The sequence below is a fragment of the Vulpes lagopus genome, chromosome 12 (assembly GCF_018345385.1).
Source record: "Vulpes lagopus strain Blue_001 chromosome 12, ASM1834538v1, whole genome shotgun sequence".
In the NCBI taxonomy this organism is placed as follows: domain Eukaryota; kingdom Metazoa; phylum Chordata; class Mammalia; order Carnivora; family Canidae; genus Vulpes; species Vulpes lagopus.
The window spans coordinates 10278873-10349070 of NC_054835.1; the positions used below are offsets into that span (position 1 = coordinate 10278873).

The 70198-nt window shown below is 56.1% G+C and overlaps 1 protein-coding gene across 2 annotated transcripts; it reads right to left on the bottom strand.

Annotated features, from left to right (window-relative positions):
- Positions 1 to 9499: 9499 nt before the first annotated feature.
- On the bottom strand, positions 9500 to 46960 carry OLFM1 (olfactomedin 1). Of its 2 annotated transcripts, none has more exons than XM_041726872.1 (6): positions 46609 to 46960; positions 31396 to 31545; positions 26331 to 26486; positions 24186 to 24405; positions 16713 to 16819; positions 9500 to 11238 (listed from the first exon to the last, which is right to left on the bottom strand). In XM_041726872.1, the coding sequence occupies exons 1-6, from the start codon at positions 46702 to 46704 to the stop codon at positions 10564 to 10566; spliced, it is 1404 nt and encodes a 467-aa protein (XP_041582806.1). In that variant the 5' UTR covers positions 46705 to 46960; the 3' UTR covers positions 9500 to 10563. The 2 variants fall into 2 exon arrangements, with proteins under 2 accessions (XP_041582806.1, XP_041582805.1); XM_041726871.1 differs by lacking the exon at positions 46609 to 46960 and adding an exon at positions 33424 to 33702.
- Between the last annotated feature and the right edge of the window lie 23238 nt (positions 46961 to 70198).

The window sequence follows — 70198 nt, forward strand, 5'->3', positions numbered from 1 at the left end:
CCTCACGGCTGTTGACTGGCTTGGCACCCAAGTGGTTAACCCAACAATCTGTTGCTCTGTTTGCTGTGGCTGCCTGGAAACAACAGAGCATCAGCAGAGCATCCCTGGGAGGAAGCAGGGGTGTGAGGCTTTGACTTCCTGGCCTCTGTGCTCAGCAGGCATCCAGTGCTCACCCCCATGATCCTCCCTCGCTCCCAAGTCCCCACATCCTCATCCCCCACATGTCCCCAATACTGACCTGCACTCCCTGCCCTGAGAACATAGGGACCAAGAGAAAGGAGCTCCCGTCCCCCTGGGACCCCACCTCTCGTCTGTCGGCCAAAGTTCTGCATTCCCAGGAGTGAGGTGCCTGGATCCCCAGATCCACCCAGGCTCATGTCTCCTTGAGTCACTCCTCCTCCAACACTCTGGGGATTGTTCTCCTGCAACTGCTAGCTCCCTGACAGCCCCCCAATATGCTCCGGCGTCCCCCCTAAGCAGACCTGCCCTTGGCCTGTGCCTCTGCCCAGCTGCCCCTCCTTTCCCAGCAGAGCTTCTCAGAGAGGCAAAGTGCCAGGCACCAGTGGTGCTTCTTCATCCTACCTTCTCCAATGACCTCCCGAGTGCACATCTGTCCTTCCCTCCCTCCCTCTGGGCTCCAGCCATACCAGCTAGTAAGGTCTTATACACACACACACAGACACAGACACACACACCAGGCTTGCATCCATCCCAGGGACTTGGATCCCGCTGGGTAGTGCCTCCTGGGAGAAGCACGTTCTCTCCTACCCCTCACCACTTCTGCTGTCACTGCCTGACAGACCCTGGTTTCTGGCTGCCCTCCCCCAACCTTGGAGGCCTGCAGAGGAAAGACTTCACTGCCACCTTCACCACAGCATTCCCAGCTTCCCAGACAGCACCTGGCACGTAGTAGATGCCCTGGAGACACTGGGTGGGTAATTAGGTGAAGGGCTGTTTGGTTAATCAGGAGCAGATACTTATGTCCCAGACCAAGCAAAGCATCAAAGCAGCTCCAGGGGAACTGGGCCCTTTGGCCATTTACAGGCTGAACTGCCCCATTTCTGTGCAGACGCCAGGGTTTATGGGGTCTCTCTGCTCCCCAAGGCAGCAGGTGCCCACGAGTGGAACCCCGGAACATCAGGAGAGAGGAGCCTTAGATCTTTGAGCTTCGAGCTCTGGTAGCTCAGAAGGGGAGGTGAGTGTGAGAGCCATAGATTTGTCCAGGCTCAGCAAACCCCGCAGATGAGCCTGACCTGCAGCTCCAGGTCCGGGGGCATGCCCGCCTCTCCCTGCTCACGCTTGTGTGTCCACCAGGAGTCCTGGACAGATGCTCACAGGCAACCTTGACGAGTAATGTCATTGCAAGGTTGCAGCCCCAGTGCCCTGTTACCTTGTCCTCCCATCAGGGAAACATCTAGACCAGACTGAGGAGACCCTCCACCATGTCCTAATATCAGAGAAACTTCTAGACCAGACCAAGGAGACCCACCACCATGTCCTGCCATCAGAGAAACTTCTAGACCAGACTGAGGAGCCTCACCACAATGTCTTACCATCGGGGAAATTTCTAGAATCCTGAAGCTTTTGCCTGGTTTGTTTGTTACTGATGGCCCAAATATCCACACAACAGCTCTGCTCCCACTTTTCCCACAGGAATGGCCCACCTCGGGGCAAACAAGCCTTCACGGCTAAGCTGAAATGAACAGTGTGACCTGAGCCTGCCCCAGACCCAGAGCCAGCAGAACTCTGTTTGGGATAGTTCCACCATAAAGGAAATCACATATTTCCAAGCAGGTGTCTGTCCTCCTGGCTTGAGCAATTGCCTTCAGGCACAGTGGTGACATCTGTGGAGGTGGAGGTCACAGGTCAGGGACACAGTCTGGAGCCAGGGTGGGGATGGGCAGGAGGGGCTCACGAGGCGAGAACTAGAAATAGAAGAATCCACCTCATGGCAAGGTACTGCAGACCTGAGCTGCGTGCGGGTGCAGGTGTGTGGCCTGGGGGCCCCGCGGCGAGTGCATCCAAGGACCCGTGGCCTCCAGGAGCCCATGTGACAGAGCGGCGGCCGCCAGCAAACATCACTGAGAAGACCGAGGAGCCGCGCGGGGTAAGCCTGCTTGGAGAAACACAATTTATGGGTATTGTTCTCCAAACAACTGGTTGCATCTAATCAAATAATGTTTCTGTAACTCACCGCTAATTTGTTTTCACGATCAACCTTATGAATTCGTTGGCGTAGGATCTATTTTCTGACTCCCTGTATCTGTACACGTTCTCTCAATTCTTCCTTTCATTCCGGCTGCTCTGAATAATTCACACACACCAAATTGCTTCTAGCGCCTTCCTCCTAGATGTGGGAGCCAGAGGCTGTGTTGCCAGGCAGGCTGGGGGCGGGGACAGAGGGAGCCCTGGCCTTCTCCGGCCTCCTCCAGCCTCCTCCGGCCTCTGCTGGTGCGGGGCCTAGGGCGAAGGCACAGAGGGTGTGGGGCAGACCTCTGCTCCCCCAGAGGGACTTGCGATCCTGAGACCTTCTTGATCGTCCCGTGTCACCTCCTGGCTCTTGGTTTTGAGCAGCAGAGAGGCAAAGTGCAGGCTCCACCCCGAGGCCAGAGCTGGACCAGGTCCTGCTGCCCCATGGGATGGCAAGCCCAAGGGGAGGGGACAACTTCCTGGTTCCCAGAGCTAGCACGTGGCGGGCACCCCCAAGGAGGTCTAGAGAGGTTTGCTCCAGTGGAATGGAGCATCGATGGTGGCCAGAGTTTGGTTTGCATTTCAAAGGCTCACGCCCAGCTTCAGCCAGGCTTCCTAGGCAGTGGAAGGTGCCCAGGCACCTGCCTAGGCAGGACTAGGTGCCCATAGTCATTCATTTACTGTGCAAACATTTACTGAGCACCCATCGTGTGTAGGCATGGAGCTGGGCCCCAGGGATGCACGGAGAGTCACCAACAGATTGAGGGACATGCTCCTGCAAGCTTGAGCTGATCTGCAGGTGGAGAAGTTGGCCCCTGTGAACACCTGGGAGGCAAACACACCAGGTAGAAGGAGCAGTCCACCCCAGGGTCCTGCCACGTGACGTCAGAGATGGCACCAGCAGATCCAACCTCTGCTGTGTTACTCTGGCTATCATTCTTTTATTTATTTATTTATTTATTTATTTATTTATTTATTTATTTATTTATTTATTTTATCATTCTGTGGCCACTGGGGCCGCTCCTTGAGTGCAGCAAGGTGAGGGGCACTGCCAACCTTTCTCCGAGTTTGGCTGATGGCTCCGACCTGAGCGATGGGATGGCCACGGAGATGAAGGCGTCCTGAACTCAGGGTGCTCACCTGGAGCCCAGCACACTGTGCTCAGGGGTCAGGAGCACCGAGGAGTAGAAAGCCAGGCCAGCGCCCCCGTCTCACCCCAGCATCCCCATCCCGAGGCCCTGGGCCCGTGTGTTGTGAGGGTGGGCTCGGGTGTCTGTCATGGTGGTCCCACCCAAATCCCTTTGTATGGCTTTGGAAGCTACATCCCTCCAGGGTCAGTGGAAGGGCCAGTGCCGGGGTGGGGATCTGAGCAGGTAACCCTGGCCTCCAGCATTTACCAGCTCCTCCTGGGTGTGCGGTGTGTCTGCGTCCCCTTGGCTTCTTTGTGAATATGCCCTGAATGCCATACTGGGGAGGCAGGGAACCGGAATGGGGTAGTTCTTATCAGAAAGATCACCTTTCAGATGACATTGAGCCTGTCCTTATGGAATTATTAATGGTTCGAAGAGGCTGCCTATGTCTTTCTGTTATTTTATGGTCTTTTTATGGGCAAAATGAGCTGCTGCTTTCGTTAATGGAGAGGCGGAGGCTGGTGAACACCTTCTGTAACTGTCTCGTCTTCTCGGCTGGGGCGTCCCATGTAGGCCCTCAGTACAGAGCTGGGACCCCATGCGGTGACCCAGGCGGCACGACCCTGCCCCCCCTGCCTCAGTCATTTCTGAGGCCTCATGGTGCGTGGGCTGGGCCAGGAGCCGTAGAGCTGCAGGAAACCTTAATTGAATGTCTCCTTTCTGGGCCCTTCCCAAGTGAGCGTCCGCTCCTCCCATGACCCCGTGCAGCCATGGTTTTTCTTCTTTATTATGGCCTGCCACAGCCAATTTAACGGGGACAACGGGCGGCGGCCTAAGCCAGACAGGCAGCCAGGAGCTGATAGCAGAGCCTGTCCCCTGATGAAAGAAAGGCGGTGGTGGTGGGGCTGGGCGGGGAGCGCTGCAGGGGACATGGCCACCTCCATCTCCGTGCCTCGGGATGGCCGCTGAGGGCTGAGTGGCTGGCCAGCAAGGTCCTTGCAGCAGAAGCTGCTGGAGGGAGGGAGGGGAAAGAGGGGATGTCCCCTAGGGATGGTACCAAATTCGATAAGCAAAAATGAAACAATGAAGAGCAAGCAGGCACAACATCACTCTCTACGACCTGATTTTTGGGCCCGTAGCAGGAAGGAGAAGATCAATAAGGAAATTACTGTTTTTTCACGGAGTCAGCTCCTGGAGCCTCCTATGCGGCCATAGCCTTCCCTGCCAGGCCTGGGTCCAGAAGGAAGAAAAACGTGGCCCAGGGTCAGGGAACTGCCAGCCCCAGAAACTCTGGCCGGTTAGGGGACCAATTTCTCCATGCACAGCTCTGTGTTCGTCAGATGCCCACCTTGGGTTGGCCACTGATGAACTGTGCTAATAGGTTCAGGCATTAACCAGTCTCCCCGGGCCTGTCTCTACGTACTAAGTGAGGACAGCTATGCCTTTATGGTGGTGCAAGGGCTGCAGGATCACCTGCCAGGGTGCAGGCTTTGCCCAGCAGGAGTGGGATGTTGGGAAGGACCCAAGGGCTCCCAGCCTGGAGGTCACATGGAGCCTAACTGCAGAGCGTCCTCCCCAGAAAGCGGGTGAACCAACCCTGAAGTCTCTGACGCCTAGTGCTCCTGCCAGCGGGGAAGGGGTGCCACAGAGCTGTGGCTGCCTCTTGAGCATGGGGACCGTCTGCCAGCATCAGAGGGGACACTGCTCTGTACCCCTCCCACGAGGCTGGTGTCAGCCGAGGAAGCTGAGACCCCTCCTCCACACCCAGTGGGGATGCATGTGGTGGAGTCAGGGTGGAGCCCTTCCCTGGCTGCAGTGGTACAGGGTGCCTGTGGGCTGCGAGGCTCGGAGGACCAGGCGGGTGGGATGAAGTCTTTTGGGCAGAAGCCTCCCGGTGAAGTGGGCAGGACTAACTCCCACTGTGCCATGAGGACTAGTCCTGGGAAGGGCAGTGAAGTGAGCTTGCTAACCTGCTCTGTGACAAGTTTGTCTTTGTGTGTGTGCTCACATGTGCATATGTGTGCACACCTGTGTTGTTGCATTGTGCACATGAGTACGCATGTGCACCTGAGGGGCAGCAGGGTGATGGGCACAGGGAGGAAAGTCCTGCTCTCCCATCTGCCAGCCTCCCCGCACAAGAGTGGAGCAGTGACGGACACCAGCCTCCCCTCCCTCTGCCGCCCTGCTCCGTGTCCAGCAGCAGTGACTCACCAGCACCCGGGGCTGGAGGACCAGCCAGATCCTCGTCAGGCACACCGTTCTGGCACCTTCCACTGCCTACTGTGTGATGAATAAGCTTCGAGTGACTCAACAGCCGGAAGACACGCTGTGTGTGCCTGTGGACATGCCGAGGGCCCAGTGGCCCCTGGGTTCAGGGCCAGCCTGCCACATGACAGTGGGTTCTGGTGGCTGTGTCCTTTCCCTGGGTTGGCTTCTGCAAAATGGAAGTAATGCAGCACCATGCAGGATGAGGGGTTTTCTCAAAGATCCCTCAGAAGATGGGATCTCACCTTGCTCTTCGAGTCCTGGCAAAATCTCTGGATTCAGGTCCCCTGCTTAGAACAGCAAATAATTGCTTCAGAGACATATCACCCTGAAGCCACTGTAATCCTTGCAGATCCACAGAAACTGGGGGATGCAGAAATTCCACTCTGATTAAGGAATTGCCCCCGGTGACTTCACTGTCACCGCACACAAGTCTCTAGAAGGCCACAGAGCATGCATCTATGTCCAAGAAATCACGAACATTCACTTACAGGGAAACCCCACCCAAGCCATGGAGGCAAAAACCCTTGGGCCTTCACGTAGGATTTCCAGTGACAGCATCCAACGAGGCTCAGTAAGAGAAAAATCCAGAAATAGACCCAAGCGCATGAGACACTCAGCATAGGATTCAATGGGGGAAGATGGGGCCATTTATCTTTTTCTGAAACTGTGTGGATCACTCCAGAAATCCCAAAGCACCGAGGGTCTCAGTATTAGAGGGGAGACCACACATGTCCCCAAGGAACATGAGTGTGTACCCTATAACTGTCCTGTGACTCAAAAGCCAAAAGCATTTAGAAGAAATAATTAATTGATAATTTTGACTACCAGAAAAAATCCTACCACAACCCAAATTGAGACAGAGGATACTTGCCACCTACAGAATCACAGGCACAGTGTAACCCCTGGCCCATGAACAGAGGTCCTCACCTTGAGGAGCGCCCACGACCCAGTAGGAAGGCCAAGCAGGAACCGAGAGGTCACCGGTGGATACTGCCAATGACCTTGAGACATCGGGGAAAGGTGCTTCCCGACTCGTAACAGGGGAAATAACAATTCAAGCGCAGGCTGGTGTCCAGGCACAAAGGACCGGACACAACCCCTAGCACTGCCTTGGGGACACGGTTCCATGCGCTGTGCTACATCTGCACGAGGGGAGCCATGCAGCCGTGCAAAGAAGTGAGGCATAGTTCGTGCCCCAATGTTGCCTTCGGAGGAGGTGCTATGTGAGGACAGCAAGAGGCAGGGGCATGTACAAGTAGGGTGCGGCCACCCGTCGATGCCTCTCCTTGCTGTTGGCTTCAAAGGAGTCCATGTGTTGCCTGTGAAAATAATGCCTAACGATGGACTCAGGAAAGCAAAACCTTGCTACAGGAAACCCTGTAGGACACAATCTACTCAGAAAAGTGAACAAGATTGTTCGGTGGAGATGGTGTCCTCAGTACCGCAGGTCTGGGCCACCAAGGAAGGGACACCTTAACTGATGGCAAGCGGGTGTGCCCTGACCGCTTCACAATGAGAAGGCTCTGCTGTGCGGGGGTCGGTGAGCTCAGCATCAGATGGACCGTCCGGCTCCTGGGTTCCTCGGGCTCCCGGGCAGCCACCCTCCAGCGCACCCGGGGAATCCTGCCACAGCCACGTCCTCCTGGTCATGCTTCTTCAGTGGAAGGTGCCACATCTCTCTGGGCCACACCAACCAGGCGGCTGGGCAAGGAGCCAACCTGAATCCTCCCTCTCCAGCCTCTGGCAGTTGCCTCTGGGGGGCTCATTCCCCCACGAGCACTGAGGACCCACTCACTGTCCTCGGCTCAGCCCTACCCAAGCGTTCACTCACCGCCTCCAGTGACCTGTGAGGGTCCAGAAGGCATGGATGCCTCTCAATGTCTTGTGGACATGGACGCTGTTTCACAGGTTGGAATCTCAGCCGCCCCAAGAGATGACTGGGTGCCCTAGAGCCCGAGTTCCCCGGTCTGGGGACAGGGGGTGGCACCTCTTCTACAGGTGGCGGGAAGTCAGAGGGGTGCATTAGGGCAAGACGCATGCCCAGTTGGCACCTCACATGGTCTGTGCTCAAGCGACTGCTTGCGACCTTTAAATGGAATTCAGTTGATCGTTCCAATAGAGCAGCAATCTCCTGCCTGTCTTGTGTGCTCAGCGACCTGTAGTCACCACGGCCCCTCATTTTTGGCCCTGCTCAGGGGTGTGGCCTGGTGTCTACAGGGGACCCTGAGCTTCCCAAGGACCCAAGGTGACCGCTGCACCCATGGCAGCCTCCAGCTGGCCTGTGAGGGCGTGGGCAGGGAGAAGGGCTCCTCTCAGGGCCTCGTGTGGGTTCTGCATGGGCACCAGGGGCCTAGGGGAGCCACAGTGGGTTCCATGGGCACATGTACACATGGGATCATCAGTCTCAGACTTCCTCCAGGAGTGGACTTTAGGAAATGGGGAAAACCCCAGGCCTAGTCTCACTCAGAGCTAAGTGTCTCATGCTCTGACCTCTAAATCCCTCCAAAGAACCATGGGTTTGATGCCAAGCCAGACTTTCATTTAAAAAAGAATTAAATTTATTTATTCATGAGAGACACAGAGAGAGAGGCAGAGACACAGGCAGAGGGAGAAGCAGGCTCCCTGCTGGGAACCTGATGCAGGACTTGATCCCTGGACCCGGGATCATGCGCTGAGCCGAAAGCAGATGATCAACCACTGCGCCACCCAGGCGTCCCCCTCAAGCCAGACTTTTAATAATGAAAATTCATCCACAGATACTCTGTCATCAGCCAATATATTCAGTTATTGGAACCCGGGAGATTTAGTGGCTGGCCGCTTGTTTTATTTGCTCTCCAGATGGAACCATTTCTCTTGTGTATTTAATATCCTGGAGGAGTATTTTCCCTAACAAATATTCCGTCCGAGACAGTAAATCCATTCCGGACCTTTCGGGTCATTATTTTGTTTGGGAACTCAGCATAGATTTCTTCTATCTCACATATGCTTTTCCCACCGTCATTAGGAGAAAGTGTGAAGAAGTCAGCCCACAGTGGCCACTGCGATTACAGGGCAGCCCTGCCCGACGTGCATGGCCAGGTTGCCCCAGCACAGCAGGAAGGGCCAGTGGCCCCGTGGACTGGACTGTGCCTTCACTGAACCTCAGGGCTTTTATACAAACAACGAGCAGGGAGGAGTTTGGATGGCTCACTCCAAGTACAGTTGTGAAGACATAAAAGTATGAACCTGTCTCTCCCTCCTTATAAGCTTTACCTGCAAGCTTGTCCTGCGGTGGCGTGGGAGTCGTCTTGCTCACGGCGCCGTCCAGCTGACGAGGTTCTGATCCAGGCCCAAGCCTCCCCCTACCTGCCCTTTTCTCCTGATGTCACGGCTCGGGGAGTCCCTGAGTACCCTGGCGGAAGGACACCGAGGCATCAGCAGCAACAAGAAAACAGGGAAGGATCTGGTGGGGAGTGGGGGGTGAGGCAAGACCCACCTCCTCATCCATAGGCACGGCCTGCAAGTTGGCCTGGGCCCCTTGGACGAGCAAGGTCCTCTGTGTCCTAGGTCCCAGAGAAGGCCGGCCACTGACCTCTTGGACCAACCACAGCCCCACCGAGCCAGCCGGCCAGGGAGGGCCTGCTTTACCTCTGCTGACGTTTTCTGCAGGTGGCTGTCCCAGACCTCATCCAGAGGTGCCCTGGGGGAGACCCCATGGCGGTGTGAGGTGGGGTCCCGGGGGTGTGGCCTCGGGTTTGATCCACCCCAGGGATGCAGAGCCCCAGGCTGGTCCTCTGGCCTCCGGGAGATGTGGGTCAGAGACCCAGTGGAGAACGTGTCCCAAACGTGGCCTCTCAGGAGACGCCCACCCGGACCCGGGCTCCGGAGGGCTCTGTCATCTTTAAAACCTCAGAAACAACCAGCAAAGCGAAGACATCTCCTAATATCTTTATTGTTCCTTAGATAACGGGACGGTACAAAGTTCCCCTCTTTTTCACTGAGGATTGTACTTTCCGCGCGCTGTTGCCTCGGGCTCGTTCCTCTTTCAGTGGAAACTCGGTTTCCCTAGATAAGCCCTTCCTATCCGCAGTTACATTATTTAGATAATTTAACAAGAAGAGAGTAATTCCTTTATTATCCACATGAACTTGATAACCTCATTCTAAGGGTGAACACTGAAAAAAAAAATGTTTTTTTTTTTTTTGTCTTTTTGGAAACAAAAACCATCCACGTATTAACCCCAAACTACGGCACGGCATTTACGACATTCATTGCAAAAACTGAACACACAGAGCTACCACCTCAAGGAAACGACAGACAGACGTGGCACAGTATATCTACGGGGGACGCGAGCTCAAACAGGTGGGTGCTGCCGCCGTGCACGCCACGTCCAGCAGGCGCCAGACACGGGTCCATGGGGACGCGGAGCCTCAGTGCAGCTCGGCTAAGACACAACACGCGGTCGAGAGACAGCAGCTGTGATGAGATGAGTCCCACTAGCCTATGGTGGCCCCTGCGGACGCCGAGCGCGGCCGGCCCGCGGGCCCTCGATGACACACAGCAGGCACGTCCACCAGAGCTGAGCGCGATCTAGGGGAATGTCCATGCGACCTAACAGTGGTTGTTCTCGGGCGAGAACGGGCCAACAGTCGTTGCCTTACTTTTGTAGGTTATTTGACCAGAATGGGGGCTGGGCGGGAGCGGCTGGGGGCAGAGGGTAGGGGGACCAGGGATCTCTGGACTGCAGTTCCAGCTGCAAAGACGGGGCAGGGCGGGGGTGTGTGTGTGGGGGGTCTCTTCCCAAGTGTGTCGCCCTCTCACTCGAACCGGAGGTGCACGGACATAACGCCACCACCACACGGTGCCGGAGCCCACGCTGCTGCTGCTTTTTCCAAAATTAGTATGATTAGTATCGTTAGGTTATCTCGGCAGCCGTTCCACAGGAATGTCCGTGTGAGTGAGGACCCAGACCCTCGGCCTCCCGGGCGGGAGACGGCTACAACTCGTCAGACCGGATGACGTGGAAGAGGGTGACGTTGTACAGGATCTGGTGGCCGTTGTTCCAAGCATACAGGGCGCGGTCCTTGGGGTTGTAGTCCAACATGGAGATGTGGGAGTACTTGTTCTGGAAGGGGATGTCGATGTACTCGTAGGTCGAGGCGTTGGTCTGGTAGGCGTAGTGGACCTTGGTGCCTCCTGAGTAGCCGTTGGTGACATAGAGCGTCCCGCAGATGATGAAGGCCTCACCGGCACTGCGCTTGGGGTAGCTTGTGTTCCAGGTCTGCAGCACCTGCAGGGACACGGGGTCCAGCTTGCTGATGACGATGTTGCCGGCATTCTGGTTGGTGGCATAGACGGCCCACAGCCCGTTCTCGTCCACCATGAGGTCGATGTCCGAGTGACCGCCCCAGGCGTAGTGGTACATGTTGTTGTAGCCGGCATAGTCCAGGCTGCGCGTCTTGAGGATCGTCTCCGTCTTCAGGTCAAACCTGATGACGATGTGACTCTGGAACTTATTGAAGTAGATGGAGCCGTTGTACACCACCTGTCCCGTGCCAGACCAGGGGTGCGGGAGGCGGTGGGATGTGAAATTGTCCGTGGTCATGAAGTCGGTCATGGACTTGTACTCGCGGACAAAGCGGTTGTTGTGGTAGCCGTCCATGTACCAAACCTGTGGAGAGAGCACACCCATTAGCGGCTCTGGGGGGAAGGCAGGGGGACATGTGCGGGGCTTCTCCCCCCAGCCTCCCCTCTTCAGACTCCGTTTCATTAGCTCGGCAGCGGCCTGACCCTATGAGAAGAAGAAAGAACCAGGAGAGGATAACGAAGACAGGCAACGTCATGTCATGTCCTTCCCCTGAACCCGCAGGGCACTTGTCCAAGGGGATAGGACCGGCTCCCCTGCCTAGAACGGAGGGCCCAGTTTAGGGAAAGGATGAGAAGCACACTCTGTGAAGGGGGTCCAAGCCCTTGAGTCCACAGTTCAGGGAAGTGGGTGGCGAGAGAATCACCCCTGGGCCCCCTCTGCCTGTGCGGTGCCCAGGCAATGGGTTCCCTGCGCTCTCCCTGGCCAAGGACACAGCAGGTGCTCACACTTATTTGGGGAAGGAAGGAACGCCATCAGTGTATGAACCCCAGAGCCAGCAAGACAGCGGTGCTGGAAGAGGAGAACACTCGCAGCCCCAGGCGGCTCCTGTGATGTGGGGACCCATCGCCAAGGGCGCCAGGACAGGGCCTCTCATCCCACCAGGCTGTCACTGAGGCCCAGACTGGGTCGCCCGCGTCTGCGGGGCAGAAAGGCATTAACATGGCATGTGGGGCTCAGCACCTGGCATCACTATCACATTCAACCCCGGGGGCCTCCACTCTAAGAGAAATGAGGGTTTTGTGCATGGCCCAGAGTGTCACAAGTCACCAAGATAACAAACCCAGAGGTGGCCCACGTTTGGGGTTACAGAGGAAGAGATTTCCGATTATTGCTTAAATGCCAGTTGACTTGAAAACTGTCTAGACTTTGTACAAAACGCTTTAGTCATTTTCAACCAATATGGGAGCAAATTAGAAAGCAATGCAGTTACTCAGAGGAAAATCTGCCGGGCTAACGCCATCCCCAGTGCATCTGTCTGGCAATAAGACAGCTGCTTTATCCATCAAGGCTCTGCTGGCTGCGGGAGAGATTACGGATGCTGGGCTTTCAGACACAGCATTAGACATGCGTTAAAAATTTAAAAAAAAAAAAATCCTAACCTTGTTCCTGAGGCATCCATTTGGATGCTGAGAGGCAGATGCGCTTTTTGTTTTTAATGAGATTAAAAAAAAAAAAAAAACAAAACGAAAAAAAACTAGGTCTCTTTTGAGGCTTTTATTACCCTTAGCCCCCACAGACCAGCCCACGGTAATGCGGGTCTCGGATTAGAATGGGCGAGCACAGTGCTGCGGGGGGGCTCTGGAGGCCCTGATCACACCCTCCTGTCTCTCCACTTGGCTTTCTCCTGAGACAGGGAGCTCACTGCTTCCTCCAAGACGGGGTTCCAACATTGCCCCCTCTAGCCCTCCCCTGACCCATGCCCGCAGCGACTGGCTCTCTCCCGCTCAGCACAGAGAGCACTCCTGAATGTGTGCAAACACCTCCTCCCCCACGAGTAGGCCTGAGACACAGGGGACCCCCAGGGTCTGGTGCCTCCCTCCCGGGGTGGGGGAGATGGGTGAAATGGGCACCGAATTGCTCAGGATTTGTAAACTGTCTCTTTTTCCCTGGAAATTAGCAAATTGGACGTAGGGCACAAGGCTTCTGGAAAATGCAATTTAGGCTGGGAGGGGAAATCAGTACAAGGCCCTGAGTGTTTAACAACCACAGCTGTTGGCCTGTGGCTGTAAGACACAAAAGAAGGCAGACCATCGCAGCCCTGAGGGACCCTGAGATAAGGGATCCCCTCCTTCCCAGTAGGCACCCCCTCTGGGTTCACTCCGATCTCTGGATTGGAATGCCTCATTCTCCCCTCTCGTCCAAGTCCCAAGTTCACACAGAATCCCATCACCCCCAGGAGGCCTCACCCAACTCCCCGGCCTCGTCCAGAACCCCCATATCTAAACTCCTAGAGCTGGAACCTGGTGGCCCTCTGAGCCCCTGGGCACGCTCACTTCCCAGGACGATCGGATCGGACTCTAGAGATGGGGGCAGGTATGCGTGTTGGTTAAAACTTCCTGGAGATGCCAATGTGCAGGCAAGGCTGGACCCTCTGGCTTGGTGCCTGAGCGGTCTTGTTATTGACCTGGGCCCCACTGCCCTGGTGATGCTGTCACGTCCTGACTGTTCCCCAGGCCTGGTGCTGCCTGATTGAACCTTCTAGAACTTTACTCCAGACCATCACTCCTCTATGAACCTGACCCCTCAGCTCCAGGCTCCTCCGTGCAGCATCTGGCTGCCTCTGCACCTGCCAGGCCAAGTCCCTGGCTCGGACACCCCCAGTCTGGTGCCTCCCACCTCCACTGATCAAGCTCACTCCTTGGAGGGCATTTCCTAGACTCCCCTGCACCCCCAGGCAGGAAGGTCTCAATTTTGTAGTGGATGACTGGTCACCCCCAGAAGATATGTCCACATTCAGGAACCTGTAAATATGACCATTATTTAGAAAAGAGAGCTTTGCAGATGTCATGAAGGATCCCAGGATAGATGAGGGTGGGCCCTAAATCCAATGAGTGGTGTCTTAAGAGAAGCGACATAGGCACAGAGGGCCTGGCCTCTCTGGCAGCTGGCCTGGGACATCTACGGTGAAGCCAGCCAACGGGAGGGAAGGTGGCGTGGACTCCAGAAGGGTGGTCCACAGGCAGAGTCAGGGGAGGGGGTCTTCGGGGGGGGGGCACAGGCTGGCATCAGTGCCATCAGAAGCAGGTGGACCAGTTACCACTGAGAGAAGGCAGCTTCTGGACATGGTAGAGGGACACTAAAGTCCAGCATAGAGCCAGGCACACAGCTAGTGCTTAATAAAGGACTCGAGGAAGGAAGGGTGCAAAGGGAGCCTGAGCTAACCTAGTTGTGGCAGTTCAGTGAAAAGGCATCGGGAAGGTGTGGGGATGCAGCGGCCGTACCCACTCCTCGCGGCCTCCGAGGCGGGCACCCACCAGGAACCCTCTGCGTGGCGCTCCCTGCCCCCCACCCCCTGCCCTGCACCCCCTGCCTCTGACCACGCCCCTGAGGCAGCATGCCCCGAAGCTGACGTGGATTCTTGTTTCCCTTTGGAGCAAGTTACTGGTTTCCTAGGTGTGGAGGGAGAATAAAAAAGATCAAAACAAAACAGCTCTCTTCCAGATCAATGGCGGGGTCGGGGGACGTGTCCCTCGCGGGCTGGGAGCGGGATGTGGCTGTGCTGAGCACACGGCTCAGAATGGCCCAGGCCACAGGGCTGCAGGGCAGAGCTGCCAAAGGCCCCCGAAGCTCAGTGTCCCCACCAGTGAGCTCCTCCCTTTCCCTTGCAGGCAGCTCCCATGACAGCCTCCTCCCGCTGCCCCTTCTCCAAAGGCTCCATCCATCACCAGGGCCTCCTTTTCTGGAGGGTGATGGAGTCATCAAGCAGAGAACAGGTGTCTAATTATCAAGAGCATCCACCACCCCTCAACAGCTTTGTGAGCCGACATCCTCCCTGTCTGGGGCAGGCAAATAGCCTGCCTTCCAGGAGCCCCGATACTTGGGATCTGAAAAGAGATCTGAGCAGTGCTCTTTCTGGCAGCGGGGCCAGAGGCTTGCGTGTGATGTTGGATGTGGACACAAGCGCCTGGGCCCGGGTATGTGGGGCATGCGTGGTGGGCAGGCAGCCTGCAGGTGGTAGGGGGGCAGGGGGCAGTCTGGGGGTGCCTAGCCTGGAGCCTGGCGCCTGCTGTAGATACTTGTTAATGAAACCACTGACCAGCCTTTCCCAGGACCGTGGGCATGATACTGGACTGGGGTTTTCTCATCAAACAGCAGAGGTAAGGGTGACTGACCTCCACACCGGCAGGTGACCGGAGGGTCACTGGAGGCCCAACCTGGACAGGCAGGCAGAGGGCTCCGCTGAGGGCCAGGCACGTGCATTGGGGCACTACCACCAGCCTCTCTCATGTTAACTATCAATGCGCACACAGAAAGGCTTAGTTGTGCCAGCACAGAGCCCTGCTGTCTCACCGTCACCAAACCCGGAACAGAGCCGGGGTTCCCCGGGAGGGTGTGGACTGGAAGACCAACCGGGATAACAGCCCATTAGACGGTCACAGAACTAGCAAGCATCAGCTAACTGTCCCCACTTAGAACATAAAACAGAAACCACCCTATGAGAAAGGAGAGAACATGAATGGAAAAAGAGAGTGTGACAAAACTCTGGGAATCGAACAAGGGGAAGTAGAAGGGGAGGTGGGGGAGATGGGGTGACTGGGTGACAGGCACTGAGGGGGGCAGTTGACGGATGAGCACTGGGTATCACACTATATGTTGGCAAATTGAACTCCAATAAAAAAAAAAGAAACCACCCCATGAACACCTGTCTGCACTCGCACCCTGGGTTTGCAGTCCTGGGTCGGGCCCTCCAGTATCCTCTGCCGCCCAGGCTGGAATGAGCTCCAGAGAGGCGCTGCGCTGCCTGCCTGCGCTGGGGGCAGGAGGGGAGATACACAGATCAGGGGCCTCCAGAGGGCCCGTGGCCACGGCCCCTCGCCCACCAACGTCCCAAGAGAAAGTGAGCTGCCACCTCAAGTCCGAAATGCAAGAGACATTGCTTCCTGTTGCCCAGCAGGCCTGGCAGTGGGAGAGGGGGGCTGCAGAGACCAGAAATCTGGGAGAGAGGAAGTGACCCTGACCCTTCCCTTCCCAGTAAGAGTCCTCCAGACAAGGCCCAGAAGTCCCTCTCTGAATCCCACCCGGAAAAAGAGTAGAGTAGTTTTTTTTTTTTTAAAGTGATCAGTTTGTAAACATCCTGTAAGCCCCTGAAAACCAGGGGGTGGGTAGGAGTCACCCCAGACTGTGGCGAGTTCACCCGGGGCTTAGCCAGTGAGAGGGCGCATGGCCAGAGGACACATGGCCCAGATGGCGTCCCTGCATTCAGCCGGCTGGCCTTCCCCCACACCCCAGGGAGGCTCCCAGGAGGTCACACCCCAGGCCCTACTTTTCTTTCCTTTTCCGAGTTTTTTACTCAGGGAGGAAATGTCTGGGGAAAAAAGAACATGGTCTCTTCCCTAAATCAAAGGGGAACACGGGTTTCCATCAGCCTTGAAAGGAGTAACACGTGAGACACAAATGAGATGCCTTTAAACTAAGAAAGGCTCCTAATGGGTGCTCCTCCTGGAGCACAGGTGGGGCTGGGAGTGTCTGGAAGGTCCCGGATGCAGAGCCAGACTCTGGCTCCCCTCCCCTGTTCTCCAGCTGGAGACGGTTTGCAGGGGTCCACCTGTCCTGACAATTACCATCTTTCCCATATCGGTTCCCACCCCTGTGGTCTGTGACCTCAGCCAGTACCTGAGCCCCTCCCTGAAGCTGCGGGGAACAAACCCCCAGGGGTGCCCAGCTGCGCTCAAGCCACAAACGCTTGAGTGGGTGTCCAGGTAGGTGGGCACTGAAGTGAGGGCCAGATATTCGGGGGATGGAGACCTAGGCCTGGGCTCGGTGCAGGAGGCACTTACCCTGTTATCACCTTCTGGGGCCAGAGGATCTGTCATCCAGGACCCGAACCTTGAGCCAGAGGTCTTGACAGTCACAGGGTCGCTGATGCCCGTCAGCTTGCCACAGGCTGGAAGACAGTGCACAGCACAGGACAGTGAGTCCTCTGGCCAGACCCCGACCATCCACTGCAGGAGGATGTGGTGACACACGCAGCCCCAAAGGCCAGAGAAGCCCCCCTCCTCCCCCAAACAGAGCCACTGAGGCCAGGCTGGGCAGGGAGGGGGAGGAACAGCCGCCCTGCCACCCCTCGCACCCCCGGCCTCATGCCCTCTGTCCTGAGAGGCCTTGGGGGTAGAGGTGGAGGTGGAGGTGCTACAGCAGCACATGTGGAGGACCAGCCTCGCTAGGACACAGTTTCCTTCTCTGGGCAGTGGGCACAGCAGCCGCCCCAGCCTCTAAGGCTGCAGGACAGAGAGCATCCCTGGTCCCCAGGTTGTTAGGCTCCAGGCAGGGCCCCGGGCAGGGCTCCACCTGTTCCTGAGGCACCTCTTTGGGAGGCACCCCCGGGCCTGCACCCTTCAGCCAGTTAGAACCGGAGTAGGGGAAAGGCCAATTCCGCCCCTTTGCTGGAGACCCTGAGAGCGTCCCCTGCAGGGGGAGAAGGTCCCTTCTGCTTGGGGGAACCCTGCGGCCAGAAGGCAGGGACTCCCGAGGCACTGACGGACGAGCAGGGCAGCAGGACAGATGGGGCCTCGAATGCGGCCTCAGCCCCAACCGGATCACAGACGCAGGCCTGGAGGGACTCAGGGCCACGCCAGCACGGGACACAGCAGAGGCTGGGATCCAGTGCTCCCTGCCCAGCGCCCTTCCCACAGCCCCGCCGGCCTGCTCGGTGCACCTGCCAGCCCAGCCCCTCCACTCCCGCCCGACACCAGCCTTGTGCACTGCCACTTAGGTCTTCCAGGATAAGTGAGCCCCAGCCTGGAGAGCCAAGGCGTTCCTGCACCATGGCAGCCGGATCAGCACGTGGACACAGTGCACTCAGCAAGGTCCCTGGAAGATCCGGGAGCTTTCAGAAGATTGTCAGTGACTTAACCCGGGGACACCGTTTAGCTGGGATAATCCCACAAAGCAAAGGGTGGGCCGGGCCTCAGAAGCTGGTCTCTGTTTATGAACTTAAAGCATTAGCATCATCACACAGGACAGACCCCCAACACCCCAGCCCAGTGCCTGGGGTCCCTGTCTCCCCATCTCCTCGTGCTGGTGGGGGGACACAGAGGCTGCAGGGAGGGACAAGAGCTGTCCGCAGGTGCAGGTAGGAGCGGGGCTGGCTTTGCACCCAAATCCCTGTCGGTGGCACCGCCCTGCTCACGCGTGGCCGCTGTCTTCGGTCCACACCTATTTTTACCAGCCTATCCCTCCCCACTTTCCAGATTTCCTGTCTGTGCCACTTTCAGGAGCAATCGTGTGCTCTCCCACATAAATATGGTCCCCTCACAGCCCGCGGTTTCCTGGCAGAACTCATGGCTCGTGGGGCTGGTGGCATGTCTGCAGGCGTGCCAGGTCCCTGCTAAGAATGCCAGCAAGCTCGCTGGGCTCCTGTCTGTGGGAGGACAAGGGGATGGAGGAAGGCTCAGGGGTCTGCAGCATTTACAGGGACAGGAAGACCAAGGAGGTGGTCAGGGCTGGTGACCCCTGCGCTCTCTTGGTTCTTATGACCTGGGGACTCCGGGCTGCCTCCGGGAGACAGCAGCTTCTCTGAACTGGGGTGGGAATCGGGAGATGTTGACAGGGGCCACCTCCAGCCACCAGGGGCCAGCGGTCCTGCTGGCAGCCTGGAAGGAGGTGCCGTCACCCCCAGGGGTGTCATGGCTCAGGGAGCTTCGTGGGCCCGTGGGTTTTCCATCCAATAGCACACGATGGGACCAGGTGCCACACAGTGTGATGCCAACTCAAGTCTGCGCAGCCACAGCCCCTGTGCTAGATGACTTCTCCGAAGGAGACCAGATGTCTGTCCTCCACATCACACCTGGCAGGTGAAGATGGTGGGCCAGCACCCCAGCTCCACTCGGATGCCTGGCCCTTCCCACCTCCATGCCTTTGCCCAGCCTGTTCCTCCACCTGGCAGGCCCCTCCACCCACCCTCCCACCTGTCCTGGATCGTTGGCCCAAACCCATGCCTCTGCCTTTGGAACACCACCCACCTGGTCCTCACTGACTCATGCTGGCCACCACACATTTCCTGGGGCCTCAGACCCCTGCGTCCAGGTCTTGCTGCCCGAGGCCACAAGCTTGTTGCACTCTTACTATTGCCTCAAGGCTCCGCCTGCGGGATTGGCCATGAACGAGCGAGTGAATCATCTCCCAGGTACTTAAAGGTAAAATGATTCACGTCTCAGAAAACCCTCACACGTCTGTCCTTCCCCACACACCCCGGCAGAGGGGATGGGAGGTGACGCAGGGTCACCCTCCTCCAACTCTGGCACAGATAGTTTCTTTTTTCCATAAGCACAGGGGGTAGCTGTGGGGGGAGCTTCTAGAAGGGTGCCTGATGCTCAGTGGACATAGCGGCTGCTCTCCCGACCATGGGTTCAGAATAAAGATGTGGAGAACAGTCGGTGTCAGGGCTGCTTTGGACCTCCTGCCCCACTGCGTCCTGCCTACTGGGGGCTTTGGGCCAACGCAGGGACACAGGTTGCAGGTCAGGTATGATCTGGAGGGGGAGGCTCTGAGGTAGCGCCAGCCCCCGGCCTTCCCAGGGCTGAAGTTTGCCTCTCACTCCGGTGCTCCTGGCGCCACGGGCAGAGCACCAGCCTCCCCAGCCCCTTGGAGGGATCAGAGTGTAAAGAAAAGGGTCTGGCTGGCCTGGGAGCCCCGCTCTTCCAACCACTGGCTGCAGGCTCAGGTCTCCAGGGCTTACAGGGCTGCAGGCTGCCCTCCCCCCGCCCCCCCCCCCCCCCGGCTTGAGTCAGGGAGTTATTTTTGGTTCTCTGTCCAGACTGGTTCTGCCAAGACCTCAGGAGCTAACAGGATCTATAAAAGCCCCATGGCAGAGCCTCATGGAGAAGTCTTGGCACATTCAGTTCAGGAAAGTGTCCCTCTCCGTCACGAGGGCTCAGGATGTGCGTAAGGAGGGGAGGAGGCTGCACCTTGAGCAGGTGCAGCTTAAAGGAGGTGGAGCTCCAGGGCCAGCGCTCCCAGCTGGGAGGGCCTGGCAGCCCTTGAGAGCCCAGGACCAGAGCACAGGACGGGTCTCAGTGGGGAGGACACCTTGCAAAGCCAGGAGCCGGGACAAAGCAGTGCCCTGCAGATGAAATCATTCACCTCTTGCTATTCCTAGAAGGAATCCACTTCTGAACAACAGACGGGACAGTCTCCACAGGGAGCCCTGAGCAGGCCCAGGGTGGCAAGCCCACCAAGGGACCAGGGCACAGATCAGAGTGAGGGGCCCAGAGCCCCGTAGCAGGCAGTCTGGGCTCTGGGCTTCTGTTCTCCCTTGGTCCCAGCTTTTATCCCTGGTGGACTGGGAACTAGTGCAAAGCTGGGAGCTTGGGCAGACATACGTCCTTGCAGGTGTGTTGCAGGTGCAACAACCCGAGGACGGAGCAGACCTCACGCAAGCTGCACACACGGACCCAGAGCCTGGGAGCGGCACCAGGAGACCCCTCACCAGGCACAACTCCGAGTGCTTCCTGGGAGGACTTCAGAAGGGGAAGCCTGCCCTGCCAGGATCCCTCTTAGGTCAAAACGTGAGCGGCACATCAGGTGTGGGCTTGCTTCTTTCCCATGGGGGCTTCCACAGGCGGGGGCATCCCAAACTCAGCTCTTGGATCCTCCACTGAATGCAAAACCCACTTGTGCTACTTATCATCACCCATGCCAGCCGCGCCCTCCCCCAGCCCCTCCAGGCCCCTGGGTGCAGGTCAGGGCCCATCCCTCTGCCTTCCTGAACCTGCCGCATCTCGAGGGCTAGAGAAGAGGAAGGAGCCTTCAGACCTGCCTCCCCCAGGAAGGAGCACCCAGGATGTTGTACCAAGGCAAAGCACCCTGCCCTGACACCTAAACTGGAGAGACGTCTACACGCTGGTGGTTATCAACGGGGATGCTGGGCTGGTGGGGAGGCTGAAGCCCACCGGGCTTCATTCACTTGTGTTCTCAGTGGAAAGGAGACTCCTAGAGGTTCTGATGCCGGGGCTCTGGGTGTCAGGGCACTTCCTTTCCACCCAGGATGGTGTAACTCAGCTAAAACTCAGCTCTTCCCCCACCCCACTGCCCCCGTTGTACAGACAAGAATATTGAGGCCTGAAGCTAACCAGGCACAGGAGATGCTCAGAGCATATTGGTGTATGAACAGCATCTTGCCTTCGATCCTGAGTCTCTGGCTCAGTCAGTTGGGCTTCTGGGTCATTTGCCTCGGCAGGTTCTCCATGGGGTGACAGTGAACTCTCATGCCCCAGCCTGGGGGACAGGGTCCCTAGGCAGCTCTGGCACTCCCCTGTCTGGAAACCAGGGGAGCTCAGGGGAGTGGTCAGAGGCTGCCTTCCTTGCAGAGGATGCCCAGAGATGCTGAGCCTCACCTCCAGTTTTAGAAATGGAGTTTCAGAGTCATTTCCGGCTGAGCATCTGGGAAAAACATATGATCCCATAGATAGAGGAATCTTTGCAAATAGAAACAGAAAACAAACAGAATCTTCTTTTTTCCCTGTGTATGTTTTGGGATCAGGAATTATCCGTCATGTTAACCTAAAGAGAAGGTGGCCACAGGGAGGGAACCCACTGAAAGCACTCTGCGGGGAGCTTCAGCGTCTACACCGGGGAGGAGACTTCAGATCAAGGAGCCAAGGCTCTGAGAGAGCGGGATGGGGGGTGGGGTGGGTGGGTGGGCAGGCTACCAGGAGGAGGCTACATCCTGCAGGGGCCCCAACCCCTGGAACAGCTGTCGGTGCAGAGGGGAGGGGGCCCCAGAGTGCAGGAGGCGGGCTCCTCTGCTCTATGCTCAGGGGACCTCCAAGCAAGCAAACAGGCTGCTAAGGTGCTGCCCATTTGTGAAGCTGAAATAAAAACTGTATCAACCATCCATGGGAGATGAATGTGGTCCTCCAGTTACTGAACTTGAATGGAGACTTCGGGAGAGGGAGGAGCTACTGTTCAATGTATTATCTGCCTACTTATCTACCCCCACACCTACCCACCCACCTGTCTGTCCATCTATGGACCCATTATATCTACCTGCCCGCCTACCTGCCTGCCTATCAAACTGCTGGGCACAGGGGATGTGCCAGGATATGAGGCATCCCTGGACTCACACGGCAATCCCATGGCACGGGGACTCCTCTACCTTCACTGTACAGATAAACAGGTGGCTGCCACTGGAGACAGTCAGGGCCTGGGGAGAGTCCCATGGCTGCAGAGTGACGCTTCACTACCTTACGACATTGCCTGCTGTAGCTCCGGGCTCTCACGCTTTGGCATTCATCTGAATCCCCCAAGTGCTAGTTAAATGCAGATCCCTAGGCTCCTTGCAGATCCCAGCTCAGCAGGTCTACCTACAAGACCAGGTTTTTCTCCAGAAAGAAACACACAGGCAAGAAAACACGGCTGCATTCCGGTGGGAGAGCATGCAGCCCCTGGGAGTCAGCCTCTCTCTTTACTCCCAGACCAACCATCTCAGCAGCCCCAAGGGTAACTGTGTGAAAGCCCCAAGATCCTAAGCTGCAAGGAAAATTCATGCAGCTTCTAAAAATAGGCCAGGTACAGATGGAAAGGCTGCTCGTCCCAAGCGGGGTGGCATCCCCCTTCGAGAGGCCTGTGGCTTCTGGGTGTTTAAAACTTTCCACTCAGAATTTCTGCTTTGCTCCTTGACCGCCTACTGGGAAAGTGCAGAGGTCCCATCTCAGTTTCTCACTGGTATACACAGTCTGTATCCCAGGGAGGGGATAAGATAACCAATAAACCCCCGCCTTTGGATTCTTCAGAGGCAGAGAGAGACCCCTGGGTGGGGGTGTTTGGGGGGTCTGGACCGAGAGAGGTGGTCAGCGTAGACCAGTTCTAAGTAGAAACCCCAACCTGTGCTCAATGGAAATAACTACATAACCCGTAGTCATAAGGATAGCCCCGTAACTGTGAACATTCTAAACACCCACACCGACCCCTGGCATGTCAGAACGGGAAGCGCTGTGGAGATTGCTCGGCCCCAACCCCTCCTGGGGGCCATCCCAGGTCCCCTGGCCCCTGACACGCCAGGACTGGGGCTCCATGAAGCACATCACTGGAAAAACGCAGTAGACAATCCCTTGTGTGACACAGCAGAAGTGCCCACGTTAAAGCAGATTAAACTTCTAACGCCTCTCATGGTCCTCCTCGGGTCTGGGGGACTTTCGAGTGTTTGCCTTTGCTGGGAGGCCTACAATGGCGTTCAAGACCAGCTGGACATGCAGACCTCCTCCATCCAACGGGGGGGCTGGCCGACTACTTCCTTGCCCTTCAGATGTTCTCTCCCTTTCACCTCAGGCACCAGGGATTTTAAAAAGTATTTACTACTCTGGGACATTTTAAGTTGATAAGAAGGCATTTGGGGTGTGTGGTGGTGGGGGTAGGTGAGGGAATCAAGTTAGAATATCAGATAAAACCTAAGGGCAACTTCTTCATAAACCAAAATTACCCAAAAAATTACCCCAAGGTATCCTAAGAAATATACAGTATGAACATGAGCAACCATGGTGTCAAAAAACAGGAGGTGAGAAGTGCCAGCTAGTCTTCACATGAAAATCTAAGAATGGACTGGAGGTTGAAATGTGCCAGAAGAGTGGGCTCAGATGCCAACAAGTCAAGATTTGTGAAAGCAACCAACAGGGATGTTGATAAGGTGAGCGGGAATTCAAACACAGCCCAGAATCTGGGGGGGGGGGGCGTCCCCCAGAAAGCAACAACAGGGTGGAGGAGCCCATGGACTCAGAGGCTCCCTCCATCCAAGCTGTTGGGATGGACCAATGCTTTTACTCGCTGTGAATGGCCAGTCCTCTTACGGCGCCGTGACCAGATTTTCTTTCCTTGTGTATCCAAACTACGCATGATCTGCTATCTCGGGAGTTTCGTCAGCCCTTGTTCCCAACCTGGAGAGAATCCGAGATGTATGTTTCCAGCCCTATTAAACTTGTGTCCTAAACTCACCCACCACACACACAGACGCAGGCACTCACGTGTGCACGCGCACATACACACACATACAGATGGTATGTGGCGTCTAATGCTTTTTTTTTCCAGATGTGTGACTTCATGGGGTCGGTGAGCTGCCCTTTGCACGGGGTGGGTCAGTGGCTGAGGGTGAGTGCCACCTACGCTCCTAAGCGGAAGCCCTACCCAGGAGCCCTAATCCGGCCAGGGCCTCCCAGAAGCCAGGCGGGCGCTGTCCAACTTCAGCACCACTCCCTATGCCTGCACGACAGCAGAGGTGGCAGGTGCAGCGCCATGGCCCCGCAGGGTTCTGGTCCTACCTAGTTTTTGCATGCATGCACGGAGCCTTTCTTCAAGATTGGACACTCTGCTCTGAAGTTCATCGTAGTCATAGGCGCCAATTTCCTCTTGCAGCTCGTTAAGCACTGACGTCAGATTCTGGACCTCCTCCTTAAATTGCAATACCAATTTGGCATCGGCCTTGTACTCTTCCAACACAGGTATCAAAGGCCTAAGTTCATCCATTTTCGCTTTTATCGCCTGCAAGGTTAAAATAAGCTGGGTTCAGTGCTCTGCGTGCAAAAACTTGCAACACCCTTCCTTGGCCTGGCTTCTCCCCGGGCGAGGGAGCATGTGTGTACACTCCTGTTTCATTTATGGGTTCATGTATTCTGGCCCAAGAGAGTTAGAAGAGCATATTAACCAGTCTTCAGAACACCAACATATTTGGGAAAGGTCTTTATTGTCAGTTTAGAATGCAACATCTTAAGGTTACATGCTTTTAGTCACACACACAAAGTTTCTTTTTTTTTTTTCTTTTTCAAAAAATGCATTGACAAGGGTTTCAAACTATCCATGGAATGCATCTACAGTCGCATGCAAAAGAGGATCCTGGTTGTGTTCAAGGTTCCTTAGTGATATGGTGCTAAGTATTGGAAAATAATAGTAAAAATGCATGGTGCAAAAGCTCTCTGACCCTCTTTCATGGTTACATGGGAGTGGACTGCTTCTTCAGTCACTGCAGCATTGAAAAAACTCTTTTAAGTTAGCCCTGCAAGCAAGAAAATGAAATACCGTTGAAGAGCTACCTCACTAGCCTGCCTTAAACAGACAGCCATTCATAGACAAATATTTTCATGGTCACTTAAAAAAAAAAATCACACTTCATTGCCAGATTTAGTCCAAACCAACGGCTTTAACGGTTATAGAGATTCCCTCACAGTTCCTGGTGGAATTCATAATGCAATTAAAGCATGGTCAAATGCCAGGGGTTGCTTTTTTTCTCCCCTGGGGCCATATGGCCCCAAATTTTGGAACTGGGAGAGACGCCTGCGTGGACAGTGCCTGCAAAGACGAGCTAGCCCATGGTGGCTAAAGATGCCCCCGTCTTCAGAGGAATTGGAATCTACCATGGCGAAGGGAATGCTGGCCTTTCAGGGAGAGACACAAACTCTTTGGTCAGGCGGGTCGAAATTTCTCTCCGAGATAATTCACGATGACGTGTCAGAAGCAAGGACAACATGTTCACCTGCCTCCAACGTGAGCAATCGGTTCATTGCTCCTCAAGAGGATCAGGCCTGCCATTATTTTATTTATAATATAGATTTATTACTTCGTTAGCCTGCCGTTTCGTCTATATAATGTATCGCTTTTAAAAGCGGATTAGTTCTTGCTTCATGCAGGGAGCACATCAAAGGAAAACATTAGCATAAAAAGGACAGGAAGACAGAGCATCAGCAATTTCTAGTCAAGCGGGGCTGTGTAATTTGACCTGTTCATTTATATCTGGGCTAGATTGCTAATTAACATGCATGTATACCTTAATTAAGGTGCATATAATTTTTCAATTTGATCATTTTGAAGCTGAGCAAACTAGAAGCATATATATACATATTTCTATATATGTATATATAATTTTAGGTCAAACTCTGGCCTTAATGTCCAGAGTTACCCGGAGAGAAGAAAAACGAAAACAAAAACCACTTACCAGGAAGTGAGAAAGATGTTGGTGTCTCTCTCTTTCCTCCCTGCAAATCTACAGTGTGCCTTGTCATAGCTAAATTAGGTCAGATGTGAAAAATTGCCCTGAGTGATCCCTGCTCAGAAATGGCCCTAATCAATTAAGTTAATCCTTGGCTAATGTGATTTACCTACAGCAGCTGCAGAATGACAAGGACCAGTCATGTCCCTTCCCAGCTCATTTGTGCGCTGGCTTGAGAAGCCAGGTCCTGGGACCCCGGCCTGAGAAGCTAACGGGAGCTGAAAACCACTGCTCCATCCATCCATCCCTTTCATGGGCCCTTTTGCCAAACCAGGGTGAGGGCAGCCCACCTCTCCATTCCCAAGGATGGAGGCCGTGTTCAAGGCAAAGGGCAATTTCTGCAGGGCTCCTCCCCTACCCCAAGTTTCTATTTCTGGAGGGGAAGGGGATGGCAGGAAAGGACAGGGAGGGGGAGGATACATACCTTGAACTGCCTGGCCAGGTGTTGCTTATGGCTCTCCTCCACCTGTTTGAACTTGGACTCCAGCCCTTTCATTTGGTTCTCCATCTTCTCCACGTACTGCAAGTCCCTCTGAGTCCGCCTGTCCAGGACCTCTATGGACTGAGACATGTTTTGCACCTGCCAAAAAGACAACAGGTTCAGGAAAGGAGCGGCAACAGGCGCCCACGCCCGCCGTCGTATCTGCCTCTTAATACCTGACAGTGACCTTTTTTTCCATGTGGCCGACGCACTGGGAACCAGAGGCGGCCCATGCATTATTTACCAGTTAATCACCAGCGTCGGGGAGTGTTATGACCAAGAACTCCCCAAACAGAGCAAATTGGTTTGGTAAACATTTCCTCTGCCATGTTCCAGAATGCTTGCTCTCACAGCCAGGGATGCAACAGGAGCCCCGGGTCCTCCCTGCTCACAGCTCCAGGTGTATATGGCTTTGGGTGACCTTTTTTTTTCCCTCCTTAATTGTCCGGGGGATGGTATTGTGTCTCAGTCTCTTTATTCTGCAGGATGAAACGGGTTAGGTGGGCATAAAAACCAACAAGGATGAATAGTGCTGTCGGGCTCCCTGCACCCCTGGTGGAGGCTCCCTGTCCCCCTAAATCTCACTGGAGTCCTGCCATGAAGCTTGATCGCAGGAGCGTGGAGCCAGGCTACGAGGAAACTGCTCCCCCTGATTGTGCATCAACCCTTGTCCCCATCTTGCGTGCCATCCATCACGCCCCACGGTATCATAGGTAGATGACTGCTCTGCAAACACACACATTCAGAGCATAGAGTCAGGAATCAATCACCCAGCAAATGAAGAATCGCTGTTTTACATCTTTGCAGGCGGATCTGAATTGAGTCTCGCCTCAAGATGGAACTTTAATATTCAACAGGATTCCAGAGAGCTTAAAAGGAAAACAGTTTTCATGCAGCCACCTGCCAATGCATTTTATTTTTGGGAGACTGGCTTGTGCTTCTGAGCACATGCATTTGGGGCGGTGGGGAGGCGGATGGAACTCAGGATTGTGCGGTGGCGTTTGGGTCATTTCTCAGAACCTCATCCAATTACCAGGGACGAAGCAGCTACCCTCACAAGCACAAGCAAATCTCCCATTTCTGGTTCCTCGCTGCCTTCGAAAATCCTCTCCCTTTCAGGAACAGAATCATTTGGGTGTGACACGTAGCTCAACTCGGTCAGTGAAAAGATGACAGTGCGGTTTCTACCACTTACGGTACATCCTCCACCCCCGCAAATAAAACAAAGTAAGAGCGCAACCGAAAGAAAGGCTTCTCAGTAGGAGAAAAACCGATATTACTCATTGCAGCATTTTTAAAATGCCTGGGATTTTTATGGCTCGTTATTTAAAAGTGACACACAAATCCAGTTTAAAAATCCAGGTATGTAAAATACAACACGTGGGTGACTCTGACGCACTCTGATCCTGTCTCTTGAGTCATTTTATGGGGAACTGGAAAATATTTGTTCTATTACTTTCTATCTCCCTGCCCCTCCCCCCCCCCCCCCCCCCCCGCACCTGTCTGGTTCTGTCACAGCGAATGACCACAGGACTTCCTTTGAGAACATTTGTGACTTTTGGTTCCCTTCATATTTCAAAGCACAGCCCAGCCAAACGTCACCTCCTCCAGAGAGGCTTCCATCATGTGCCAAGCCAGAAGCAGCCGCATACCACTCGGAAAGAGCGTCACCTTGTTGGCACAATGCCTGCCCAGCAGTGACCCACACATCTGTCTCAACCACGTTGCTGGACAGGAAACATGGAGCAGGAGGGGACTGGGGCTTTATTCACTCCTACAGCCGCAGCCCATGGCCTTGCCTAATGTGTTCAGTGCCTCCTGCAGCCACAAAGATGGGAGGAGGAACAGAAGTGGCCGCTCCAGTCAAGACCCTTTTCCCCTCCTGAGACAAAGGATTCTCGATGTGTTGGCAAAACCCGCAAGAGCAAGGGCTTCCGTGTGCCGAGCGGATGGGTCCGCGCCGGCTCTGTCTCAGCCTCCAACCGGGGCCTCACGCAGTGCTACGGGCTTCTTGTTTGCCAGAGAAGGAATGCTTTTAAGGCATTTCAAAGAAGATTAAATTTAAGATTTAGAAAACAAATGCTTAAGATGCCAAGCTATCCCGAATTCTTAATACAGAATGCAGATTTTCCTACTGTCCGTCCCAACTTAAGCAAGGACCCCCCTCTCTGGCTGCTCATAAAGCAGATGCTTGGGCCCAAGGGCACAACCAGTCCCAGGTGGGTGTCCTCCCTGGAGAAGACCCTGGCCCTGGCCATCCATCCTCTTTCCCGCAGGATGTGTCCCCGAGAAGCCAACCGACAAGCTCAAGGTCACACAGCTGCCAAGTGACCCCGTCCTCCCCAGGCTTTGCCGGTGTGGCAGCGGGTGCTACAGGAAGTGGGGAGGGGCGGCCACGTGCAGCACACACACCTGCCTCAGGGGAACGGACACTTGCTAATATTCACTGAACACCCTCGATGTTCCATCGTGGCGCTTATTCCATTCGATCTTTATAAAACCCTGGGAAGCAAACATTCTTTCGAGCCCCATTTTGTGCAAGAAGAGGAGACCAAGGCTCAGAGAAGGCAAGCACCTTGTCTACCATCACACGGCAGTCAGCCACGATCCAAAGCCCGGCTTGACTCCAAAGCCCACACTTCCAAAGTCAGGGCTGGTGGCTTCTTCAAAGAGAGCAGAACCCATGGCCACCACAGGCCTTTTGCACTCGGCGGGGGTCTCGTGGCCCTTGGCCCTGGCTGCAGGTCAGCATTGGGGCGTCTATCAGGTCCTGGCCACCAGGCCCTCCCAGGGACTCTGGGCCAATTATAGCCAGACCCCTGGGTGTGCGGCCTGTGACTCTACGGGCGGAGTACCACATGCAGCCAGGCCAGAGAAGCCCAGAGCTACACCCCTGTGCTCAGCTGGGACCCCAGCCCTGCTGCTGAGGGGGCACACCCCCAGCTCTGTGCACCTGCAGGCAGGAAAAGGGGCAGCTGGCAGCCCTGCCCCCACCACACAATCAGAGCAGGAAGCCGAGAGTCCTCCTTTACAACAAAAGGCTGCTGCCCTCTGAAAACACAGTGCCCACTGGGGTATAAAATGGGGCTTTAAATCTTTCAGCCCTGACACCACACAATATGAAGCAGAAAGGAGGGCCCCAAGGGCTGCACTCCCAGGGGCTCTCAGAGCTTTCTGGAACCCTGAGGGCCCCTCCTCCAAGAGCTCCAGGGCCCCCCTACCCCACCAGTCTTCCGGATCTCCCCCCCTCTAACCCCCCCCCCCCCCGCCCCCGCCTGGTCCCCGCCCAACTCCCCCCCCAACCCGGAGGTCCCAGAGGCCCTTCCCAGCTCCACCTCCTTCCTCTGCAATTCTGAATAATTAAAGGCCCAATTAGGCTTCAGTCTAGTTTGGTGTTAATGAACGTTTGTGGAATCTGCTAAATGCGTTTTACTTTAATTCTTTCTAAACGACATACTGGGTGGGCTTGGGAGGGCAGAACAAAGACCACACTATCCCTTACAGGGTGGGCAGGTGCCATCACCAGGCCCCCCCCCACTCACCCCGGGAACCGCACAGAGCCGGAAGTGCCCAGGAATCACTTACCCATGCCTTCCCTCCACATTGGGGAAACTGAGGCCAAGACAGGGACCTGCTTTGACTGCAGCTGTACGAGGGGTTGTGGTTGAGCTCAAGCTGAGCAGTTCTGACCTAGCATGGCACAGCAGTGCTGTCCTTCCACCACCCGCTGGGCCATGACCTTCCTCAGTGAGGAGCCACAGCCCTGGCTTAGTGGTATGTGCGTGTGTGATGTGTATGTGGGGTGTGTGTATGTATGAGAGGGTGAGTGGGAGGTGTGTATGTGGCGTGTGTGTGTATGTGTGTGTGTGGGTGATGTGCATGTGGTGCAGGTGCATGTGTGTTTGGGGTATATGTGGGGTATATATGAGGTGTGTATGTGTGTGTATGTATGTTGTATGTTGGGGTGTGTGGTATGTGCTGTAATGGGGTATGTGTGGTACGGGGGTGCATGTGTATCTGGTGTGTATGTGTGGGGTGTGTGGGGTGTATATGAGGCATGTATAAGTGTGTATGTATGTTGTATGTGGGGTGTGTGGTATGTGCTTTGTACATGGGGAATGTGCTGTACATGGAGCATTTGTGTATTTGGTGTGTATGTGTGTGGGTGTGTGTGGTGTGTCTATAAGATGTGTATATATGTATATTGTGTATATGGGGTATATGTGTGCTGTGTACATGGACTATGTACTATACACGGGATGTGTGTGTATCTGGTGTATACATGTGTGGGGGTATGTGGTGTGTATATGAGGTGTGTTTGTACATATATCGTGTGCATATGTGCATATGTGGGGCGTATGTGTGCTGTGTACATGGGGTGTGTAGGTGGGTTTGTGCACAGCGTGTGTGTGGGTGTGCGGTGTCCATGTGAGAATGTGGGTGGTGAAACAGGGTGAAAGAACTTCACCAAGTTTACAGGATTCTTGTGAAGATTATTTGAAACAATGGATTTAAACCCTGTGCTTGAGCCACACGGTGCTGTTGGCAGCGGGCCGCAAAGGTGAGAACCCAGTGTGCACTTGACCCACCTGCTCACGGGCAGCAGAAAGAGCCCATCGGGTGGAGCCCCAGGGATTCCCGGGGCGCACTCCCACCCGGCTGCTCGGCCACAGCTCCGAGCCCCCAGGTTTCCTGGGCGCCAGGGGAGGTGGGGAGATGGTGGCATGGCATGGCATGGGGGAGCAGCCCACGTCACCTCTCCCCACTCCCACGGGGCTCCTCAGTGGAGTGACCAGCAGGGTCTGCTCACCTCCCCTGGGGCCATCCCTGGGGGTCTCCACTAACCCCTCATTCACACAAATATTCTGGGTATGGGTATGCTAAGAGTGGGAGGCCTTGAAGTGGGGACAGACCCTGCAGACTAGCCAAACCCTGGAGCCAGGGTGGGCACACACACGGACGTACACGGATACACACGCACGCGCACACGCGCCCCACACAGACTCACCTTCTCCAGTAGCTGCCTGAGCTGTTTCGTGCGGGCGTCCCGTGAGCACATGGTCTGCTGCGGGGCGACCACTGTGCAGATACACCTGCCCTCGCTGTCTTGGGCAGAGCTGTACACCTGCCAGCTCTCCTCAGGGTTGGTGGGCAACACCTGCAGGGGGGGCAGGTGGGTGAGGGAGCGAGAGGGAGAGAAGTGAGATCACAAGGCAGCGCACCAGGCACGACAAGCAGGGAGGATGGGCAGAGTCTGAGCCCTGGCAGAGGACAGAAACGGTCTGGAGCCACGGTGTAAGCACGGGGAGGGACGGGGCCCCCAAGAACAAAGGGGTCTCATCCCATCAGGATGCCTGGGGCTACAAGGAAATCAAACCGGCAAGACTCTGGACTTTTTTTTTTTTTTTTCAAGTCCAGGGGATTTTTCAATTCCAGGGATGTTGGTGTTCTGGCAACTGACCAAATGGTTAGGGGAGGTAGACGGGATGGGGAGAGGCCGCAAGCGGGTAAGGAGTCGGGCTGGAGAGCAAGTGGCTGGTTGACTCACAGCAGCACGTAATTCAGAAATAAGATCTCCTCCCCAGAAGGCGAGCAGGGGTGGCTGGCGCAGCCTCGCACTGCCGTCCCTGCCGCTCAGGGATGGGGCGTCTGCGGTAACAGCTGGGGTCCCACAGCCCATTAGTCCAGAGCCCCAACGACCCCTGGCCCCGGCTGCCATCCCACGAGCAGCCTGGCAGAGGCTGCCCAAGGAGATGCCTGGCCTCCAACCCTGCGAGGGCTGCCACCCACGAGTTATTTGGTGGATGTCACCAAGTTTCTGGGGACATGTTGTGCCAGGTCACACCCAACCCCAGTCCTGGGGTATGCTCAAGGACCATGGAGAAATCACAGCCGTGCCTGGTCCATGTCACCTTGCAGCCCAGCTCAGGTCCCGAGTACGAGGTGCACAGGGGAGGACACCACTGCCACAAACACTCGCTGAGCCCAGACCCTCCCCCACAGCCTGCCCCGTGGCACCTCAGGTCACCTCCCTGCTATTTTTAGCACAGGGATGGGAGGAGAATCTATAGTAGCTATACATTTATTTCATTCATTGCCAACCCGAGAGGCTCAGGACCCAGACGCAGGAACAAAATCATTACGATAGCCACCGGATGCCATCCCTGAAACCCACCCCCCACCCAGGTGGGGTGAACATGAGGAGGGTCTTAGGAGGGGTCACATGGAGACCCCTCCCAGAGCACTCTGGGCAGTGGAAACCAGGCAGGAGAGGAGCCTCCCGGACAGGGAGCCAGCCTGGGGCCCTTCCTCACATCCTCCTCCACTCAGGGGTGCTTCCCGCTTAGCCCCGCTCCAGCAGCTCCAGCCACCAGCCGAGTCAGCCCTGCCCACAGGCGCCCTGGCCACTCTCCCCTCCCTCAAGGCCTTGACAAGGGAGGAAAAGCCACCTGGGAGGCAGGGCAGAGGGGTGACGGGTGACGAACGGAGTCGGGGCCAGCTCCAGGGCCGGTGCCTCCCAGGGCCCCACCCCGGCCACTGCACCCTGAGGGGCTCCCCCACCCGTCTGCCGGCGCTCGGCCAGGCCAGGCTGCTCGGGCTCTGACAAGTAGGGCGGCTCAGGCTCGGTTGGAGCCCGGCTGGCCCAGCCCCGGCGGGGTGGAGCGGCTGTCCCCACCCCTTACTTGCTGAGTGACCTTGGACGAGTCCCCAAGTCCCCCGCCTCAGTTTCCTGACCTTGTCAGCGATGGACTTTTATTAGTTGAAGGGGACACCAAGCCTCCGGGTCCCCGGGCCCCCTACCCCTGGAGGAAACCGGGCAGAGGAAGGAGGCGGCACCCCCGGGGGACCCGCGGAGAGCGCGGGGCAGGTCGTCCCCGCCCGCGGGGGTGGGGGGGCCGCCGGGGACCCCAGCCCCCCAGCCGGTGCCCTGGGCCCTGCGCCCTGCCCCGCCCGGTCGGGGTCGGGGTCGGGTCGGGTCGGGTCGGGTCGGGGTCCAGGGCCCGCGGGGCGGGGCGGGGGGGCGGCGGGGACTTACGCCTGTGCTGCGGTCGAGCGTCCCGCCGCTGGCCGCCGAGAGCTTGGTGGTGTTGAGGCCCACCAGCGAGGGCAGCGTCTGGGACATCCAGTTGGTGATCATGGCCATGGTGCTCAGCACAACCCCGATCTTGAGCAGCGGCACCGACATCGCGCCTCGAGTCGCCTCCTGCGCCCGCGCGCGCCGGCGCCGGCTCCGGCTCCGCGCCCCGGGCAGCCCTCAGGCGGCGGGCACCGCGGCGGGCAGGGGCGCCCGGCCGAGTCCCCGCGCCCCCTCGGCCCGCCGCCGCCCGCCCGCCGCGGCCGCCGCCGCCCCGCGCGCCCCGGCCATGGCTGCGCCGCCCCGGGCGCGGGGGAGAGTGGCCGCCGCCCGCCGCCCGCCGCCCGGTGCCCGCCGCCCGCCGCCCGGTGCCCGCGGTGCCGCCGCCCCTCCGCGCCCGCGCCCCGCGCCCCGCGCCCGCGCCCCGCGCCCCGCGCCCGCGCCCGCGCCCCGCCGCCGGCTCCGGCTCCGGCTCCGGCTCTGAGCGCCTCGCGGGCTGCGCGCGGGGGCCGCGGCCGGGAGGCGGGGACAGGCCGGGCGGCGGCCGACGCAATCTGCCCAGGAAATGGGTGGATTTTTCCTCTGCGCTCCGGCTCCCCGCCGCCCCCTGGCTGCCGGCAGCGACGCCTGCAGACCCCAGGCAAGGGGCCGACAGGGGTGTCGGGGCGGGAGAGCTGACCCCCCAGTCCTGCGCCCACAGCCCAGACCCGCTGCGCACCCAGCCAGGCCCGGGCCCTCCTCTGGGACCACCCCCACAGGAGCGCGGCCCAGCCCCCCTGCCCGGACCTGCTGGGGCTGACTCCTGGCTCTGAACGCCAGCCCCGCTGACCCCCGAAGCCCAGTGGGAGGGGGGTCTCCAGCCCCAGCGCTGACCGCCCGGGAAAGGGGTGCAGAGGGGAGCGCTCCCTGGGAGGCCCCGGGGACAGGTGCTCTCGGGCCTCTGCGAGGAACGGAGTCTGCGGGCACCCACCACTGTGGGCTCCTGGGTGCGGGTGGAAGGGGGCTGCGCATGCAGGTGCAAGTTTGGGGCTCAGGCATGGGGGCAGGAGAGCAGCTAAAGGTGCCCCGCCCATGAGGAGCATGGTCCTGGGCGGGGCCTTGGGGTCTGTGGTTGGGGGGCATGAGTGGAGGTCCCAAGTCCTGGTGCCCAGGTAGAGGGGCAGGGCAGCCTGGCACAGGTCCCCAGCCCTCTACAGCATCACACCAGGGCACGTGCAAGTCTCCTCAGAACCCCGGGGCTGACGGGTCGAACACCTTCAGAGGGCGTTAGCATCTGCAGGAGCCTTCTAGGGGATGCAAGGCACATCCTCCAGTCGCGCCCATGAGGCCTTCCCAGCCATCGGGGAAGACAAGAATTCCCCAGATCACTCACTACACCTCTTCCACCCGGGTGAGAATCAGTCTCCCTTCCCCAGCGGCAGTTGCAAGGAGCCAGGCTTCCTCGGCCCACCGGAGGGCCTAGGGCTTCTCTCTGCTCCATCCCCTTCCAGAGAGGGGACTCGATTACAGCCAGGATGGTCCAGGCCAGAGCTTTGGGTGTGCGACCCCGCTGAAGGGTTTCCTGACGTTTCCCCCAATGAACACAAGGGAGTGCAGGTGGCCGGTTCCAAGCGTTGGGGAAGGGCGCCATCTCCCAGCGTGTGCCGGTACTGTAGGCACCACTGAGCACCCACGGGGTCCAGGTCACACCAGGCCACACGCCAGGGCCAGGTGCTGGAGGCAGCATTCACACCACTACCAACGCCCTGCCACCTTCCCCAGCCAGCACGCGGTGAGCAGATGCGGGGCCACACGTCCCGCCAGCGCAAATCCCTCACGCGCAAATCCCACTGCGGACAGTGGCCACTTACTTGGTGGGAACAATTTCAAAGCGAACCCAACCCAATCTACCAAACGCTCAAGGCCTCCATTTAGAAGCCGCGGGTACTTGCTTATGACCTACGAGAGCAAGATGGAGGAGTACAGGGTGCGGCAGACCCACCCCCAAACCAGGCCAAGACACAGGGTACAGCGCGCTGTACACCCCCCAGACAGAAGCGACACCAACGCGGGGGCAGATGCCCAGCACTTGCCACCAAGTGCATGCCATGGCCAGAGAGAGGCATCGCCTGTGAGCCACTCAGCACCGAGAAGGCAGACTCAAGGCAGACAGCCTGCCACTGGCTGGGAGACCCCGGCCAGGGCATCAGCCCCTCTGTGCCTGTTTCTCCATCTGTAAAATGGGTTCAGTACTGTCATTGTCATCTCTCTCTCTGGGGTATTATGAAGATTCAATGGTTAGTGCAGGAGCAGGCTTGGCACCCAGTAAAGGGTACCCTGCTTTGCACAAGACACAACCTGCTCAAGAGGCCCCTCAGCCGAGCCACCAGGCCTCAAGTCCGTGCCAGAGCTGGGATTTGTGTCCCCAGAGACCTCCCTCCCCTCCCCCCACCACCAAGAGCTGCTGCTATTGATACAGATGCACAAATGCTGGGGAGGTATTGCTGGACCCGACAACAATCCCCACTGAGCAGAGCCACATTCTAGGGCGATGAACTCCAGATGGGCAGATATAAAGAATTAAAAAAAAAACCAACCTGATTTTGAAGAACATCTGATTTCCCTTTATGTCACTAATGTCCCATAAGGATTTACAGTTGGTACTCGAAATCTGAAGAGTGCCAACTTGGCCGGGCTCCTCAACAGAGGAACCGAAGCCCAGGTAGTTGGAGACGATGGAGCTGATGCTCCATCCAAGGAACTGTCGGAGGCGGGAAGACCCGAGGACCACTGAGTGGCTGGGGCCCCTCCCCGCCAGGACTCTCCTCGACCCTGGGTGTGGGCAGTTAGGTGCGGGGATGTGGGGCCCCGTCCCCAGAGCGGCAGTCCCATCGGGGAGCCAGCGGGGAGAGGTTCTGGCATCCCCTGGGCACGGCCAGGAGGCAGGCCTCGCAATGTGTGGCTCTGGGTTATTCCCACCGGGTTTGCCAAGTGTGGACTGTGCCTCGGGGCTCCTGCAGCTGCCAGGAGCCAAGCAGAGCCTGGGAGGTCAGAGAATTGGAGGTTCACACCCAGCCTGCCTTTCGGCCCCTCACCACATCTTCCTTCCTTGTCGGTGTTTATAAAGAAGCAAACAGAAGCACCATTCACATCGCCCCCTCCAGGAGGGCCTGTGTAGACAGAACAGCGATGTGGAGCAGGGACAGCCCGCTCCTGACCCACTGGCAGCTGTACCCCTGCTGCCATGCCCTGCACCCCTGCCGCTCTGCTCTGCACCCTTGCTGTGCTGCCCTGCACCCCTACCACTTTGACATGCACCCCTGGCCTGCTCCTTTGCTGCCCCCTCCTACTCCCCTGCCACCCTGTCCTTTACCCCTGCCCCTTGGCATGCACCCCTGCCGCCCTGCCCTGCACCCCTGCTGCCCTGTCCTGCACCTCTACCACTCTGCCCTACACCATTGCTGCCCTATCCTGTACCCCTGCCTCCCTTTCCTGCACCCTTGCCCCCCTGCCCTGGACCCCTACCACCTACCCTTCACCCACCTCTCTTGCTCTGCTCTGCACCCATTGTCTGCCCTGCACCCCTGCTGCCCTGCCCTGTACCTGTCACCCAGCCCTGCACCACTGCCACCCTGCCCTACACCCCTACCACTTTGGCATGTACCCCTGCTGCCCTGTCGTACACCCCTGCCACCTTGACATGCACCCTTGTAGCTCTGCCCTGCATCTCTGCCACCCTACCCTCCACCCCTGCCACCCTATCTTACTCCCCTATTGTCCTACCCTGTACCCCTATTGCCTAGGCATACAACCCTGTCTCTCTGCCCTGCATCTCCGCTGCCCTGTCCTGCATCCCTGCCCCCCAAGCCCTGCACCCCTGCCACCCTGTCCTGTACCCTACCACCCCACCCTGTACCCCTGCCACCATGTCCTACTTCCCTGCCACCCTGCCCTGCACCTCCGTTGCCTTGGCATGCACTCCTGTTTCTCTGCCTTGCACCCCTGCTCTGATAAGCTGGAGGTTGGAGGTAAGTCATTTCCAGCTCCTCCAATCCCAAAGTCCTCTCCAATGACTGGAACCCATGAGTCAGTAAGAAATGCCTTTAATGCATTTGAAAGGGTCATCTGAGAAGGCTCGAGCAAGTGTAATTTGATTTAGAAGGCTATACAGTATTTCCAAAAGCAAACTATGAATTGTTGAAGAATGAGGCATTTGGATTAAAGGATCCTCGGCGTTGGCCAACCCCAAATGTTCCCAAGGAGGTGCTTAAATCCCCATTTCCACACAGCTTCCCCTGAAGCAAGGGCTCACTTATGTTCACAACTTGGAGTGGCCATGGTAATGCTAACTGAGCAGGCGCCGTGCCCCCAGACACCCGCATGCTAGGTGCGTGACGTGATGTCCCTTAACCCTTGCGGACGCCTGTGGGCCATGCGCTTGCTGTGTCAGGCTCAGAGAGACGACAAGACCTGTGCGAGGTCAAACCGGGAGCAAGCCCTTCCCAGGACCAAGCTCAAAAGCGTGGTGCCCCTCCGCCTGTCGGATGGCACAGTGTCTGCTCCCACTGCTGTGACAAAGCACCACCAGCTGACACCTCATAAACAAAAAACATCGGTGGCGCACAGGAGTGGAGGCTGGAGGTCTGAGAGCAAGGCGTTGGTGGGGTGGAGTCCTGGGAGGGCCCACCTCCTCGCCGCCGTGTCCTCACAGGGCAGATGGCAACAAGGGGATTGAGTGCTCTGACGCCTCGTTACAGGGCACCAGGCCTGCACAGCGGCACAGCACCTCCCGACAGGCTCCCCAGAGGCCCTGCCCCCCAATGCCGTCATGTCTCAGGGTTCGGATGGGGGGGACCTCCAGCCTTGACCTCGGAGGGGCCTGTATAAATTCAGCAGCATGTGAAAACAGGAATGCCAGCCCTGAGGGCCCCGGGTTTCAGAGCTTTCAGGAGGAGGGCTGATGGACGTGACATGCCCGTGAAGCAGCCCCCTGCTTCGAGGGCACAGGCACATGTGGGGTGTCAGAGCATGGCCTGACAAAGCCTCACAACGGCTGCAGGGCCACCTGACCATCTCCATTCCACAGACCGAACACAGGCCCATGGGACAGGGCCTTGCTTAGGGCTAAACAAAGGGACATCCCCAGAGAACAAAGTTTGGATGCCCTTTTGCGGTTAAACAACAGGCACATTTTCCTCATAGTATCTGCACATTGCTAGGGGCGGGGTGGAGGTGGGCAGAGAGCCGTGGGAGTGGAAGGGGGGCTCCATGCGTGGTCATTGTGCTCCTCCTGGCCTGTATGCACCCTTTGCTCTCATTTCCCTGCTGGGGAAGAACGGCCCTGCAGCAGCAGAGGGTCTGGTCTGAGCCTTAAGAGGAGCCCACAGGTGACCTGAGGCACCTTAAGAGGAGCCCACACCTTAAGAGGAGCCCACAGGTGACCTGAACCCCTCTCCCAGCAGCCACGGGCAGCCGGATCCAAGCATTCCCTTATCCTGCCCCCCTCCACAGCCTCTGGGTCAACCCGGGTGGGCTGCGGTGGGCGGGGTTACTGCTGCTCACACCCATCCCTAAGGGGGCCTTCCTCCTGGCCTGAGCCACGACACCCCCTTCCAGCCCTTTGTCCTGATAGTCTGTCCATCCAGAGAGCTGACTGCCCGTGGCCCCTCCCCGTTCCCCCCCACACCCTCTGCTCCTGCTCTGGAACGTTCCTTGCCGCTTTCATAAACATTGCCTACGACGAGCTTATGTCCAGACTGGGAGGCCACGACTTCAAATCCTCTTAGTTGCCCCCTGGAATGGAGTCCACATGTGGGAGTGAGGGGCCTGGATGAGAGAACTCGGCAGGCACGATGCCCTGTGCGCTGAGCTCAGGGCTTCGTGGGGTGGGGGTCCCATGGATGTGACTGTTTCCTGCTGTCGGTTGAGGGATTGGGGACAGACTGGTTTTTACTGGATCAGTTATTGATGCTGACACAAATTCGTGGACCCTGATGTGGATCAGAAATTGACGTTGGCTATGAAAACATCTGAGAGTCAACCCTGGGACACCCAGGAAGTCACCGTCCGCTCAGAGCAGGACTTGGGTGCTCCCAGAGGCTCTTCCCTCCCAGAGCCCACGCTCTGCCCTCAGCCGATCAGGACCCTCGGCCTGCGGAGCCTGGACTCGGCCTCAGGAAGCTGCCCAGCTCTCCGGGACAGTGCACCATCTCTGGAGAAAAGGACTACCTCGATGCCATGCCCCCTGAGGCTGCAGGACGAGGCCGGGAGGCTGGGCTGCCGGGGGATCGGGAGCCTCAGAGCACGGGGCAGGCCAGGGGCTCCGGGACCCACACCTGAGAGCGGCAGATTGTTTCTGAAAGGCTGCCTCCGTTTCTTCTCGAGTCCCGCTCTGCTGTCAGATGTAACGCCAACGCCCCGCGGTGCTGAGCACACTATTTATAACATGTATGAATACACCTCTGTTCTCTCTTCGACCCTCAGACACCCCAAGCGGGAGTAACTTGCTTTCCGGAGCCACCCGCGAGCACCATCTTGCACACTGGAAGTCTCTGCCGGGAAGCCTGAGCTCCGGAACAGCGTCCTATCTGCTCACCCGCCCCACGCACGGCAGGAGGGCACACTTCTAGCCTGCACATCTGAGTGTGGACGCAGCCGGGGAGGGGGCTTCCCCTCATATCCCCCCAGGCCCGGCTCCCACAGCCACCCTCTCTCCTCCCGACTGACTGCTAGACCGTAGATGTCATTAAACCGTGCATAAGGAGCCCACGGGCCCAATCCCTGTGGCGGAGATCAGAGCAAGCGGATTGGAAAGCTGGCATCTTTAAGCACTGCCTGAGAGCAAAGAAGGTGCCTTCACCCTCTGACATCTGGCAGTTGTTGTGAGGTGTAACCTGGGTGCAAAGGAAGGGGGAGCCGGCATTTACAAGAAGCCCCCCCTCTCCGGCAGAGCCTGGTCCCTTTTCCCCAGGGAGTGCTCCCTGAATGATGCTTATAGCCACACAGGATGTGACTGGGGCTGCAGACGGGCATGCCAGGGGCGAGCAGCATGAGCTAAGTACGTCTGTGCATTCTTGCCTGCTTCTTGGACTCAGCCGTCACACAGACGCTGGGACACCTGCGGGGAGCAGAGCTGCTCCGTGAGCCCCAGAGAATGGAGGTGAGGAGCCCAGGTGTGCTGTCCCAGACACACACACACACCCCCTGCCATGGGGACTTGCTCCAGGCTGCCCCCCTTCCTGGTAAGAGGAAGGAGACAATGTGGGGCCCCTGCCAAACGCTCCCTGGCGCTCTGCTGCTCCCCTTCAAAGGCTGCGTTTCCAGGTCAGAGCTGGTGGAGCGTAGGGCCCGCCACTGGAGATGCAGCCAACCCAGACCCGTAGCGCTGCTCTGCAAAGGTCTGCAGCTCGATGACGTGGGCATCCAGACACGGTCCTGGTGGGCAGTGTGCCTCGGGGACGCTCAGCATCCGGGCTGGAGTTAACCACGTGCTTTATTTTTTATTTTATTTTTTAAAGATTTATTTATTTATTCATGAGAGACACAGAGAGGCAGAGACACAGGCAGAGGGAGAAGCAGGATCCCTACAGGGAGCCCAATATGGGACTCGATCCCAGAACTCTGGGATCACAACCTGAGCCAAAGGCAGATGCCCAACTGCTGAGCCACCCGGGCATCCCAACCATGTGCTCTAGAGTCTGGCAAGTTTCTCATGCATGTGCCCCTCTGAAAAGCAAAGGGACGGGCATCCTCCCGTCCCACTTGCTGTGCAGGTCAGAGCCACCTGGACCATGGGACCTTCAGGAGAGGCCCAGCCGTGGCGAGGACCCTGTGGCTGCTGCTTTCAGAGTGTGAAGAGCATCTGAGCCCAAAGTTGGCTCCCCTCCCCGTCAGCCCGGCTTGCAGTTGTCATGTATCTAATTCACTTTAGCTAGTAATTAGTTTTGTATTACTTTACACGGTGATGTTAATACTGATTACAGGGCTTGATAACTTTAGTAATAAATACAACCCAAGGCGGAAAATTACCTTTCTTTTTATTGGAGAAGGCTGAAGTCAGTGGAAGGAGAAGCAAATTGCTTTCAGAGATGAAGCAGCTGCCAGGGAGGAGGATTTGCAGCAGCCCCCCCGCCCTCCGGTGTCACAGCACCTTCCTTCCCTGGAAGGTGGGGCCACCTGGGAGTGGGGAGCACTCCTCACCCCCTGCTCCTCTCTGGTGGGCCGGCCCTGAGGGAAGGGGCCTGCAGACCCACCTGCAAAGGAGGAGTAAATGCTGTGCACTGTGAGCTGACGGATTTAGGGGAAGACCGTAGTGCTCCTGAACCCCCAGCCCCACTATTGCTACCACCCTGTTGTCCAGGGCAGACGTGGGGGCAGGCCAGGAGCCAGGGCAGGTAGATGGGAGGTCTGCGGGGTCATCAGCCCAAGGTCAGTCTCCAATAGGTCACAGGACTGGGCTGTTTTATTCTCATTAAATTTGCTCAGGGGAGGGGGCACCTGGGGGGCTCAGTCGGTGAAATGTCTGCCTTCAGCTCAGGTCATGATCTTGGGGTCCTGGGATCGAGCCCCTGCATCAGGCTCCCTGCTCAACGGGCAGTCTGCTTCTCCCTCTCCCTCTGCCCCACCCCCTGCTCTTTCTCTCTGTCAAATAAATAAATAAAATATTTTAAGAAATTAAGTATGCTTTAGGGGAGGGGGCGCCTGGGTGGCTCAGTGGTTAAGCGTCTGCCTTCAGCTCAGGTTGTGATCCCGGGGTCTGGGGATCAAGTCCCGCATCGGGATCCCTACAAGGAGCCTGCTTCTCCCTCTGCCTGTATCTCTGCCTCTCTCTCTCTCATGAATAAATAAATAAAATCTTATAAAAAGAGTGTCTGCCTTCACCTTGGTGTCATGATCTCAGGGTCCTGGGATCAAGTCCCGAGTTGAGTTCCCTGCTCATTGAGGGGGGGGGTCTGCTCCTCCCTCTGCCCCTCCACCTGCTCCTTCTCTCTCTTTCAAATAAATAAATACAATCTTTAAAAAAAATAAGTTTGCTCAGGGGAGCAGTTGCATCTTCCTCTGTAGGACAAGCAGAATCTCAGGAGTAGAGAACAGATTTGGGGTGACAGGTCCTGGTGGGTTTCCTAGGGCCTTGTCCCACCAGCTGCTCTGTGACACCTGCCCCGCCCGTCCACAGCACCCACCCACACCTCCCCAAGGGGAGTAGGGTTTGTTCACGTCTGGACTCGGGCTCCTGGACCAGCAGTGCCAACCATGGTGACACCTGGCCCTCAAGTGCACTCTGCTCATTGTTCACGGCTGGAAGCATGCGTGGAGGCCTGCGTCCTTAAGAAAGGCCAAGCCCTGCTAGGGACGGAAGCTCTGCTTCTCTGTTAGAATAAATCTGATTCCCCCTGGATTCCTCCTGCCTGGACCCTGCTCCTCCCCGCTTCCCTCCTGCCCAGGCTCACTGCTGGCCCTGGGCAAGAGCAGGCAGGAGTGACCCCAGGACCCCCAGGACCACACACACGTCACCCTCTCCAACACCCACCCCCGCTCCAACCCCAGAGCTCCGGGTTCACAGTCTCCGGCCTCCTAAACAAACAATAACGGCAGAGCCTTGGGTCTTCCCACAAAGCATGTCAGCCCAGACACCAGACCACACGGCTCGGACACGCTCTGTACGTGAACCCAGGTCTGACTGTGCTAAAGCCAGCTGGTGTCCAAGAACAGCACACCACGGGGAGGGTGAGTTAGCGACCTAGCAGGACAGGGGCAGGGGGTGGGAGGAGGGCGGCGACATCTTCCAGGGTCATCCAGTTTTTAAAAGGTGGAGGTCCAGGTTAGGAGGCCAGGAGCTTTTCTCAAGGTCACATCAATGGTGCCTGGTGGTATTGGGGTACATGTAAGGGCAGCTGAGTCAAGGTCGTTGCTACAGAGCCCCACCCATTTCACACCTTCAAACGCAGGAGCATACTTCTACTGGTGGACCAGGTGGGCCTGGGGCTCAGGTAGCCTTCCCCGCACCCACTGCCCCCAAGACAGAGGGGTCAGCTCCCCCGCACCCACTACCCCCAAGACAGAGGGGTCAGCTCCCCCACACCCACCTCTCCCAAGACAGAGGGGTCAGCTCCCCTGCATCCACCACCCCCAAGACAGAGGGGTCAGGTCCCCCCTACATCCCCCAAGACAGAGAGGTCAGTTCCCCCAAACCCTACCTCCCCCAAAACAGAGAGGTTTGCTCCCCCAAACCCCACCTCCCCCAAGACAGAGAGGTCAGCTCCCTCAAACCCCACCTCCCCTAAGACAGAGAGATCAGCTTCCCTGCACCCACCTCCCCCAAGACAGAGGGGTCAGCTTCCCCACACCAACCTCTCCCAAGACAGAGGGGTCAGCTCCCCACACCCCGCTGGGAAATTCCTATGATGCTTCCCATGGAGCATGAAGCACCAGCCTTTGATTGGAAATCAGAGAACAGGACCAAGTAAAACATCTTTCTGTCTGAGGACAAAGTTCCTCTGGGCCCACCAGCCTGGCACATAGTAGGCCATCCATCACTGGCCGGCATTTGATTGAGTGGCTCATCATCCACGAGCTGTCGGGAGAACAGATGGCGCGGCCATGTGCTCCTCTCCCCCGCCCTCCGCCCGCATCCTTCAAGCAGCGCTGAGGAAGTGCAGGTACAAGCCGCACGTTTCTCACTTGTTTCCACCTCCATGCGTGCTGACCCATGAACACGGTGGCCCTAGAACCTTGTGTGTGGATCTCTGGCAGGGTCCCATGGGCGGGGTGGGCAGGGTGCAGCTGTGGGAGAGACTTCTGCAAGGTGGGAGACAAACAGGGTGGGCAGGGGAGCCGACACCTCACGGCTCAGCCCCCGGTGCTTCACGTCTGCGTGCTCACTCTCCGTGTTCAGGGGCATACGGAGCTCTGCTCACGACACCGTGCAGTGTGGCTTCCTGGGGTTGAGTCACTTTGGGGTCAAGAAAGCAAGACTCCGGAGTGTGGATGGCCCCAAGCAGCTGTCGGATTCAGAGCAGCCCGGCCCTGACCCTGTTCTACTCCGCACCTTTGAGAGTGCTACGAAAGGTGCCAGGCCCCTGGCCCAGCCCCGATGGGGCCACCTGGGCAGCCCAGGTAGTGGGCATCTCTAGAGCCAGTGGCTACTCTCTAACCTTCATAGACTTGGAACAACCGGAGTGATTTTAGCCGGTGGAGGCTTTGTTCTAAAATCCCACCACAATTCGGGACAATAGGCTTCCAATAGGCTTCCGACACAGGACTCTGGTAGCCTAACCTCCCTCTGAGGCAGGCTGGGGGGAGGGAGGGAGGGAGAGGCCATGCCTCTGGCTGCACTGAGGGACACGGTCCCCTGAGACATCCCACAGCTGGATTTCAGAGAGGGGAGCCTCCCAAAGAAAACATCATTCCTCTTGCCGGCCCAGGGGCAGGCTGGGGGCCTGGGGAGCTGACCCAGGGCTGCAAGGGGACCTGGCTGCAACAGGAGGCGGAGGTGTGTGTGCAGGGGCTGGCGGACCCTCGGGGGTGGGGGGCAGGCTAGGTGGACACTTTCGACACTGAGACAAAGCTTCCAATTGAACTTGAACCAAAAGTTTCTTTCAAGAACAGGGGATCTTAAAAAAGATGCAAGGATGAGCCCTCTGGATGGAAAGCATCTGTCCTCTGGGTGCCTAGAATCGGGAGGGCCATTTAGGCCTGGGGGGCCCTCAGGGCAGCCACTGCCAGGCCCACGGATAACCAGCTATCTCTTCCCCAAAATGTCTAAGTGAGGCACATGCTGCTAATTACCACCTGCCTGGCTCCTTTCTGCGTCTGTGTGTTCACATCTGTGGAGTGTGTGTGAGTGTGCACACATGTGAACGAGTGTGTGTGTGCATGTGCATATGTACAACTGTCCATCCACAGTACACAAGCCCCTTGGCCAGGCTCTCCCCGCAGCCAGGAAAACTTCCCGGTTCTCCCTGAGACCACGCAGGGAACTTCTCCAGGGGAGGTGGCAGTCTGGTGGCACCAGGGAAGGGGTCCCTGAGGGCAGGTGGGACAGCAAAACCCTCTAGACACTGCGCTTTCCCGGGCGGAACACAGCACGCCTATTCCAGAGCCTTCTCTCCTGGGATCCACCTCTTGCCCTCTCTCTTTGTTTCCTCTTTTATCCTGAGATGGAGGGAGACAGAGGGAGGGAGGGAGTGTCAGGGAAGCTGGGGCTTGTGGCCAAAGTGCGGGCTGCCCGTCCACCTCCTGGACCAGCCGGCGTCCCTCAGCTCTGAGTGTGGCACAGTGGCACCCTCGAAAGGGCATTTTAATGTCACTCCTGAGCAGCTTGGCTCCTGAAGCTGGCAGCCTCTTCCCAGCACCCCAGTGCCAAAGCAGCACCCCCATTCCAGTGCTCCCAGACGGCCCTTCTCCGCCTCCCAGACCAGCCAGCTCTGAAATGGATTTTTAAAATGGAGAATAGCAGCCAGAGACAGGCTTTCTATGGATACATTGTTCAGGGGATGGCAAGCCCGCTTAAAATGCCCAGCGGTCCCCACACACGCACACGGCGGCTTGCCACTCACACTTCACGCGGCGCATGTGGCCACAACCCCCCAAGCCTGCACACTGAGTCCACAATGCACCCAGCCCAGCACGCGCTGCCTGCCCTTCCCCGTCTGGCCTCCGAGGCACAATTGCCACCGCCGCCTGCTTGGGGAGCCCCAGGGGCGGCATCATACCCAAAGGCAGAGATGCAGGATGCTCTGGACAGGGGTGTGGGGGGTGGGACTCAGATCTACCTCTGGAGATGCCAGGCGCTTGGACACCCTGCTCCCCCAATCCCCCCGGATGACAAGCAGCGAAGGAGCCCCTGTGCTGCCCTTTGAACTTCTCAGGGGAGCGGGAGGCTGGGGGTCCTAGGAGAGAGGGCTCAGCCCCGCAGGGCCGGGCCAGGGCGGGGGTCCCAGGTGGGGAGGCGCAGCAGTCCTGGGGCAGACCGCGCCCCTCCCTCCCGCCCGAGCGCGAGCGCGGCAGGCACGCCGGCCCCCTCCCCACCCCGGCTGGCGGCTGGCGACGAGCTGAGCTGCGAGCCGCTCCCGACTTCCAGGTCCCCGTCCCCGCGCCAGGCTGGGCGGCCACCGCGCACCCTCCTCGCTCGCTCGCAGGGAGTAAAATGGCGTTGGATGCACGTACTTGAGTGAGTTCGGTGCCCATCAGGATGAGGAAGAGGAGGCTGAGGAGCTTCCGGGCCGGTTGCATGTCTCGCTGCCACGGCCGCCGTCCTGGCATGCGGAGCCCTGGTGCTGGCGCCGGCGCTGCGTGGACGCGGACGCGCTCCCGGCTCTCTGGCCCTGCGCCTTCAGCACCCGGAGCCTCTGCTCTGCATGGCGAGCGCGTCCTGCGCGCTGTCCCCACTGTCCCCGGGCGGGGCGCAGCCCTCCGCGGCCCCTCCTCCTGCCCTCCCCCCGCACCGCGCGCCTGGGAGGGGGTGCCAAAAGTTTGCGAGAAAGGCTGCCGGGTGGCGCAGAGGGACCCGCGCGCCACGCTCACGCGCGGGAGTGGGGAGGGCGGCGGCGGGGAAGCAGGCTGGGACAGGATGTGACATCAAAAAGGCGGGGGAAATTTAACTGAGAGAAGAGTCCATCCTGGCTGTCCAGGGCTGCAGGGGGCCCTGGACCCCCAGGATGTGGGATGGGGAGGGCAGAGTGGGGGGCGGGGCGGGGCGGGGACTAGCGGCGGGGTGGGGGGAGGGTCTGACTTGCCGCTGGGGAGGTACAGAGATAGCAGCTGCACACGCCCTTAGGTGACACTGTTTAATGAGAGAGAGAGGGATGCTCAGACCCAGGAAGGGTGTCTCAAGGCAGGGTGGGAGTTGGGGGTGCAGGCAGCACCAGCAAGCTGGTCATCTGGTCCTCCTTCCTGTCCTCCTGGGGTGGCCAGCATGGGGATGCCAAGGGAGCAGAATGTGTGCTGGGGCTGCTGTCCCCGTGCAGGGTCTGAGGGTCAGGATCATCGTCTGCGTGCATACATGTGGAGCCGGTACACACGGGCCTGGAAGGGGCCCCCGGAGTCTGCATTGTATCTTCCTTCCTGTCACCCCATGCTGTCCTTTTACAATTTCTCCCAGCTGGAGACCCCTGTCTTAGACCAGGGCAGCTTCTCCTGGGGTTCACATTTCCCACGTGAACTACCCTTTCTGAGGTGAAACGTCCCCAAGCACCTGTTTTCTGGAAAGCTCTGATATGTGTTTTAACACCCATTTCTATCTCTGTCCCATTGTTTAGTGTTTAGCCCCTGGAAAGTGACCTTTCTAAAGAAGGCCCCAGGCCCAACAAATCGCAGAATGCAGAGGTGCCCAGGGTGATCCATACAGTCCAACCTTCTCATGTCACAGATGGGGGAACTGGAGCCCTGGGGAGGAGTAACTAATATGTCACCCAGGGAGGTACAGAACAAGGACGGGATGCCGACTTCCAGGCTGTCCCCGGGTCACCCGCACTGGAGGAGGCATCCTTGGGCATGGGGCGAGGGGCTGGGCTTGAGTACCTTGAGAAGACAAGATGGTGGTGGGGCTGCTCCGGCCTCGGGTCCCTGAGTGGCTCTGCCACGGAGGATCTCTGTTCTCTGGGGTGTGCCCTCCAGTGAGGTGGGCCCTGAGAGCCTGAGAGGAGCAGCCTTGGGAGAAAGGGGGAGAGCAGCCTCTTTCATTGGCCTGAGTGTTCTTATTCCCCATGGCTTCTCAGCACCTGGTAAGGACTGGGAGAGGCTTCAGGGGGTGGAGAGGGTGCTGTGCCAGAGCTGGGGGGCCGGAGTCTTGTCCTGACCCTCCTGGGGAGTGGCTCAGAGAGTCTCCACTGCTGTGGAATGGGAATGAATGATGCCACCATCAGGCCCTTGTAGGCAGTTGAGATGACCAAATGCAGGACTGGTCACAAACATTTTGCGAACTCAGAAAGCCCAGGAGGGGGCTGCTGAAGATTCAGGGAGCATGTCCAATGCCCCAAGTGTCCCCGCAGCCTCCACATCGATGCTCCAGGGCTGCTCCCAGCCTGCATGTGTGCAGAAGAGGGCAGAGGCTCAGAGGAGACAAGACAGCGTGGTCGTGAGTCAGGGATGCGAGCTCCTGCTTGGGGGCTTTTCTTTTTGTAAAACGGGGAAGTTAGGCTCTGCCGATTTCCTTAAGTAGACTGAGACCTGAGATCCGACTTGACTAAGACTGTTTATATTTTCCAAATTGTACAACAATATGACCCAGTGATCCTCCCTTTGGGATGAACCCAAGGGAACGGAGAGCTGAGTCTGGAACAGAGAGGTCTGTATGCCCCTGCACATGGCATCCTCATCCACAGTAGCCAAGAAATGAAACAACTCATGTGTCCCTGGACAGAAGGCAGATAAACCATGTGTTGTGTTCACATGCGGGAATATTACTCAGCTTTAAAGAGGGAGGGCATCCTGACACAGGCCTGTGGATGAACCTAGAGGACAGCGTGTTGAGAGACCTAAGCCAGACCCAGACGCACAGACCTCGTAGGATGCACTCCCAACAGGCCCGAGGGGGGTCGGGCCATTGAGATGGAAGGCAGAGTCGAGGCTACCAGGGGCAGGGGGACCTGGGTGGGTGTAGGGAGTAATGACTCATGGGGACAGAATCTGTGTGTGGGGTGATGAACAAGTTCTGGACCTGGAAAGAGGTAATGGCTACACAACATGGTGAAAGTGATCAAAGCCACTGAACTGAGCACTTAAAAATGGTGAAAATGTTACGGTCAACATACACAGGCATGTCATTTTTTTAAAATAACGTAATATACCAAAAACCATCGTATTGTACGCTTGAATGGGTGAATCGTGTGATATGTACTTTATATCTTAGTAGAGCAGGTCTTTTAAAATTATACACTTGTTTTTGTGTTGCTTCAAGAAAATAAAATGCAAAGAACATAACAGCAAGAGCAACAGAAGCCTAGTACCCAGAATAGCCAGTGTCGTCACTGGGGCGGCGGGGGGGTGGGGTGGGGGGGTGGGCGCCATGCAGACGTTGGTCTTTGCAGGTGCATGTGGGAAATAGAATGCGCAAGTGTCAGACCGTGTCCCCTAAGACCAACTCCCAAGTCTCGACCTGCCACGTGGACACGTTGGCCTCCCGGGCCCTGACCTCAGAGCCCCCTTCTGCCGGCTGGGTGCAGCCAGTGGGCCGCCACGTGGGAGGCGCCTGGGACCATGCCTGGCACACACGCACATCCTCAACGGCTAAGAAACAAGCGGGAGAGATGAGCAGGCACCAGTGCAAAAGGATGAGGTCATCCCCCACATGCTTCACAGCCGGGAAGCATAGATCGGACTTGAACTTGACAGGAGGATGGGAAACCAAAGTGAGGCAGAAGAAATTGGGAACTAGAAGCTTGTTCACCCCCACCGCGCAAATACCTTCTCCCAGAGAACCTTGCTACTCAGGAGAAAGAGAAATCCCCGTGCGCCGTGCGCTGTTGAGCTGGACGTGTGTCCAGTCTGCGTTTCCATTCGGCCCCCATTGGGCACATCCTGGTCCCTCTTCCTCTGGCCTCCCCTCCTGGCTCAGTGTTTATTTTTAGTGCTGATATTATTTTTACATTGTCAGGGTTTGTAATATTTAGATGGACTCCTGCATCAAAATCCCCTAGAGAGCTTGTCCTATGTCTGGATTTAAGTGGTCCCCATGCCTGCACCCCCACCCCCCCACCCCATCCTGTGCCACCAGCAGGTTCCCCCCTAGGCTCCCTGCTTTGATTCGCCCCTTTTGGGCTGGCTGAAGTCAGGGGCAAGGTGGCCACAGCCAGCACCCCTCGCTGCCACACCTCTCTGCGCACCAATGTAGATTCTCGTCTTTCTTCTTACTCCACTGCTTTCCCCTGGAGACATGGGGAGGACCTCAAAGCTGTGGCTGCACGCGGAGGTAGGATGGGGCCTGGCTCTGAGGCTCTTGCCTGTCTAGGACCCTCACACCAGCCCAGAGCCCCCAAGCTGTGCCGGTACGTGGCCCAGCGGCTGTGGTGCCATGGGGCACCACTTTGCTCTTCAGCTGGTGTGGTGGGGCTTGGGGTGCCTCCTCAATGCTGTCCCCCCACCCCATGGAACTCCCACCAGTGAGCTTCCAGGGAAGGAGCTGGGTTCCTGCTGAGACCCCTCTGGAAGGCAAATCAATATGCTTCAATGCTCCTTTAAGACAAGCCTCCTTCCCCTGCCAGCCTCATTACAATGTGACAGAGTGGTTGCCTAGGCAACGGCACTAACTCTCTCCTCTCCTCTCTGCAAATTTCCTAGCAAATGGGGCTGCTCCCACGCAAGGTGTCCGCTGCCTGTGCTCAGAGCCCGGCAGGCTGCCCGGCTTCTCTCTCATCCAGGCGCCAAGCCCAGCCGAGTGCCCCACCTTCCCCTCCCAGCCTCTCCGGGCCTCAATGACCTCAGTTAAACTGACTCCAGGGAAAGACAGGTATCGATGGAGAGCCCACTTATGTGACAGGCCGACCATAGAGGGCCTCCCAGAGGTGTAGGCATCAAGCTGGGGGTGACAATGACAGGCTCTCACCACCACCCAAGGCCAACTTCCCTCATCAGTTGCAAGTCTTTGGGGAAGGAAAGGGCCACCCGGCTTTGCTCCTGGACTCAGTGTCCTGTCCCCGCAGAGATGCTCAGCCATGGCACCACACTGCCGCCACTGTTCTTCACCCTGTGGTCCATCTGGCCTATGCTAAGGGATTAAACGTATCTGTCATGGAATCCCCGGGACCTCGTGGGGATGTGATGCTCCTGCCCCATCCCTCTCTTGCACCAGCTTCCCTCCTGCTTGTCCAGCCAGTGGGGGTTTGTGGGGGGAGAGGGCACCATGGAGCTGCCAGGGGCCACCCTGGAACCTCTCTCTGTCTCTAGGAAAGGGCTAAAGAGAGAGCTTCCAGCAGGGAGTGTCTGCGCCTCAGGGATGGATGAGCATGTACACAGGGCAGCATCGCTTCTGGCGCTTGCTCAGAGGGCATTTGCAAGAAGTGCAAGCAGGGTCTACACAGCCTCTGGCCTCTTCCCTCCAGCTGCAGCTCCACCCACAGATAGAGTTGGTTTACTTTCTCTCGGGTCTGCATGGAGTGACTTTATTTTTCTGTTGTCCCTCACACAATGAGCAAGACCTCCAGAAAATGCTGAGTGGACGTGGGGACAACAGGGTCCTTGCCCCGCACCCAGTCTTAACGGGGACAGCATTCACTGCAGTGGCGGGGATGTTACCATAGATCTTGGTGTTGATCGAGAGAACAGGGAGTGCTGCAATAAGAACAGAAGCAGTGATTTGGGGTTTCGTGGCTGGGATTTGGGGAGCTGCCACACTGTGTCCCGCTGAGGAGTACGAGTCAGCAGTCTTTGTCAGCAAAGTGGGGACATGTTAGGAAAGGTACACAAGTTGTTCCCAAAAGTGACGACCAGGGACAGAATGACATTTCTCAGCCCGCTGGTCTCTGAGTGTGCGTGTCACAGCCTGGAGAAAATACCTTTTGCAGAGTGTCCGGTTTTCAGGGAGAACCCAGGGGCTACAGTTCCATATTCAGCCATGTACGCTCTCCTATTTCTGTGGTTCAGATCCTGTCCCCCAAACAGGATGAAGCTTTGGTCCTCAAATCGAGCCTCGCATGCTCAGAGGTTCTCCGTGGGCTCACAGAGCGGGCCTTTATTCTTCGTTGGCTGAGAGTTTTATTATGATTGGAAGTTTAATTCTGTCCAAGGCTTTTCCTGTATCTACTGACATGAGCATCTGGGTTTTTTTCTCCTTTATGCTGTTAATATGGGTCAGTTACATGAACTGATGTTCAAATGTGAAATCATCCTTGCATTCTGAGAGAAACCTGCTTGGTCGTAACGGATCAGCCCTTCAACGTGTTGAGTTGTTCATATGCATCGACATCCATGAGGAATATTGTTTTCAGATACTGTTTTTGCTTTTCTTGTGGTGTGTTTGTCTGGTTTGGTACCATGATCATGCTGGCCTCATACAAGTTGGGGATCTCCCCCTTTTCCTCTGTTACATGAAAGGGTTTGCGAAACTTGATGCTATTTCTTCTTTGGCAGTTTGAAGGAATTTGCCAGTGAGACCATCAAGGCCTTGAATTTTCTGGGTGGGGAGCTTTGTTTGTTTCTAATTTAAAAACTCATTTAAAAAAACCCAGCTATAGAGATACACAGACTTTCTCATTCCTCTAGTGCAAATTTTTGCAAATTGTGTTTTCTAGGGAATTTGTTCCATTTAATCAGAAGGAATTTGTCAGGTGCATCAGTATAAAGTTTCTAATGATATCCTTTTATCAAATTGTTAATGTTGAGTGTATTGGCATGGAGATTTCGTAATATTTTCTTGTGTTTTTAAGATCTGAAGTAGCGGGGTGCCTGGATGGCTCAGTCAGTTGAGCATCCAACTCTCAATTTTGGCTCAGGTTATGACCTCAGGGTTGTAAGATCAAGCCTTGCATTGGGATCCTCACTCAGCAGGGAGTCTGCTTGAGATTCACTCTCTGTCTCTCAAATAAATAAATCTTTAAAAAAAAATCTGAAATAAGCAATTTTTTTCATTCCTGATATTGATCATTTGCTTTTTTCTCATTTTCTTTCTGGGTCAGTCTAGCTATGGTTTTAATAAACTTTAATAAACTTTGATCTTTTCAAAGAGTCAGCTTTTGAGGGGCACCTGAGTGGCTCAGTCGGCTAAGCATCTGCCTTCAGCTCAGGTCATGATCTCGGGGTCCTGGGATCGAGCCCCATGTCAGGCTTCCTGCTCAGTGGGGAGTCTGCTTCTCCCTCTCACTCTCCCTCTGTGCTCTCTCTCTCTCTCTCTCAAATAAATAATTTATTTTTATTTTTTATTTTTTTTAAGAATCAGCTTTTGGCTTTGTTGTCAACTTTCCTATGTTCTGTTGGTTCCCTGTTTCTCTGACATCTTTTCAATATTTTCTCCATTTTACTTACTCTGAGTTGATTTTTCTCTCCTTCTTTTTACTTTTTATAGCTCTTGAGATAGAAACTTGGTGATTAATTTTGGACCTTTATTCATTTCTGACAGGAGCCACTTAAAGCTATGGATTTCCTTCTATGCCTGACTCTAACTGTACCCCATAAATTGTCACCTATTGTGTTTCTGTTATCCCCTCTGTGTGAAATATTTTCTGGTTTCCATTGTGAAGTCCTCCTCGAGCATGGATTACTTAGATGTTGTCGGCATCATCTGGGAGTTTCAGAGATCTCTTATTGTTGATTTCTAATTTAATTCTGCTGTGGCCAGAGAGCACACTCTGATTTCGATTCTTTTACATTTGGCTTATTTGCTCTGTGCAGCAGAATGTGGTCTGTCTGGTGAGCAGACTGCGTGCACTTAGGAAGAATGTACATTTTTCAGTTGTTGGGTTTAGTGTTCAATATCAATTTTGTCAAGCTGATGGATGATGTTGTTCAGGTCCTCTATGTTTCTATTGACTTTTCTCACCAGCCCCCCCCTTTTTTTTGACTGTGGACTAGTTTCTCTTCTTTCTGTTCTACCAATGTTTCATGTATTCTGAGACTCTGTGCTTGTTTCCTCTTTCTGGCAAGTGGACCCTCTTATCTTTATGAAATGTCCATCTTTATCTTTGATAACTTCCTGTGTCTTGGAAGTCTATTGTATTTGATGTGAATAAAACTACTTTAACTTCTTATCCTTACCATCTACATGGGGTATAAGTTCCATCCATACACCATCCGTTTGTTTTGTCTTCATATTTAAGCTGCTTTTCTTATAAACTGTATTGAGTCAGGTCTCACTTTTCATTTTAACCATTCTGATAACCTCTGCCTTTTTAAAATCTTTTTTAAAGATTTTATTTATTTATTCATGAAAGACACAGAGAGAGAAGGGCAGAGACATAGGCAGAGAGAGAAGCAGGCTCCATGCAGAGAGTCTGACATGGGACTTGATCCCGGGACTCTAAGATCATGTCCTAGGCCAAAGGAGATGCTTAACGGCTGAGACACCCAGGCATCCCTAACCTCTGCCTCTTTAATTGGTGTGTTTGTTCTATTAACATTTAGGTGTGTTATTTTATATTTATTTTCAGGATTTCCTGAAATCCTGGTTTTTTAGATATGTTGTTCTACTTTCTTATCTTCTTTTGGATTATGTGACTATTGTTAAAAATAATTCCATTATAATTTCCCTCTTGACTTTCAAGTTACACATCTTTGTGTTGTTATTTAGGGGGATTAGTCTAGGGATACAACATATGCCCCCCCGCCATTTTTCAGTCTACCTGGGTTACTGGTCTGTTCACACCTTCATCCTTTATGTAATCATCATCAAATGTATTACTTCACATGCATGATAAACCCCCAAGACAATATCTGTATTTTGCTTTAACCAGTCTTGTGTGTTTCCAAGAAGTTAAGGGGAAAATACTCATTTTCTATTTACCTGTATAGTTGCCACTTCTGACGCTCTTCGCTCATTCTTGAAGACCTACTTTTCCATGCAGCATCATTTTCCTCTGCCCAAGGGAACTCCTTTGCTGTTGCTTGTGCTGTAGGATCCTAGAGGAGGATTCTCTTAGCTGTACTTGATGGGAAATGTCTTTACTCTTCATTGTTGAGGCTACTTTCACTGGACATAGAATTCTTAGCTGAGAAGCACTTTCAGATTGCTAAGGTGCCATTTATTTCTGTAGTGCTTTTTCTTTCTTCTTCATATTGGGTGATTTCTATCCTCTAGTGTATATTCTAGTTCACTGAGTCTCTCCTCAGTCATGTCCAATCTGCTATTTAAGCCCGTCAGGTAAATCTTTTCATTCATGATATTTTATTTTTCCTAGTATTTCCATTTGGATGCTTTTTACATTTACTGCTTGATTTCCTATTTCCATTTTTGTTTCCATTGATTGTGAAGATGTTTTCCGTTCCTTCATGGAACATAGTTGCAAATGGCTGCCTTATCTAGAAATTCCAATGTTGGGTTTATCTCAGGGTCATTTTCCTTGCAAATGTATCACTTTCCTGACTACTCATTGTTGAACAGTTTTGGAACTTGCCTTGTGGTGAGACTCTGGATTCTGTGACATCTCTCCAACCTACTCGTACAGATGCAGACTGCGCACTCTGTCACACCTGTGGATGGCAGGAGTACAAGTCTCAGCCTACTTACCCTCTGCCTGGAGCTTGAGGCTTCGGGGTCTATCCAGAGTGCTAGTATTTATAGTTGCTTTTGGGGACAAGATTGGTTGATTAGTTTGTCTAAACTGGGAATAGAACCCTGGAAGCCATTTGTTACTTGTAGATGTGTTTACCAGCCAGAGGCACAGGGAAGAGAGGTTGTCATGTCTCCAGATGCAGCCCGTCCTAGTCCCTTATATGGAACAGGCCAGCCTTCACCCTCTCCCTGTCGTCTGGTATTTTGTCATTGGCCACTAAGAACAACTAGGTGGCACTTTGAATATTCTATCTGGGGACTCCTTCAGTAGCTCATGGAGTTTGCTAAGTTTATTTATTTCTGATACTCCATGAAACCACAGGCAGCAGTGGTGGCAGACTTGTACCCTGGCATAACAAAGAATGTGTGGCATCTACTGACTACCTACACTGTGGCTGTCAGGGCTCTATGGCCCACTAGTCTCTCACATGCCCTCTGCCCTCTCTATGCTTCTCCAGCCTCCTCTTGCTGCCTGGCATCAAAGCCAACCTCATATGTGTTAGGTTTGGGTGATGACAGCCCCATGTATGAACCACACTCTGCCCCATACCTACCACACATAAGGTTACTCCAACTTGGTGCTTAAACAGCATTAATTGCTTACTTTGCTCACAAATCTTCCATTTTAGTGGGGCTCAGAAAGGACAGTTTGCTTCCATTCCAGTGTCAGCTGGGGTGGCCCAAAGGCTGGGGAAGACTCGAATGTTCTTGACTCCTCTCAGCACTCGTCACTCACATGTTGGCCATTGATGCTGGCTGTCTGCTGGAGCTCCTGCACATGGCCTCCCCATGTGGCTGCTTGGCTTCTTCCCAGTATGGCGGCAGGGTGTCAAGGGAGGCCATCCAAGAGAACAAGGTGGAAGTAAGGACAAGGCATTTTTGTGACTTGGCATCACTTCCTCTGTACCCTATTGGTTAAGGTGGCACAAAGTTTTCCCAGGTTCAAGGAGAGGGGACACAGGCCTCACCATGAGATGATTGTGAGGCCACCATAATAGTATAGAAAGAATGTAGGAGATGGGATATAACATCCTGACCACATTTGGTAAATCGATCTGCCACAGGGACTATCTGATGAGCGAGTGAATGTTAATAATTATTAATGAATAAGCAACTCTTCTGTCTTCTGATTTATAGAGCTCAGAATGGATTGTGAAAAATAGTCATTTTTCTAAACAAGTAATCTGTTTGCAGCTTGAAGGTATCCCTCAAAGTTCCTATTCTTTAGCCATTAATAGCAACCACTTATTACATAAAACAATGCTTCCCTAGTAATTATAGTGCCAGGCCCCTCTAAAGTGTTTTATAGGCCTTGACTCATTTAGTTTTGTACCTGCCAGTTGTATCTGAGATCGTTGAACACCAAGATGTGACATCTGAAAACCAGGTGAAAGGCACCCATAGGTAACTGGGTATCCACATTTTCCACACCAGTGTCCGGTTCACCATGTTCCTCTTTCCCTCACTGTCCTGAGTGTCTGGGCCGCGGGTGGTCTGATGACTTAAAGCATGTAGGACTCAGTGCACCAGGCCTAGCGTGGGAGCAGAGGAAGTTTCAAGGGCAGGCCTGACTTAAATTTGCTGCATGAGGTGAGAGCTCAAGGTAGGCAGAACCGGGTTCTCCAGAAGGCAGAGCAGGGGTGTCGGGTGAGAGGGGCCTTTAGCTGAAAATATCTGGGTGATTCTTCCCAGCTCTGTAACCCACTTTGAACCAGAACCAGAGAGGCCTGGCTCTACTGGGGTCGGCTGTGAACAGGCGCATCACAAACTGTGAGAGGTGGGCCATTTTCATGTGCTCGGTGTTGGGCCAGTGCCTGGGATCTGGCGCAGGTGCTGGCAGAGGCTTACTGAGTCAACAACCACCCATCGAGCGGGGGACACCTGTGATGGTTCCACACAGGAACCATCCTGGGCTCCTTTAACACTGCAGGTGCTGGTTCTGTGAGGATCGGGAGCATGAGCTCATCTGTCTCATCCTGCCTGTCCTGAGACTAAGACCCAGACAGAGGTCCTCACCATGGTCACCTGAACCGCTGTGGTGCACTGAGCCCCTTCCCATTCCCCACCCCTGTCTGGGGCCACCTGGAAGGGTGTCCTGACCGCACTGGTTTGCACGTCTTGCTTATTACTTCCGAAAGGCTCCCTACTCTCTGTGTGCCCAAGATAAGGGTGACCCCCCACACCCCGACCTTATCCTGGCCCTTCTGTCCTGTGGTAAGTGAGAAACCCTGCCTTCCTCTGCAAGCGACTGACCCTGTGACCTGGGCTCTATCAACAAATGTGCCTGTGGAAGTGGTCTGGCAGCCACGCTCAGAGGCTCATGCTTGCATTGCCCACAGCACTGTGGTGGCTGCTCTGGCACAGGGGGCTTCCTGCACTCTGGTCGTGGTGGGGCAGAGTAGAAATGGGAACAGAATTAGCATGAGCCCCCCACGATTCCACCCAGGCCCGAGGTCAGCTGAGGTGGAGCCTGCCCCATGTCCCTTGTACAAGCAGCTGCCAGACTGGCTCCAAAACCCGGTTCCCAGGTCCGCTTCCGGGGAGGGGCGGCCAGCTTCATCATAGACTGTGTTTGGTCACAGAGGAAGAGCACTGATTGAACAGCCGAATCCTCCCAGCAGGTGTGGGTCCACTTACCGCCATTTGCTGTAATGCGGAGTATTTATTCTTTGAGCGAAGGGCGCTTTCTCTAACCCACACCCATTGGGGAGCCACTGCATCTGTAGGTCGGAGGGTTTTTCTTTTTGTCCTGTCTTTCGGAGCCTCCTGCCCCTCAAACAGCAGAGAAAATAGATGTGTGAGCCATCGACCAGGTGAATTTGGGAGTGTAGAGAGAGGAGGGGAAATAAAGATATTCCTTACCCTTGAAGTTGATTCTACAGAGTGTGACATGGAGCCAGGAGCTGTGCAAATGTGGGGTGGACCATGGTGTGGAGTTAGGGACGCAAGGATCTTGCTCAAACTGGTGTAGCAGGTCAATGGTGCCGCCGCTCAGGGGGCAACTGTGTTTGGGCACCTTGCCCTGGCCAGCATAGGTGCTCATGAGGCATCTGCCTTACGCTGCTCACACCAGTTCGTCACCTCACTGCAGAGGCACCACACACCCCATCCAGAGCAGGGACGCCACACACAAGGCTGTGTCATTTACACAGGGCTGACCGTCCCTGCTCCAAACTCTGGGGGCCTCCATCCTGCCTTCAGAACCTGTTCCCTCTGCCCTCCCTTTCCTGAGCAGAAGATGGATGGCACCAGGGAGGAGGGAGAGGAGGGACATGGCACCTCCGATGTACGAGGAGGGGGTGCAGGTGTCTGCATCGGACCCAAACAGCCACACCCCTCAAGCACGTGCATCCTTATTTCTGAGAGCTGCTGTCCTGCCACCCAAGGTGTCCTGCCATACCTCCTCGACATCCCACAGGTGGGCTCTGAGCCAGCCGCAGTGTCACAGATTGATATTTCTGATATGATTACTGATAATTTTCTTGGCATTGAAAAGTCATTCAAGTGTCCTGTTGTGTTAACTCTTTTTCATGCACTTTTCCTGTTTTCTGTTGGGTTCTTGGTCCTTTCCCAATGGATTTGTAAGAGGACTTAAATGCAAGGATATTAACCCTTTGTGGTATGTTGAAGACCCCTTGTTCTAGGTTCCCCACGCCACGTGTGACTTTCCTGCCTTGGGAAAAGATCACATTTCAGGGACAGCGTGCTTATGCATCTTTTCCTTCACGGCTCCCTGTTTTTAGGACCTCTGTGCTCTAAGATCCTAGTTAGAGACATGGCTGCACCCTCGAGGTAACTGTGCAATCCCCAGCCCATGTGTTCATCCATGCGTGGGGCAGGCCCTGGCCCCTGCCCCTGAGGATTTCCCCATCCTGCATCCCACCTGCAGAGAACCTCGGTCTGTGCCGCCTGTGCTCGGACACCAGACCTGGGTGGCCAGGCACCTCTGTAGTCATGCAGCATGCAAGGGTCCCCGGGGCCCTCTGGCCAGGTACCAGGTCTCTCTTTGATCATCTCCAAACCTGCCTGTCCCACATTCCAGGCCCTCAAGTGACCCTAAAAAGCTCTGTTCAAAAGAGAGCATGGACTTCTCAGAAACGACCCGTAGGAAGGTTCTAGGCCCCAGGGCAGCAGAGGAGGATCTGGTTTGGACAGGAGCACCTCTTGGCCGCCTTGGTGACTATCTACCCTCCATCACTGCCCCAGGGTCCTGCAGAGGGAGAGGGATGTATCTCTGTGTGGTTGTGGGTGCACCTGCCATCTGAAAAAGGGGCTACAGGTGTGGGTAACACTCTCAAGCACATACACAAGTCGTTGCCTATGTTTTACATGGTGAGAAGAAGCAGTGCGGAGGTGCCAGGGAGGAACATGGCCTGGGAGTCAGGTTGACCCTGGAGCATCTTAAAGGGATGAAAGCAAGTGGCATGTGGAGGACACCAGGGTTTCCGTCAACAGGACACAGCCTGCCCCATCCTTCAGGAGTCGTTACACACCGACCCCGCACTGCCATCATTTCCCTTTTAATCTGTTACCAGACCTAGAGCGTACAGGCTGGGAGAAAGGGACCCACACGTCTCTGTGGCAGACTTTCTCGGAGGAATTTGTTATGAATAATTAATGCCGAGTTTTTGAGTTTTATGTAATGAAAATATTTTGGGCCTGTCTTCTTTTTATAATTTTGCATGTTGGTTATGTGCTGGAATTTAAAAGGCATGCGTATTCGTATTCCCCTTTTCAATGTTTTTTTTTAAATCATACTCAAAATAAAATTCTGTACCACAAATGAAAGGAAATAACTTGGTGCTTCTCATCTGTAAAGGAGGAATGCTAACTAGCATTTCATGCATGCGTCCTTCCTGTCAGCCAGGGGACGCATACTTCCTGCGGAAAGCAGGTGCCCAGCACAATTTTGGATGATGGTTGGACAGGCACGTAACCCGAAACATACTGCCCAGAAACCCCAGAGCCCTGCATAGCTCATGAACCCTCACTTCTGTTTTGATGGGATTTTTATTGGAAATCCAAGCAAAGGAGGGAGCAGGTGAATTGGGTGGAAGATGGGATCTCTGCTTTCCAGGTAAGAGGTCAACAAGGGGTCCAGATGCCCCTGGAACTGGCTGTCTGCGTGGAGGGCCCCCAGTCCCGAGCACACAGGGCCAAGCCTGGAAGGGGATGATCTTCCCCGCCCTGGGGACTGCCAAGAGCCCCTCATAAGCTGTGCACTTTGCACGTGTCTCAGACCCTCACCTCTGTGCGGATGGAGGCTGACAAGGGGTCTTCCTCTTTCCAGAGTGTTTCTGGTCCTGGGGGAAACTAGGTCTGGATGACCTGGTTGCCTCATTGGTGAGTAGGAGCTGACACTGAATGGGATACTTCGCCCCCATATGGTGAGTGTCTAGGCACCTTGGCAGCATATCTGCAAGCTGACCTGTCCCATGTGTCCGGGCCATTTTCAAGCACTTCTGTGTCACCTACCTCCAGCATCTGGAGAGAGTTGGGTTCTCACTCCTCTGTGTCTTGGTGCCCCTCCAAGGATCCCCCAGCTTGACCCAGGAGGCTGGTCGTCCTGGTCAACGTGACGATGCCTGGGCCAAGTGTGTGCCGCAGGGGCCGACAGGCCTGGCCAGCCAGGGCCAGCAGCTTCCACATGCTGCCAGGTGGTGACCTGCAGCATGTTGGATGTGGGCGTGTCCAGAGCCCGCCTGGACACTGAGACACTCGGCCGTGTGTCCTGCATTCCCTGCACTTTGCCTCGGGCTGCCACCCGGGGAGGCAGAATTGGGAGGGGCGGAGGATGGGCTGCAGGGTGTGCGGGGACTTGCATATCCTCAGGCACTTTTCTAGAACCCTCGAAGCTTAGCTCTGAGTTGTGAGTCTGGAGTGGGGGGCGGGGTGAAGTCACTGTCAGCTCCCAGCTCTTTTTGTTCCCTGTAGGAACTGGAACCCGCAGGTGGCCTTGAGGTGGCTCCACTGTGCACATTGGCCAGGTGCCCACCCTGGTGCGTCTGCATCCCCTCCTCCACCCCGGGGCTCCCAGAGGAAGTTGGGAATGGGGAGACTCTACAGACCCTGTGGGTTGACCCCAGTCCCCTCAGAGAGACCTGTGATCCGTGCACAAAGGATAACAGGAAGATGCACCCCCAGGACTCTCCTGATGGGAATAGGTGTTTACCAGGCTGAAAAGATGACACATTTCTTGTTTGGCTAATGAATCCCCAGGAGAGATTACATATAAATATATCTTTCAGGTGAGACCTGGCTTAATTGTGACCACTGGGCTTTGCCACTGGGATGGAGACGGGCCAGGCCAGGGGCCCACAGCTCATGGGCAGGTTGTTCCCTCTCCTTGCACATTTCCCAGAGGCCACATCCTCGGGGCCACGCAGCAGTTTCTGGGAGAGCCCGGGTCGGATCTTCTCAGCTCGGCCCTTGAGAGGGTGAGTCACAAGAGAAGGTGTGTGGAGGAGCCAGAGATGTTCAGAGGGATGCAGTGTCCACAGATTGGACTGGGGATGGGGAAGAGGCTGAGGGGTCATGGGAATTGTGACCTGTGAGCCCATCAGAAACTGGCTTTGTACAAACTGAAAACTCAATCATAATAGAGTGATATAGATTTTTTTTTACAAGCAAAGCATTTTTCAAAAGGACACAGCTTGCAGGTGCACCCACTAGGTCGATGATGAGACACTTTGGGCACAAAACAACTGTAGTAAGATGGACACACCGAGGGCCAAATATGTGGGGATTTATGAGCTCAGAACCAAGCTCAAGCTCAGGAAGGCCATCCTGGTCCTTCTGGACATGGCCCAGGGAGAGCCAAGCATCCCTCTGCCCTTTCCTGTGGGGACTGAGCCTCAGTCGGAGTACAGCTGGGGGGTGACCACACCCCGTGCTGCCCAGTGGGGTACAGACCAACACAGGCCATGCTGGACCCCCAGGAGGAAGGCTGATGGGTCTGTGAGAATAGGCGGGGCTGACACCATCTCACCCCCCAGGAAGAGACACTGAGACTTTGTGTGCCCCCCTCTTAGGCAATGCAGAAGAAAGTGCCCACCTGCCCACCCAGGGCTCTTGTCAGGGCTCTGGGTCAGAGGACAGTACAGGAGGACAGGGATAGAGGAGCACGAGATGTAGTCAGCAGACTCTGGACTGCGGTGGGAGGGTGGTACAGAGGACAAGTGATCCCATTCCTCCAACCAAAGAGAAAGGCAAGAACACCACCCAGCATGAGGAGGGGACCCTGACTGTCCTGGAGGTGGCCTGAGCAGCAGAGGCTAGTACCCCACCCGGGTCTGGGGAGGCTCTTTGGCATCGAGTGTCCTGAGGGCATTAATCCCATTCTGGGGGCCCCACCCATGCCTTGTCAATCCCTGACCACTTCCCAGGGTCCCACCTCATGCTGGGGGTCTGGGCTTCAACATACGAATTAAGGAGACTTGGGGGCGGGATGCAAAGTGTCCGTCTAGATCACCTACATGTTGAAGGAGCTCCCAGAAACCCGCCGACAAATTGCAGCGTGTGCAGGCTTTGGATTCGAAGTCAAATATATGCACAGCAGAGAAATTTCAGAGACAACGGGAAATGAGAGCACCAGCCATCAGAGGACCATGGGGCTTGGGCCCCGGCCATGCACTGAGCCTCTGCGAGTCGGCCCTCCCTCCCTGTGGCCCCACCACACCAGCAGACACCAGCGCTCCCGTCCCCTTCCAGGCAGCTCTGCCTCGGGTCTCAAATCCCCACCGCCCGAGGGTCAGCTTCCTCAATTCAGAGCTACTTGGTGAAGTAAGGCTAACAGAAGGCCCAGAACAGTGCTAGGCACAGACGAGGCGCACGCAGAGGACTGGCCACTGTGACTGTAGCAAAGACCACACATATGGGCCATGCGTGGGCCCCTCTGGTTACCACCTTCCTGACCCATGGGCCCCTAGGCAGGTGCCATCTGCACAGAGTGGCCTGGGGCAGGAAGGAATCTGCGAGGCTCAGAATCTCAGAACTCTGAGGGCTGGTCCCCAGACCCCTTCACCCTGCAACTAGAACCCCATCCATGGCATGCTCCTCCTCCCCCAGGGGGCCTTCTTCCCTCCATGGGGGCACGGTGCTTCCCAGCCCCAGGCATCCACACAAAGACTGGTGCAGAGACATGACAAGGCGTCTGAAGGGTCTCCTTCACAGGAAGCTGCAGTCGGCTGCCTGGGCCTCCAAGACTGGCCGGCCTCAGAAGCACGTGGGATCCTCAGCCCCGAGGCTGAGAGAAGACAGGCATGGCTTGGACACAGGGCGAGGATTCAAGAACATACATGTGCACATACGTATACAAGTATCTGTGCGTGTGCGCATGAATAAGTGCACGCACTGTGTGTACACATACCTCTCCTGGGGTCATCACACTCCAGCCCTAAACTTTTGCTTCCTGGTAGCACTACCATCGAGGGGTTGGCTCTGGCACTGGGATCAGCTTGAGATCCTCTGGTCCTTCTCACCCCATCCTTGCCCATGGCCAGTGGGCAGACTCCCAGGTGATGCATAATACGCAGGATAGATGCACCAAGCTCTTAGCCGCGGGGGTGCCTTCCCACTATCCTTCCCCTAGAAGCCCCCAGGCCAGTCCCTGGCCAGCCGAGGAGAATCCTGTGATGACTATCTAGGCAGGGACTTAGGTTGTCCAAGGTGGGCACCCCAAATACTCATTCCTGGGGGAGCCTTCCCCAGACACAGGAGATGGGGTGCACCTGGCTTTGGGGCACCACCCGCTCTGGGGATAGGTAATATCCCCCCACCATCCCCGCCAGCTGCATCTCTCCCCACCTTGACTGCAGCCGTGAACGGGCTGGGCACTGGCAACGCTGATTAATTCTGGACATTGCGGTGCAGCTGTGAGCCGGAGCCAGGCACGTGGGAGCAGACTAGTTTGCAAATCAAGGTCAACAAATTCATCTATCGATCAAAGAACGTGCCTTTGACTTTCCCTCCCGTCAAAATCCTTCCTTTCTCCGTCCTAAAAGGTCTGCCGGGTCTCTGGGGACAAGTGGATTCCCCTCTGCCTGCTGCCCTCGCCTACCCCAGGCTCACTCCCCTGGCCCCTGCCCGAGCCCCTGGCCGTCCCTGCTCCGGCCTGGCTGTGACAGCCTGAAGCTCAGGCGTGAGTGCTCTCCCCTCTTCTGCTCTGTCTGCATGACTGCCTCCCAGGGCCCTGCTCCTGATGGTCCTCCTCAGACCCCAGCCACTGGCTGTTCATCATATCAGCTTGAGCCTCACCCCTGCAGAGCCACAGGCCGCTCTTGGTGGTGACCACTGGCCGGTCCCACACATGGTGGTGCTCATCCCTGCACGATTCATTCATTTATTCACGGCCGTGCTCCTGGGACAAGGTAAGACTGAGGGTCGCCACTGGGCCAGAGGCTGGGGCCCAGCTCAGAGCATGTGACATGGGCCATTCCGAGCTCCTCTGACCCAACTACCCTCACCCTCAAATTGGTTAATTGCAAAATAAAAAGTCAATAGTTTCCCATTTTAGGGAAGAAGAGTCCAGGAGAAGGCATTGAATGCCCGGGCAGAAGTGAGGACAGCTATTAGCAAAACAAAAAAACGGGTAGAGAACAGCAAGTGTTGGTGGGCTGTGGGGCGCCCGGAGCCCTGCGTGTGAGCAGGTGCTCCCAGTGCAGCTGCCACGGGGACCAGCCCAAGCCTCCCTCAGAGCCGCATAATAAAAGCCATCACATGGGCCTGTCATCACGTCTGGGCATGTCCCCGAGAGGATCGTAACAGCTTCTTGAACAGATCCTGGCATGTCCAAGTTCACAGCAGCAGGATTCAAGACAGTGAAAGGGTGGGTGCCACCCGGCGTCCTGCGATGGGTGATGCATGGACCACACATGTCCACTGGACGTGTGTGAGGTTCGGCAAGTCCACAAACAAGATGGGACCCGCCCTCGCTCCTGGTCATTCCCACGGCGGCTCCACGGAGGGTGTGAGTGGATCCAGGATGAGCATGTGGGGTGAGGGTGGGCGCTGGGGGGACACCTGGCACCTTTGTCTAAGGTCACCTTCCTTTCACACACTTTGAGCAGGCCCCGGAGAGAGGCTAACCCATGAGCAGCCCAGTTCCCAGAAGGCCTGTCCTCTTTTACAAGAACCTAGCTCCCCTGCAACCTGGATGTTACCCGAAGAAGTGACATGAGAGGCCCTCATCTTCCTCGTCCACTGGCTCAGCGAACACCAGGGCTGTTGCTTACCACTCTGCATCTGAGAATTCAATGGAGTAGTGGCCTCTGAGTGGGTGTCCATTCCCACCCACTTGGCTTTTGCAGGAAGGTGTTGGAAAAGAGAATCAGGGACCTTGCATTATGTCTTCCAGAAGCTTCTGGCAGAACAGTAGAAGTTGCTTTGAGCTGGGCCTGGCTCTCTGCACAAGGAGGCAGATTGGCTTTAGTAGCTGGAATAAGTGTTCTCGGAGCAAAAGCTCCCTAGTATGAGGGAGGTGCAGGGGGACAGGGGCCTCGGGGAGCCCCAGAGCCAGCGTGAGCTGTGGGCGGAGGTCACCATGCTCGCCTAGAGAGGGTTGGACTCGGCAGAGGCAGCATCCGCACTTGTGCCAGGCCCTGGTAGGGGTGAGGGCACGGGTTTGCTGGTTGCAGGGCAGGAGCCGCTGAGTCCAGGACGGATCAGCCTCGCAGTCTGGGCTCTGACACCTCTGTGCCTCCCCTCCCTGCGCAGGCTGCACAGCGAGAGCTCAGGCTGGGGTGAGGAGCAGAAAAGGGGTTCTAGGGCATATCCTCCCCTTCACCCAGACCCTGTCCTGGGCAGCAATCTGGAACCTCTGAGGCTCACGGCCCTTGGTCCTTGGGCACTTGGGCCATTCACACTGCAAGGTAGATGCCATAAGGGACAGCTTCCCACCTGGATGTGCGAGCATGTCCACTGTCATTGCCACGGCCAGCCTGGGAGCAGGACCACTGGACGGGCCCTTGCACAACTTTCCCGCCAAACAGGCTCCTGCTTCTGTGGGAGAAGGGAAGTGCCAGACCAGGGAATCCTCGCTGAGATCCCATCCCCAGGGCAGTGGCCCCAGCAGGGGCATCGGGCAAGTCTGCAGTGCCCTGCATGCCCGGGGCATGTGGATCCTTTGGCTAGGCCCTCAGATCTGGCCTCCTGTGTTCTCCTGGCCCTGAGCACTCCTGCTCTGGAGACTGCTGGGGACGAGGTCCAGGCTCGAGACTCATTGTTCCTCTGGTTGCCATATCTCAAGCCCCCGTGCAGCAGAGTCTGCAGAGTGCTCTGGAAACCGCTAGGGAAGCATGGCAAGCAGCACCCAGGCTGGGCGTTCAGGGGTGTCTTCCAAGCACATGGGAAGTTTCTGGGCCAGACAAGGGCCCGGCACAAGACAGGAGGCTGCACAGCACAGCTTGGCCCACGGGCCACCCTCAGAGCCACCCTCTGGCTTCTCCCACCTGTGAGGGACTTCTGGGCCCCAGGTCCTCAGGGCTCCACCCGGCCACCTCCCTGGGCAGGAGCAGGGTGCCCAGTTCCAGATCTGCTTCTCTCCTAACTTTTGTCCAAACTCGCCCAGCGTCCCTCTCTCCCTGTAGGGGCTGAGCAGCTGTCACACAGGGTGTGGGGGGGTCCGTGGGGTGTGCTACCTTTTCTACATCCGGCCCAGCTCGCCCGGAATGCAGGTGACTGGCCCCCAGGAGGGGTGGGTGCATGTTTCACAGCCCAGGGAGGCTTCTCGGAGGGATGTCTGCAGACATCTGGGACTTTCCCTCAGAATCTTCTGGAGACAATATTCGTGCTGAGCTGGATTTCATGGTGGAACATCCGTCAGGCACGCTGTGGGGTTGGAGCGCAGAATTTTTACTTGGAAAAGATCCTGTGGTAGCTCTCAAAGCATAGTCAGCTGCCTCTGAACCCACTTGCCCCTGGCAAAGCCACTCCAGGCGACCTTCTCCTCAAAGATGACATGGATGGGAAGCATCTCATTTCGGCCGCCCCGGGGTGATGCAGGGAGTATGCAAGATGCAGCGGCTGCAGCCCACAGTCACATTTATTTATTTATTTATTTATTTATTTATTTATTTATTTATTCCACAGTCACATTTAAACGCGGTTTGCTCAGATCCTGTCGCGGTGAGTGCCAGGGCTGGTGGACACCCGCTGCTGCTCCCCTTGTGGCACAGGGGGTGCCCGCAAGCGTGTGGAGGACACACAGGACCCGACGGCTGGGACGTGGCAGGAAGCCTTCCTGGACGAGGCTGCTTGCTGTGGAAGGTTGGCCGGAGCCTGTCACGGTGCGGCCCAGAGAAGCCCCCCTGGGCCCCACGCGCTGGGATTTCGGGGCCGTGCAGCAGCAACAACCCCACATGTCCCGAGCCTGTCCATGTGGCCCTGGGCAGGGACAGGCTGGCCTCCTTGAAAGAAAGTAAACACGTGCTACCCGTGCTTGCAAGAGTGAGGGCCAAGCAACTAGACATTATTTGGGAATCTTCTGCAAATGTGTCTCTTTTTCCCCATTTATTGATCGGTTCCGTCATTTCTCAGGTCAGTGTGGCCTCATGCATATTTATCTTATGCTTTGCGATATAACCAGAAACTGCTCAGCTGCAGACATCGCCTGCGAAGCTCAAGATAGAGCAAGACTTGCTGCCGGGGCCCAGGTCCGGGGACTGACGCCACCTCTAGCCCCCACGGCTGCGGTTCACACAGACTCCAGCCCCTCTGCACCATCCCTCTCATTTCCACGGACGAGGGGCAGGGGTTCCTTCTGTCCCTGACCCGAGGCCCCCACACCCTGAGCCCCTCCCAGGAGCGCCCTCTCCCTGGCTCACCCTCCCTGCCAGGACCCGGCCCTGGAGCCCCCGGGTGCGATGCTCCTCGGGTCCCTCCAGGCCTGCAGCAGCTGCTCAGGAAAATGCACATTGGCTTCGTGAAGATGGCGCAGCACACGTTTGTTGGAAATTCTGGGAACAAATGTCCTTCACAGTTCTTTAAAAATGCAAAGCCAGTGTCAGGGAAGGAGGTGCCAGCAAACAGCATCTCCGTGCTTGCTTTGAAGCATGTAGGTCAATATTTCCATTTCAAAAAGGCAGTCGCCAGCTGCTGCTGTTATTAAGCAGGGTGTGGAGAGCAGGTCGCAGGCCCTGACTGTGGCCAGCGAGGGGAGAGATGCTCCCCCTGGAAGCACAGGGAGGAACATGAGGCCCCAGTTAGCAAAGGCAGCCAGGAAACTGTCTGCAAAGAGGAGGGACATGGACAGGTCAGGCTCCAGCCTGGAAAGTGCACCCAGAGCTGCTTTCTGTGGTGGGACCTTCGAGGGCTGAGGGACTGAGGACAGGACAGCAGATTCTGCTCATGTGGCACCCGACCCGCACCAGGTGGGGAGCATCGCAAGGTTTCAAGTGGCTCATGGTCTTCCTGATTTGAGAGTAATGCGCAACCCTGGTAAAAATACACCCATAGAGACACCCGGGGGGCTCAGCGGTTGAGCATCTGCCTTCTGCTCAGGGTGTGATCCCAGGGTCCTGGGATCGAGTCCTGCATTGGGCTTCCCCGCAGGGAGCCTGCTTCTCCCTTTGCCTGTGTCTCTGCCTCTCTGTGTCTCTCATGAATAAATAAAATCTTCAAAAAAAAATACACTCATGTAAAGACAAGAATGAGCCTGTAGTGTCGCCAAGCAGGGATCCCAGTCGTGACTGCTGTAGACTGAGGGTGCATGAGCCATGCCAGGTCCTCCCCAAAGTGTGCAAGTTTTCCTTAACCTCCCTGGCCGTACGGTACTGGTGAGGAGACTCAGAGCAAAGCTGAGGAAGCACCCTGCCGCGAGTACCTGGGTAGGTATGGAGTGGGGGGCCAGATCGCAGGCCACATCTAAGGGCCTCCACCTCCGCTCAGGACGCCTCCCAGGGTGGCTGTGCTTGGAGCTCTGCACACTGTCCCCTCCTATCGCTGCCATGTATATGTGTGTGTGTGTGCACATGTGTACTTTATGTGTGTGCGTGTGCGTGTACGTGTGTATATCCTTGTGTGTGCATGCCTTGTGCACATGTGTGCGGGTATATACATGTATGGGTGCCTGTGCCTATGTGTGTGCTTGCTTGCCTGTGTGTGGGGGTGTGCCTGTGTGTGTGCCTGTGTGTTACGGAGCTGAGGTCACATTGCGTATACCAAAGGTGTATCTTTCGTTCCTCACGGAATATCCTGACATCCGCACATCCTCCCAAAGAACACAGTCCTGCTGAGGGCTTGTGGTTGTGACCGCCTCTGGCAGCTTTCTCCTGCCCGGATGCCAGCACTTGCTGAGTGTCCACACACCCTGAGACTTCCTGGCCACTTTCCTGCCCAGGTACAGATGCTCAGGGTGAGTCTGTGGTGGGAAGAGGAGGCCAGTTTTCCCCAGGAATCCCCTCAGTCCATGTGCGCCTTGGAGCAAACTGGGAAATGCTTCCAAAAGGGGCACATGGCTTCTGCCTCCGAGCCCTGCTCCCAGAATTGTGTGCACACCTGCCTCTCGTTCCCCGGGGAGCAGCGTTAGGCTCTGAGACCCACAGGTGCTGTGGGAGTGGGTGA

What these genes read in the sequence shown, in the direction of transcription:
- OLFM1 (XM_041726871.1), bottom strand. Translation starts at nt 33,573, where the DNA reads ATGTCGGTGCCGCTGCTCAAGATCGGGGTTGTGCTGAGCACCATGGCC. An exon ending in TCAGGCAGCTACTGGAGAAG is followed by an intron (nt 26,487 to 31,395) that starts GTGAGTCTGTGT and finishes TCTTTTTGGCAG; the next exon opens with GTGCAAAACATGTCTCAGTC. An exon ending in CCCCAGAAGGTGATAACAGG is followed by an intron (nt 11,239 to 16,712) that starts GTAAGTGCCTCC and finishes CTCTCTCCACAG; the next exon opens with GTTTGGTACATGGACGGCTA.